Consider the following 72,089-nt stretch of genomic DNA (forward strand, 5'->3'; position numbering starts at 1 on the left):
TCCAGCGGATCTTCCTGAACCAGGAATTAAATTGGGTCTCCTGCATTGCAGGCAGATTCTTTACCAACTGAGCTATAACCTGCCTTTTGAAGTGTAGTTAACCATATTTTATTAAGTTTTGGGTGCACAATAAAATAATTCAATATTATTGGATTATATTCAAGGTATTCAAGGTAAAGTAACTACAAAAAAATGGGTATATTTTCTTCTGCTGTACAATATGTCCTTGTTCCTTATTTACTTTATACATAGTAGTTTTAATCTCCTAATCCCCTACCGTATCTTGATCCTCCCTCCTTCCCTCTCCTGAGTGACAACCACAGCTTTGTTCTCATCATATAAGAATCTTTTCTGTTTTGTTATATGCACTAATTTGTTTTATTTTTTAGATTCTATGCATGAGTGATAACATAAGAGTATATGTCTTTCTCTGAGTAATTTTATAAACCAGAATACACTCTAGGACCATCCATGTTGTTGCAAAGAGTAGATATTCATTCTCATCAAACTAGCATCTATTTGGACATACTTTGCAGTGGTCAATAAAACCAGATGAGGTTCTCTAGATTTTCTTTTGCCCTGAAAGTTTGGCTTTAATCCAGGAAGAGGGTTCTCTTTGGTGTGAGGTGGTGGAGGCAGTGGAATCTACATTCAGAGAAGTCATGTCGAGGCCTAAGTTATGAGATGCACAAACACCACATTTACCCATGATTGCCAGCTCTTATGGGGTAGTTGAAGTGTAGAGCTTCTACTCTTCCAAGAAAGATGCCTGCTTCTTCCACGTCACCTCATTCGACTCCTCATTCTTGTGCCTTTCTCTTTAAATGGCATAACTTGACTAAGGATTTGACTGGAACAAAACTGTTCACTGGAGAGGCTCCTTCGATAAGAAGGGGAAAAGATTTCTCAGTTTCAATGGGCAGTGCGTTTTGATTTGGTATACGGAGTCTTCCATGCAAAACTGAATCAAGAGCTGCTTCATTATTATAAGACACTAATGAAAGAAATCAAAGATGACATAAACAGATGGAGAGATATTCCACATTCCTGGGTAGGAAGAATCAATATCGTGAAAATGACTATACTACCAAATGCAATCTACAGACTCAATGCAATCCCTATGAAATTACCAATGGCATTTTTCACAGAACTAGAACAAAAAATTTCACAATTCATATGGAAACACAAAAGACCCCAAATAGCCAAAGCACTCTTGAGAAAGAAGAATGGAGCTGGAGGTATCAACCTTCCTGACTATAGATTATACTACAAAGTTACAGTCATCAAGACAGTATGGTACTGGCACAAAAACAGAAATATAAACCAATGGAACAAGATAGAAAGTCCAGAAATAAACCCATGCACCTATGCATACCTTATTTTTGACAAAGAAGCCAAGAATATACAATGGGGCAAATACAGCCTCTTCAATAAATGGTGCTGGGAAAACTGGAAAGCTACATGTAAAAAAAATGAAATTAGAACACTGCCTAACACCATACACATAAATAAACTCAAAATGGATTAAAGACCTAAAAGTAAGACCAGAAACTATAAAACTCTTAAAGGAAAACATAGGCAGAACACTCGATGACATAAATCAAAGCAAGATCCTCTATGACCCACCTCCTAGAGTAACAGAAACAAAAACAAAAGTAAGCAAGTGGGACCTGATTAAACTTAAAAGCTTTTGCACAGCAAAGGAAACTCTAAGCAAGGTGAAAAGACAGCCCTCAGAATGGGAGAAAATAATAGCAAATGAAACAACTGAAAAAGGATTAATTTCCTTTTAATTTCAATATAATTTCAAATATACAAGCAGCTCATACAACTCAATACCAGAAAAACAAACAACCCAATCAAAAAGTGGGAAAAAGACCTAAACAGACATTTCTCCAAAGAAGACATACAGATGGCTAACAAACACATGAAAAGATGCTCAACATCGCTCATTATTCAGTTCAGTTCAGTTCAGTCGCTCAGTCGTGTCCAACTCTTTGCGACCCCATGAATCGCAGCACGCCAGGCCTCCCTGTCCATCACCAACTCCCGGAGTTCACCCAGACTCATGTCCATCGAGTCAGTGATGCCATCCAGCCATCTCATCCTCTGTCGTCCCCTTCTCCTCCTGCCCCCAACCCCTCCCAGCACCAGAGTCTTTTCCAATGAGTCAACTCTTCTCATGAGGTGGCCAAAGTACTGGAGTTTCAGCTTTAGCATCTTTCCTTCCAAAGAAATCCCAGGGTTGATCTGGGATTTCAGAATGGACTGGTTGGATCTCCTTGCAGTCCAGGGGACTCTCAAGAGTCTTCAACACCACAGTTCAAAGGCATCAATTCTTCGGCGCTCAGCTTTCTTCACAGTCCAACTCTCACATCCATACATGACCACTGGAAAAACCATAGCCTTGACTAGACGGACCTTTGTTGGCAAAATAATGTCTCTGCTTTTGAATATGCTATTTAGGTTGGTCATAACTTTCCTTGAAGGCAAAGGAAGAGCTCAAACATATAGCTGAGAGCCTTGTATACGAAGGTCTTCCCATACACTGCCCTTGTAACACTCTCTTTCTGCAAGAAAAGAACCCAAACAGGCAAGGATATCAATTTGTTCAAAATTGTAAGGCCATTGACAAACTTCTTGATAAAAATTAACACAAATACCATCCTTTCGCCAATTCCACCTGAAACCACTTGCTTCACTCTAATGAATCTTTGTTCTGCCTTTTTTCAGTGTTCCTCTAGACCAAGACCAGAAAAGGCAATGGCACCCCACTCCAGTACTCTTGCTTGGAAAATCCCATGGATGGAGGAGCCTGGTAGGCTGCAGTCCATGGGGTCGCTAAGAGTCAGACACGACTGAGCGACTTCACTTTCACCTTTCACTTTCATGCATTGGAGAAGGAAATGGCAACCCACTCCAGTGTTCTTGCCTGGAGAATCCCAGGGATGGCTGAGCCTGGCGGGCTGCCGTCTATGGGGTCGCACAGAGTCGGACATGACTGAAGGGACTTAGCAGCAGCAGCAGCAGCAGCTAGACCAGACAGTCAATACTTTTTGCCTTCACCAGGAGAGGACCACAACATACCTGAACAGTCATGCCCCTAGAGTACACTGGAGTCCCCTTCTATTTTTCCCTGGTTCTTGATCATGACTTAAAAGATTTAAATTTCCCTTGTGATTCAGTTCTTAATATAATGTGTAAGTTAATCTTCTTTGTTCAAAGAACAAGGAATCCTAAACAAAGATTTCACTGGCTTGCCCCAACCTTATCAAAAAGGAGGCATATAATTTTAAATATGTTATTATTTTGCCAAAATACAGTCTATTATTTATAGTATGATATAATATAATAATATATTATAATATAATAATAATATATATATTATTATTATAGTATAGTCTTTATTTCACAAGGGGAAAACCTTCTCTCCTGATAGAAAAAAGACAATTCAAACATATCCTAAACACCTCACCAAAGACAGTTGAGAGTATTTGTGTTTTTATTAATAACTGGATATTGCAGACAATGGGTCCAAGTTTTAATATATTGAAACACATCTTTATAAATTGACAAAGTCCTATAAGAAACCCTTTCCTGGGGTACTCAAATGTGAAGGGGGATTTTTGTAACCAGAAGAAGACTGTTTAATGGCCTCTTTCTCTAGTCATCTCTAAGTACTAAAAGTTCTTATGTCTACTCATGAATAAGCTATCTGACAAGTCTTTGACGTTTTAACTTAACTCAATGAGAACTAACAGAAATCCATTGCTCCTAAAACCAGAAACGACTAAGATGTCTTTCATAGGCAGATGGAGAAAAATCTGTGATTATATATGATATATACATGTAATCCATATATATTATATACCTATATAGATATAACATATGTAATATTATTAACATTAAGAAAAAAATGTAAATGAGTTGCCAAGCCAGGTAATAAATAATTTTAAATGCATATTGCTAAGTTACAGAAGCCAATCTGGAAAGACCACATACTGTGTGAATCCAATTAAATACATTCTGAAAAAAAGCTAAACTAAAGAGATAGTAAAAAATCAGTGGTTGTCACGGCTTCAGAAGAAGCTAGATAAATAGGTGGAGTGCACATGATTTGTAGGGTGGGTAGCTACTCTCTATGATGTTATATATAAAGGTTCATAAAGGAATTCTGCAAAATATTTAAGGAAACATAGTTCACAACCTATGGAAAAAGTTGAAGTGGGGAAAATACTTTGAAACGCATTCTACAAGGTCAGCATTACCCTGATACCAAAACAAGACTGGTAGACACTAAAAAAGAGAAAATTATAGGTCAATATCACTGATAAACTATATACAAAAATCCTCCACACAATATTAGCAAACTGAATTCACCAATGATAAAAAGGGTCTTACACCACAATCTAGTGAGATGTATTCCAGGAATTCAAGGATGAATTCATATTCAAAAATCAAGTGATGTGATACAACACATTAACAAAACAAAGGGTAAAAACTACATAGTCATCTCATATATGCATAAATAGCATTTGACAAAAGTCAACATCCATTCATGATAAAAAAAAAAAAACTCTCGTAATAAAATTTAAAAAAAAAAAAAAAACTCTCAACAAAATGAACAAAGAGGGACTATGCATGCATGCTAAGTTGTTTCAGTTGTGTCCAACTCTTTGCAACCCTATGGACTATAGCCCACCAGGCTCTTCTGTCCAAGGGATTCTCCAGGCAGGAATATTGGAGTGGGTTACCATGTACTCCTCCAGGGGATCTTCCCAATCCAGGAATCAAACCTGAGTCTCCTGCGATTCCTATATTGCTGGCTGATTCTTTACTGCTGAGCCACCAAGGAAGCTCTAAGGGACAATGCTGCTGCTGCTCAGCACTTCAGTCGTACGACTGAAGTGACTTAGCAGCAGCAGCATAATAAAGACCATACAAGACTAAGCCACAGCTTACATCATAATCATTGGCCAAAAAAGCTTAAAACTTTTCCTCCAAGATCAGAAACAAGACGAGGATGCCCACTGCCACTATTCTTATTTAAGGTAGTATGGGAAGTCCAGCAACAGCAATCAGACAAGAAAAAGAAGATATCCAAATTGAAAGGGAAAAAGTGAAGTTGTCATTATTTACAGATTACATGATACTATATAAAAAAAACCCTAAAGACATCAAAAAACTTTTAATAAATAAATTCAGTAAAGTTTCAGGATACAAGATTAATATTTAGAAGTTGCCTTTCTATACACTGACAATAAACTATCAGGATTATAAATCATGAAAACAATCCCATTTAAAATTGCATCAAAAAATAAATAAAACACCTAGGAATAATTTTAGCCAAAGAGGTGAAAGACCTATACTCTGAAAATTATAAAACAATGATGAAGGCAATTAAAGTCAATATAAATAAATTGAAAGCTATCATATGTTCATGGATTGGAAGAATTAATATTGTTAAAATGTCCCAACAACTCAAAACAACCTACAAGGTTATTGCAATTCTATCAATATACACAATTTTTCACATAACTAATTTAGTACTTATATGAAATCACACACACACACACACACACAAACTGGAGGTATCATGCTCCCTGACTTAAAAAGAAGATATCCAAATTGAAAGGGAAAAAGTGAAGTTGTCATTATTTACAGATTACATGATACTATATAAAAAAAACCCTAAAGACATCAAAAAACTTTTAATAAATAAATTCAGTAAAGTTTCAGGATACAAGATTAATATTTAGAAGTTGCCTTTCTATACACTGACAATAAACTATCAGGATTATAAATCATGAAAACAATCCCATTTAAAATTGCATCAAAAAATAAATAAAACACCTAGGAATAATTTTAGCCAAAGAGGTGAAAGACCTATACTCTGAAAATTATAAAACAATGATGAAGGCAATTAAAGTCAATATAAATAAATTGAAAGCTATCATATGTTCATGGATTGGAAGAATTAATATTGTTAAAATGTCCCAACAACTCAAAACAACCTACAAGGTTATTGCAATTCTATCAATATACACAATTTTTCACATAACTAATTTAGTACTTATATGAAATCACACACACACACACACACACAAACTGGAGGTATCATGCTCCCTGACTTCAGACTACACTACAAAGCTAGAGTTATCAAAACAGTATGGCACTGGCAGAAAAACAGATAAGTTGACCGATGGAGCAGAATAGAAGGCTGAGAAATAAACTTTTGCACACATGGTCAATTAACCTACAGTGAAGGAAGCAAGAACGTATAATGAGGTCAACAAAAGCTATTGGGATAATTGGAAACTTACACATAAAAGAACAAAATTAGAACAGTGTCACACATACAACATTTTTACATACTCCCTTCAAATTTTGAACCAGTTCATTCTTCCATGTCCAGTTCTAACTGTTGCTTCTTGACCTATACACAGGTTTCTCAGGAGGCAAATAAGGTGGTCTGGTATTCCCATCTCTAAGAATTTTCCACAGTTTGTTGTGAGCCACACAGTCAAAGGCATTAGCATAGTCAATGAAGCAGAAGTAGATATTCTTGTAGAATTCTCTTACTTTTTCTCTGATCCAACGGATGTTGGCAATTTGATCTCTGGTTCCTCTGCCTTTTCTAAATCCAGCTTGAACATCTGGAAGTTCTTGGTTCATGTACTGTTGAAGCCTAGCTTGGAGAATTTTGAGCATTACTTTGCTAGCATGTGAGATGAGTGCAATTGTGTGGTAGTTTGAACATTCTTTGGCAGTCTTTCTCTGGGATTGGAATGAAAACTGACCTTTTCCAGACCTGTGACCACTGCTGAGTTTTCCAAATTTGCTGGTATATCAAATGCAGCACTTTGTTACAGTATCAAATCAGTATGGTACTGGAATAATAAAGATAGATAATTGATTAGAATACATAGTCCAGAAACAAACTCTTGTATATATTGTACAATGAAATTCAGTAAGTCTACCCAATGGGGAAAGGATAATCTTTTCAAACAATTTTGTTGGGCAGAGGGGTTTTGAGATAGGTAAAGGGGATTAAGCAGTACAAACATCTCCAGTTATAAAATAAACAAGCCATGGGGATACAATATACACCATAAAGAATATGATCAATAATATTGTAATAATGTTGTATAGAAACAGATGATTGCTAGACTTATCATAGTGATTATTTCATTAAGTATGCAAATTTCATATCACTATTTAGTGCATCTTAAATAAACATAATATTGTCCTTCAATTATATTTCAATAAAAAATTTTTGTTATTGGAAAAAATTGGATATCCACATGCAAAATAATAAGTGAAATTGAACTCTGATCTTACATCTTATGTAAAAATTAACTCAAAATGAGGTCAAATATCTAAACATAAGACTTAAAACTATAAAGCTCTTACATGAAAGCAAAAGAGGAAAGCTTCATTATATTGAAGTGAAAGTGATAGTTGCTCAGTTGTGTCCAACTCTTTGCGATCCTATGGACTGTAGCCTGCCAGGCTCCTCTGTCCATGGGATTTTGCAGGCAAGGATAGTGAAGTGGGTGGCCATTTTCTTCTCCAGGGTATCTTCCCAACCCTGGAGACTGAACCTGGGTCTCCTGCATTGCAAACAATTCCTTACCGTCTGAGCCACTAGGGAAGCCCTCATTATAATGAACTTGGCATTTATTTCTTCAATATGACACCAAAAGACAGAAAACAAAAGTAAAATAGATAAATTGGACTACATCAAAAAAAATTTTTAATGATACAATTAATAGACTGAAAAACAACCTATAGAATAGGAAAATATTTGCATATCTTCTATGTGGTTAATATCCAGAATACATTAAGAACTACAACTCAACAGGAAAAAAATATGTGACATTTAAATGGGCAAAAGTCTTGATAGTCATTTCTCCAAGGAAAATATACAAATATTTGTAAACATACAGGAAGTGTATGAAAAAGGTGTTCAACATCACTGCTGCTGCTAAGTTGCTTCAGTCGTGTCCGACTCTGTGTGACCCCATACATGGCAGTCCACCAGGCTCCCCCATCACTGGGATTCTCTAGGCAAGAACACTGAAATGGGTTGCCATTTCCTTCTCCAACACATGAAAGTGAAAAGTGAAAGCAAAGTCGCTCAGTCATGTCTGATTCTTAGCGACCCCATGGACTGCAGCCTACCAGGCTCCTCCGTCCATGGGATTTTCCAGGCAAGAGTGCTGGAGTGGGGTGCCATTAGCAAAATGCAGACTACCATGAGATGTCACCTTAGAAGGTTTGTTATTTTTTAAAAAAGAAGAAGAAGAAAAGAAAAAAAACCAAGTGTTTGGCAAGCATGTGGAAAATTTAAGATTATTGTACATTGTTGGTCAGTATGAAAATGGTACAGCCATTATAGGAAATAGTTTGTCAATTCTTCAACAAATTAAAAATAGGACTACAGTATAATCCAGGAATTCCACTTCTGACTATATACCCAAAATAATAAAAAACAGGACCTCAAAGAGATATTTGTACACTCCTGTTGGTAGCAACATTATTCACAAAAAACAAAGGTGGAAGCAGCCCAAATGTCCATAGAAGGATGAATTGATTTTAAAAAAACGTAGATGCATACAATAGATCATTCATCCTTAAAAAGGAAGGAAATTCTGACACATGCCATAACATGGATGAATATTGAGGACATTATGCTAAGTGAAATAAACCAGTTACAAAAAATAAATGCTGTATAATTTTACTTATATGAAGTATCCAGAGTAGTCAAATTCACAGAAACAAAAGTAGAATGGTGGTTTCCAGGGGCTGGAGAGAGGAGGCAATGGGGAATTGTTCTAAAAGTACAGACTGTTCATTTTGCAACATAAAAAATTTGTGGAGACTGGTTACATAACAAGGTAAATATACTTAGGACTACTAAACTGTACACTTAAAATGGGTAGGGTGGTACATTTCAAGTTATGTGCCTTTTATCTAAACGTAAGACCAGAAACTATAAAACTCCTAGAGGAAAACATAGGCAAAACACTCTCTGACATAAATCACAGTAGGATCCTCTATGACCCACCTCCCAGAGTAATGGAAAGAAAAGCAAAAATAAACAAATAGGACCTAATTAAACTTAAAAGCTTTTGCACAATGAAGGAAACTATAAGCAAGGTGAAAAGACAGCCTTCAGAACGGGAGAAAATAATAGCAAACAAAGCAGCTGACAAATAATTAATCTCAAAAATATACAAGCAACTCCTGAAGCTCAATTCCAGAAAAATAAGCGACCCAATCAAAAAATGAGCCAAAGAACTAAACAGATATTTCTCCAAAGAAGACATACAGATGGCTAACACACACATGAAAAGATGTTCAACATCATTCATTATCAGAGAAATGCAAATCAAAATCACAATGAGGTACCATCTCACGCTGGTCAGAATGGCTGCTATCCAAAAGTCTACAAACAATAAATGCTGGAGAGGGTGTAGAGAAAAGGGAACCTTCTTACACTGTTGGTGGGAATGCAAACTAGTACAGCCACTATGGAGAACAGTAGGGAGATTCCTTAAAAAACTGGAAATAGAACTGCCATATGACCCAGCAATCCCACTGATGGGCATACACACTGAGGAAACCAGAATTGAAAGAGACACATGTACCCCAATGTTCATCGCAGCACTGTCTATAATAGCCAGGACAAGGAAGCAACCTAGATGTCCATCAACAGACAAATGGATAAGAAAGGTGTGGTACATATACACAATGGAATATTACTCAGCCATTAAAAAGAATACATTTGAATCAGTTCTAATGAGGTGGATGAAACTGGAGCCTATTATACAGAGTGAAGTAAGCCAGAAAGAAAAACAGCAATATAGTATACTAATGCATATATATGGAACTTAGAAGATGGTAACGATGACCCTATATGCAAGATATTCTATCAGTACTCTATACAGCCTTCTACCTGAGGTAAAATCAGTCCAGACAGCAGAAGTTATTGTACTTACTATAGCTAGTCAACCAATCAGACCAGAAATTAAGTATATAGTAGGTATGCTTTTGGTGTAGTATGTGACTATGGGCTGCTTTGGAAACAGATGTAGAGAACAGTCTTTTGGACTCTGTGGGAGAAGGCGAGGGTGGGATGATTTGAGAGAAAAGCATTGAAATATGTATATTACCATATGTGAAACAGATCACCAGTCCAGGTTCAATGCATGAGACATGGTGCTCAGGGCTGGTGCACTGGGATGACCCAGAGGGATGGGATGGGGAGGGAGGTGGGAGGGGGGTTCAGGATGGGGAACACGTGTACACCCATGGCTTATTCATGTCAATGTATGACAAAACCCACTACAATATTGTAAAGTAATTAGCCTCCAATTAAAATAAATAAATTTTAAAAAAAGAATTTGGGACTTAAAAAAGTTATGTGTCTTTTGTGTTGTGTTTATGTTATGTATATTACCACAATTTTATTTAAAACACATCTGAGGTTATTTCCAAGTCATATGTAATCTGTCAAAAACATGGTCCTGTAAAAACTATAAAAATGGAGAATTGGAGATAAGATTCTTAAATTCATGGGCTTTCCAGTTACCAGTCCACAGGAGGATAAGTAATGTGTCCCCAAGGAAGTGGAAAGTATGGCTTCAAAAGTTCCAGCAGGAGTACAACTGGCCAAGGGACACTTTCTTAAAGTGCTGCTAATGTTTATTTAAGGATACCATTGGTTAACCTCTCTATGAGGTTAAGCCTGGTAAGTATAGTTTTTGAGTAAGAGACAATGCCTTACAGAAGTCTTTGATGGTAGTTACTGTAAAATACATGCCTTGGTCACTGGTATGTTCCAAGTTGGAAACACAATATCAAGTAGCTTTTTAGCAACTGAAAAGACTGTAGATGTTCAACCTGGAAATGATTTACCCAATCCTACAGTAATCAAAACAGTATGGTACTTGCATAAAAACAAGCATATAGACAAAAGGAAGAGAATAGATAATTCAGCAATAAACCCACACATTTCTAGTCAACTGATCTTCAACAAGGGTGCAAAGAATACCTGATAGTCTTTTGCCTCATTGATAAAGTTTTATTCCTAAGTATTTTATTCTTTTTGATGTTATTGTAATGAATTGGGTTTTTTAACAATATTTCCCCACTAATGCTGATTTAATATAGTAACCTATTTGTCTATATCATTATGAGTAGTTTCTTTATAAAATTAATTATACATATTTGAAATCACTTTGTTCCATCTCTCTTGAGAGCACCACAGATTATTCCAATGAAAGGTACCTGATTTTTTTTTCATTTTTCCTTTTCAGAGACCAATAGTTAATATGATAGGCTGCTTTGAATTCCTCCAGAGATTTCATAGAAACTTAATTTTGGGTAAGGTACTTGTTTGGCATATTGATCTGCTAGAGCATCTCCCTTAGCTTCCATATTGTTTCTCTCTAGATGGGGTTCAGCCTTTCCTGTAGTTACCTCAAGGAAGTGGAACTGCATCTAAAGGGTCCTTAACTTGTCCACTTTTGAGAGGATACTGGCAGAGGCAAGAAACTCCCTTTGTTTCCAAAGCAGCCCATAGTCACTTACTACACCAAAAGCATACCTGCTATATACTTAATTTCTGGTCTGATTGGTTGACAAGCTATAGTAAGTACAATAACTTCTGCTGTCTGGACTGATTTTACCTCAGGTAGAAGACTGTATAGAGTACTGATAGAATATCTTGCTTGATAACCTCCAGTTTCAGTTTTCAGGTATGATCCATCAACAAACAGTATTAGGTCAGGATCTCAGGAGGTTGTTGTTGTTCAGTCATTCAGTTGTGTCCTACTCTTTGTGACTCCATGGACTACACAGCATGCCAAGCTTCCCTGTCCTTCACCATCTCCCAGACCTTGCTCAAATTATGTCCATTGAATTGGTGATGCCATCCAACTATCTCACCTCCTGTCATCCCCTTCTCCTCCTGTCTTCAATCTTTCCCAGCATCAGGGTCTTTTTCAGTGAATTGGCTCTTTGCATCAGGTGGCCAAAGTATTGGAGCTTCAGCTTCATCATCAGTCCTTCCAATGAATATTCAGGACTGATTTCCTTTAGGATTGACTGGTTTTATCTCTTTGCAGTCCAAGGGACTCCCAAGAGTCTTCTCCAACACCATAGGTCAAAAGCATCAGTTCTTCGGTGCTCAAACTTCTTTATGGTCCAACTCTCACATTCACACATGACTACTGAAAAAACCATAGCTTTGACTAGAGGAACCTTTGTTGGTAAAGTAATGTCTCTGCTTTTTAATACACTGTCTAGGTTGGTCATAGCTTTTCTTCCAAGGAGCAAGCGTCTTTTAATTTCATGCCTGCAGTCCCCATCTGCGGTGATTTTGCAGCCCAAGAAAATAAAGTTTGTCATTGTTTCCATTGTTGACCCATCTATTTTCCATGAAGTGATGGGACCAGATGTCATGATCTTCGCTTTTTGAATGTTGAATTTTTAAGCCACTTTTTTCATTCTTCTCTTTCACCTTCATCAAGAGGCTCTTTAGTCTCAGGAGGAGTCTCTAATAAATCTGAGTGAGGTACAGAGATTTTCCTAACTAAAGTAAGACAACCATGAGGTTCCCCCTTCTTTTGATAGTGCAGGGAGAGTGACTGGATTAAGAGTGTTGCAGTAAAGAACAGTAATGGGACAGGGTGAGAGTGATAGTATATCAAAGGATATTAATTGGCTGGTTGAAAGTGTCTGCTTTGTCATTAGTAATGTCTGTACTGAGTGAGGAGCCATGAAATCAAAAGAGGAGGCTAGAACTTATTCACCCTGGAGAAGGAAGTCGCAACCCATTCCAGTATTCTTGCCTGGAGAATCCCATGGACGGAGGAGTCTGGTGGTCTAGAGTCCATGGGGTCGCAAAGAGAGAACTTATTTAGCAGAAATATCAACAAATTTGTCTGTTTGTTTGGGGGTTTTTTTTTTTAATTGGAAGATAATTACTTTACAATATTGTGATGGCTTTTGCCATACATTAACATGAATCACCCATAGACACACATATGTTCCCTCCCTTCTGAACCCCCCTCTTACCTCCCTCCCCACCCCATCCCTCCAGATTGTCGCAGAGCACTGGTTTTGGGTGGTAATAGCTATTACTCTATGACAAGTGGGATAAACCTTTCCAACAGGGACAAGAGTGAGAATATAGTTAGTGACTTTAAGGTTGATTGTTTTCAGAGGTTCAATTCAGTTCAGTCGCTCAGTCATGTTCAACTCTTTGCAACCCCATGAATTGCAGCATGCCAGGCCTCCCTGTCCATCACCAATTCCCAGAGTTCACTCAAACTCACGTCCATCGAGTCAGTGATGCTATCCAGCCATCTCATCCTCTGTCATCCCCTTTTCCTCTTGCCCCCAATCCCTCCCAGCATCAGAGTCTTTTCCAATGAGTCAACTCTTCTCATGAGGTGGCCAAAGTACTGGAGTTTCAGTTTTAGCATCATTCCTTCCAAAGAAATCCCAGGGCCGATCTCCTTCAGAATGGACTGGTTGGATCTCCTTGCAGTCCAAGGGACTCTCAAGAGTCTTCTCCAACACCACAGTTCAAAAGCATAAATTCTTCGGTGCTCAGCTTTCTTCACAGTCCACCTCTCACATCCACACATGACCACTGGAAAAACCATAGGTCCTTGACTAGACGGACTTTTGGTGGCAAAGTAATGTCTCTGCTTTTTAATATGCTGTCTAGGTTGGTCATAACTTTCTTTCCAAGGAGTAAGCGTCTTCTAATTTCATGGCTGCAATCACCATCTGCAGTGATTTTGGAGCCCCAAAAATAAAGTCTGACACTGTTTCCACTGTTTCCCCATCCATTTCCCATGAAGTGATGGGACCAGATGCCATGATCTTCATTTTCTGAATGTTGAGCTTTAAGCCAACTTTTTCACTCTCCTCTTTCACTTTCATCAAAAGGCTTTTTAGTTCCTCTTCACTTTCTGACATAAGGGTGGTGTCATCTGCATATCTGAGGTTATTGATATTTCTCCTGGCAATCTTGATTCCAGCTTGTGCTTCTTCCAGCCCAACGTTTCTCATGATGTACTCTGCATATAAGTTAAATAAGCAGGGTGACAGTATACAGCCTTGATGTACTCCTTTTCCTATTTGGAACCAGTCTGTTATTCCATGTCCAGTTCTAACTGTTGCTTCCTGACCTGCATATAGGTTTCTCAAGAGGCAGGTCAGGTGGTCTGGTATTCCCATCTCTTTCAGAGGTTAGGGAAGCAGTTAAACACTAAGCTAACCATTTTAGTGATGTATGCAACTTGTCTCCAACAGACTTCTAACAAAATCTTCATTTTTTACATCAAGCGGGTTCTTCTTTCCTTTAGATCTTAAGGATATCAAACTTTTAAAAAATGTATATTCTTTCCTGAAGTTAACTTCTCAAATGGTTTTCCTTCCTTACCTTCTAAAAGTAATATATTTATTTTTAGGACAATTTTATGTTACTGAAAATTGAGCAAATGGCACACAGTTCCCTATATCCCACCTCTCCCAAACACAGTTTCCCTATTACTATATCCTGGGGCAAGTCAATGAAAATCTTTGAACAGGTTTCCTTGTTCTTTGAACAAAGTAGATTATCTATACAGTGTATAGGACTAAATCACAAGGGAAAGTTAGATCTTTTAAGTCATGAATGAGACCAGGGAAAAATAGGAGTGGGCTCCAGTGTACTCCAGGGGCATGACTGTCCAGGTATGTTATTATCCTCTCCAAGCAAAAGCAAAATCATATTGACTGTCTTGGTCTAGAGGCACATTGGAAAAAAGGCAAAGCAAAGACTCAATAGAATTGAAGCAAGTGGCTTCAGGTAGAAGTGATAAGAGGATTGTATTTGGGTTAATTTTTGTCAGCTAGTAAGGTACACATATTTTGTTGATGGCCTTAAGATCTTGAACAAACAAAAATCCTTGTCTGTTTGCCTTCACTTCCTGGTGGATGAGAATGTTACAAAGGCAATGTATGGGAAGACCTTTTATATAAGGCATTCAACTCTATGTTTGAGCTCTTCATTTTGGTGTCAAGGGATATTGGGGGAAGTTTGGTAATGACTTGGTAGAATGTACCTAAATTTTAATAGGTTGAAAGTGAAAGTGTTAGTTGCTCAGTCCTGTCTAACTCTTGGTGACCTCATGGACTGTAGCCAGCCAGGCTTCTCTGTCCAAGGAATTCTCCAGGCAAGAATACCGGAGTGGGTCGCCATTCCCTTCTCCAGAGGATCTTCCTCACTGAAGGATCAAACCTGAGTCTCCTGCACTACAGGCAACTTCTTTATTGTGTTCTGCTTCCACTATTTTACCTGTTTTTCCTTTTTCCCATTTTTTTCTATGTCAGTGAAATTTCTAGCTCATAAAGGGTCAGATATGGTGTCAAGAAATTTATCTGGGGTATTTACCAATGAGAGTTCAGGAGAACAAGCAGAAGCTATTTAATCAGAAGTTGTTATATAGCAAAAGAGTCAGCCCCATCACTTGCATTTGAGAGCTGATAGGCAGGTAAAGGAGTGAGAAATGTTTATGGTGGAAAAAAAGGAGAACTTCAGGTATGTTTGAACAGAGGTTGTTGGCAGGGGAAAGCCAGAGGCAGGCTAACTAGAAGGAGGGAATCTATGTAATTGATTTGATTTTGTGAACTCTGTAGCCTTAAGCATAGTACATCTGACTTTCTTAGAATTGTCCTGAGTTAGGAGGGATGAAAATTAGGGAAGCTGGAAGTTATTGACCAAGTTCTGATTACTGGGGCCAGTTACCATAGAGGTTACAGTTTTGTTTCTGGGCTGCTTGCTGCAAAATTTGTGGGTCAGAATTCTGTTGTCATAAGTGGTCTGGTCATTGTTAGCTTGTATATTCAGTCTCTCAGATCCTATGATCCCCAGGGCTACCAAGTTTCTAGCTGCTTAATGACATCTCCTGTTAGCCAACCATGGCCCACTGAACTCAATGATGCTGATGCCTCCCCAGTGCATTTCTTTTGCTTAGTTACACAGTGTCCCTCTGGCCCTGCCACACTCCCACTAGCTGACACATTATTTAGCTTTACGTAGTATATCCAGTGTATCATCCCCATTACTCTGAACCTTTTGATCCTCTGTTGTATTATATTATACTTAACTTCAGTTATTGCCTAGTGGCAAAGAGAGAAGATGGGGTAAATCTTGAAGTTGGTGCACTTTGCCTTGCCAAGCAGAGGCTTCTGCATCATCTTAGAGCAAGGTAGATGTGCAAGTTTTCATAGAGAGTGGTGGGCCACTTCTGTGGGCCAAGAGGATTAAAAAAGATCTGGGGGTTCGTTATTCATATCTATCTATCCAGTTGTCTCCATCTAATGTTTCAGGGCTCAATAAATCTGTGATCTCACTATTACAGATGAACGAATACAGAAGATGAGGGGACAGCCTAATGGGCTACAGTCCATGGGGTAGCAAAGAGTTGGACATGACTGAGTGACTAAACACACACAGTACAGGGGACTTACCTGGTGGTCTAGTGGTTAAGAATCTGCCTTGCAATACAAGGGATATGGGTTTGATCTCTGATTAGGGCACTAAGATCCCACATGTTGTGGTGCAACTAAGCCCCTGACCCACAACTACTGAGTCCATGTGCTCCAGAGACAGCCCACCACAACTACTGAGCCTGGGCGCCACAGCTGGAGAGTCCACGTGCTGCAAGGAAAGATCCCACACAACACAATGAAGGTGTCATGTGCTGCAACTAAGATCCAACGCAGACAAATCAATAAATGTATAGGTTTAAAAGGGAAAAAAAAAAGATGTGAAGAATATTACTCAGTCATAAAGAGAGTGAAGTTCTGCCATTTTCAACAATGTGCATGGACCCACAGTGTATTCTGCTTAATTAAATTAGTCAGACAGAGAAAGATATATACTCTCTATGTTATCATTCATATGTGGAAACTAAAAAATAAAACAAATGCATATAATAAAAAAAAAAATAGACTCACAGATAATGAGAACAAAGAAGTGGCTAACAGTGGGGAGGAGAAGGAAGGGATAAGATAGGGTATAAGGTTAAGAGATTAAACACTACACTATATAAAGTAGATAAGTAACAAGGACATATTACATAAGAAAACATGCTCATTATTTAGTAATAACTTTAAACTGAATATAATCCATAAAAGTATTGAACTATTTTTGTATACCTGAAACTAATATAAAATCATATAAAATTATATATAACCACATTTCAAAAGAAGAGAAAGGGATAATCCTATTAACTATATCGGTCACCCTGGATTTGAAGTAATGGTTATTACTTCAATAACCAATAAAAAAGATTAAGGAAAAATTCGATGTAAAAGTCTTAGTAAAAGAAAAAGAGACAATACTCTCATTATTTGGAGATATTATCCTTATCAGTCAAGCAAGGGAATCCACAGAGAAGTGATTACTATAATTAATATTGCTGGATATCAGACCAATATAAAAACAAATTATCTCTATAAGCTAGTAACAATGTACAAACTATATTGACTCATAAAAGTATAAAAACAAAAAATCTTTAGTATTATAAATTTTCTATGACAAGAGAATTATATTAAAAACATATAAGAAGAAAAGGATGGAAATAGTAAGTTCTTTTGGAAAATGATGGTGATTTAGTCTCTAAGTCGTGTCCAACTCTTGTGACCCCATGGACTGTAGCCCACCAGGCTCCTCTGTCCATGGGATTTTCCAGGCAAGAATACTGGAGTGGGTTGCCATTTCCTTCTCCAGGGGATCTTCTGGACCCAGGAATCAAACTAGGATCTCCTGCATTGCAGGTGGATTCTTCACCGACTAAGCTATGAGAGGAGTCCATTTTTTGAACATACTCCCACAAAAACAGTAATAGAGTTAATTTGCCAACCTAGTCATTCAAAAAGAGAAGAGCCCATAATCATTGTTCCCCATTCTGGCTTGTATCCAATTACATTTGTCCCATAGAACCAGCAGTGAGATCCCCACACAGGTCATCCAGAAAAGGTAAAACAGGGTAGAGGGTTGTCACATTATTAATTTAGATGGACACTAGGACCAAAACCTGTAAACAAAAGAAATTTATAAACTACTCTATTGACAGGAAAAGAAGTGAAAGGGGCGATGGTAGGATGCTTGAGAAAGATGGCTTTTAATATTTACTAGAAAAGTGCTGTGGTTTAGCTTTGAAGAAAGCTGGGGGATAGAACCGCTTGAGTGTCCACCCTAGAGAAGACCTAAGCAACAGTAAGGCTGCCTGAAACAATGCTACATTTGAAGATGCCTTTTTTTTTGCCCAGTGAGCTCCTTTCAGGTGTTTAGGCAACCACTGGTCAAAATTAGACAGTGCACATTCTCTGCAGCATTTATTGTTTGTAGATTTTTTGATGATGGCCATTCTGACTGGTGTGAGGTGGTATTTCGTTGTAGTTTTTATTTGCATTTCTCTAATAATGAGTGATATGAAGCATCTTTTCATGTGTTTATTGGCCATTTGTATGTCTTTTTTTTTTTTTTTTTTTAATGACAAGTTATTTAATTAGGTTCTTTGCAAGAAGTTCAGAACACTACTTTGTGAGGATAAATTCCATTTGTGAGAGCAAACATGGAGCGGAGGTAGCCCTGGAGCTGAGGGACAGCTTTGATTCTTCGCAGAATTTGTGAGTCCACAGCTTTCTGATCAACCTTGCGCTGCTCTGTGATCTCATATTTCTCTCTCTCTGTGTCAAAGATCTCGCCCTCCTGGTGTCTGGGTTTACGCAGCTTCTTCTTCTTGAAGTAAGTGTCAGTGAGATGTTCTGGGATTTTCACACCACTGATATCGATTTTGGTGGAGGTGGCAATGACAAATTTCTGGTGTGTTCTACGCAGAGGAACTCGATTGAGGGATAGAGGCCCAGTCACAAGTAGCAAGCCACTGCCCAGCTGCTTCAGGAAAACGACCCTCTTGCCTCTGTGGCGCCCAGTGAGGATGATCAGAATGGTCCCAGGAGTGATGCTGGCACGCAGCTTCCTCACATGCTTACTGAAGGGTTTTTTGCCATGACTCAACAGTTTCCGAGGCACATCTTCAGTAGGGTAATACCTAGGCATTTTGCGAAGTTTGACCACTCGGGTACCACCATTCTTGTCTCCACCAACTGGTTTTGTGACAGTAGCAAGAACACGAACCTTCTTTTTCTTTTCGACCTTGGATTTAGCTGCTGAATACTTTCTCTTGTACAAGGCCTTTCTGGAGTACATGGCTGATCGGGAATATCTGCCAATTCCTCTGACCAGGACAGGATTTCGGCTGCAGTGAGGCTTCCCCTTCTTAACTTTCTTCACCTTTTCCACCTTTTTAGCCTTTTTGCCAGCATCAGCCTTCTTGGCTTCAGGTTTTTTCTTAGTATCTGGCTTCTCAGCCTTTTCACCCGCCATCTTGCAAGATGGGAAAGAGCCATTTGTATGTCTTCTTTGGAAAAATGTCTCTGTAGGTCTTCTGCCCATTTTGGATTGGGGTTGTTTGTTTTTTCTGATACTGAGCTGTATGAACTGCTTATATATTTTGGAGATTAATCCTTTTTCTATGCTTCATTGGCAATTATTTTATCCCATTCTGAGGGTTATCTTCTCGTCTTGTTTATAGTTTCCTTTGCTGTGCAAAAGCTTTTATGTCTTATTAGGTCCCTAGTATTTATTTTTGTTTTTATTCCCATTAAATAGAACCCTCCTGTACTTTGGTGGGAATGTAAACTGATACAGCCACTATGGAAAACACTGTGGATATTCCTTAAAAAACTAGGAATAAATCTACCACATGACCCAACTATCCCACTACTGGGCATATACCCTGAAAAGACCACAATTCTAAAAGTCACTGTACCCCAGTGTTCACTGCAGCAAAATTTATAATAGCCAGGATATGGAAACAACCCATCTAGGTCCATCAACAGATGAATGGATAAAGACGTGGTATATTATACAATGGAATATGACTCAGTCGTAAAAAAGTAATAGATTTGAGTCAATTGCACTGAGGTGGATGAACCTAGAGCCCCTTACACAAAGTGAAGTAAGTCAAAAAGGGAAAAACAAGTATCCTATATTAATACATATATATGGAATATAAAAAAATGGCACTGATGAACCTAAAGAATGGACTTGCGATCACAGTGGGGAAAGGTGAGAGTCGGACGAATTGAGAAGGTAGCATTGACACATATATGTTATCATGTATAAAATAGATAAATAGTGGGAAGTTGCTAAATAACACAGGGATTACAGCCTGGTGAACTAGAGGGGTGGGATGAGGGAGGGAAAGGGAGGCTCAGGTAGGAAGGCATGTTTATAAATACATATAATTGTGACTGATTCACATTGTTGTATGGCAGAAACCAACACAAAATTGTAAAGCAATTTTCCACCAATTAAAAAATAAATTTAAAAAAATTTTTAAAAGAAAAATCTGCAGCCTGCATCCAAAAAGGATCTATTCGTGTGATTCTTTCGGTGTGTGCAATATGTACACAGCCAACATCAGGAGACTCTGTCCTGGTGCCTGCTCAGGTGTCCAGGAATTGTGGGAGGCAGTGGATTCAGGGAACAGGCATCTCCGGGCCTTGCAAGGAGGACCAGGAGGGCGACAGGGGCGCTCCTGGGGACCTGGACTCGGAGAAGGAGGTAGAGGTTGCAGTGGTGAGTCAGGAAAGGGCTCCAGAAGGTGCAAGTCCAGGTTGTCGTCGTGCTGAGGAGAGCCTCTCTCTGGACTAGGATTGGAGGCCCGAGGGGAGGGCTCTGAGACTAGGTCGAACAGGTCAAAGTGAGTCAAACTTCCAGCAGAAGAGCGGAGCCCAGCGACTGGGACTGAGGCAGCATCCATCCCGCCCCGCAGGAAGTCAGCGTCAGCATTCGCGTCCTCCTTGCTGGCCTCTCCCTGGCAGGAGATCTCTGGGACAGCGGCACAGAAGAGACCCGGCTCCAGGGCCACGTACTCCCCGGGAGGGCTCAGGACAGCGCCCGGTTCTAGGCCCTGCCCCCACGGCCCTTCCACACCCGAGCCCAGGAGGGCCTCGGGGACCAGCATGAGGATGCGACCTCCAAGACACACTTGCCTCACAGACGTTGGCTCGGGCTCCAGCAGCAGTTCGACGTCGTCCAGGAGCACGTGCAGAGCACATCCCGCCGGCAGGACAGCCACGAAAATGAGGGTGCCCGCTGTCGGGGACCAGGTCAGGTTATCCAGGCTGGGCGCCGCCTCAGACTCGGACTTGGGGCGCTTGGCAGGGCCGGGTCCTCCGTCCTGCGGTTCCCACGGGTTCTCAGGGTAGGCGGTGGTGCTGCGCGGTCGGCTGCCCATCATGTGAATGTCGCCGCGGGCCTGGGACCTGGCAGAAGGCGACAGAGGGCTGGATCCTGCAGGCAGTGACAGCTCGGCTTGACAGGTGAGGCCGACGCGGGGCGGTGAGGCGCAGGAATGCAGGGGTTCTTCGGAACGCATAGTCTTCGGAACGCAGTCTTCGGAACTCTGGGGTTGCCTCTGGGGAGTCACTCAGTCGTGGCTTCTAGAGAAGCTGCTGCGTTCAGTCTTGCGAGTCTGAAGCTTCAGCTCCTCACGTGGACGGGTTTGCACAGGAGCGGGCCAAGGATGCCGTGAGTGAAGCGGGCGGAACCAGAGTCGCAAAGAAGCCTCACGCTAAGCAGCCTCACACTAAGCCCCGCCCCTTCCTAGGCTCCGCCTACAGAAATGGAGTAGTCTGGGAAGCCCTAGAGTCCTGACCCTGGTGGGTAGTTCAGTGTAGATGCTTTTATAGGCCAGAAGGGGGCGGAGCAATCGTGCCACTCCTGGGTGAAGTCCTTGGCTTTCCTCTTGTTGACCTCAGATGCGGAAAACCTTAACCGGAAAACCGATTACATTTCAAGTCCCACCATTGGAACGCTGCACCAGGACCCTGAAATGTAGTTCCTTCATCCCCTGAGACCTCGCCCTGGCAGTAACCTCTTATTTTCTTTTGGTCCGATAGTGAGGTAAGGTTTTGGATGACATCCTTAAGTCTACACCTTTGTTCTCAATGACTGCCAGATCCTTGCAGCGGTATTAATTGAGTGTCTTATTAGCAACTACTGCACGAACAACTTATGTATATATCAGTTTAGCAAGATGGTCACTGTTATACTTCCATCACTTATCCAAGAGTTTATTGTATTGAATTTGACCTACACTACACACCATCCTTATGGCAGAAAGTGAAGAGGAACTAAAAAGCCTCTTGATGAAAGTGAAAGAGGAGAGTGAAAAAGTTGGCTTAAAGCTCAACATTCAGAAAACGAACATCATGGCATCTGGTCCCATCACTTCATGGGAAATAGATGGGGAAACAGTGGAAACAGTGTCAGACTTTATTTTTGGGGCTCCAAAATCACTGCAGATGGTGATTGCAGCCATGAAATTAAAAGACGCTTACTCCTTGGAAGGAGGGTTATGACCAACCTAAATAGCATATTAAAAAGCAGAGACATTACTTTGCCAACAAAGGTCCGTCTAGTCAAGGCTATGGTTTTTCCATGTATGGATGTGAGAGTTGGACTGTGAAGAAAGCTGAGCACCAACGAATTGATGCTTTTGAACTGTGGTGTTGGAGAAGACTCTTGAGAGTCCCTTGGACTGCAAGGAGATCCAACCAGTCCATTCTAAAGGAGATCAGTCCTGGGTGTTCTTTGGAAGGAATGATGCTAAAGCTGAAACTCCAGAACTTTGGCCACCTCATGCGAAGAGTTGACTCATTGGAAAAGACTCTGATGCTGGGAGGGATTGGAGGCAGGAGGAGAAGGGGATGACAGAGGATGAGATGGTTGGATGGCATCACCGACTCAATGGACATGAGTTTGAGTGAACTCCGGGAGTTGGTGATGGACAGGGAGGCCTGGCGTGCTGAGATTCATGGGTTCGCAAAGAGTCAGACACGACTGAGTGACTGAACTGAACTGACACTCAGAGGTGTATCTGTTGCAGCTCAATTGTCGTGCCAAAGGAAGAACCAATTGGCCAGGAGCCCGGAAGTAGCAGAGGATCCTTTGACCCATCAGGCTCCCCTCCAGGTGATGCAGGCAGCAACACCTTTAATCTGGGTGTCACTTTAAAGGCACGCCTATGCTACAGATCCTGGTGGCCAAGGGAAGGTGTGGATCCACAACTTATCCAGAGTTAATAGAAGAAAACACTCAATAATTACTTTGGAACACTATTACTATAGATAATTCTTTCATATAGTTTCAGAAGAAGGTGAAATACTTCCCTTTGTGTCCTTTTACCACATGATTGCTCACTTTGTCCCTTTTTACAAAATAGCTTTTATGGTCTCATTTTTAGGGCCACATAATATTCCTTCATACAGAATCCTGTTAAAATCAGGCTTCCTTTGATGGACATTCAAGCTAGTGATCTTTGAATTGGCTGACACTGCCCTTCTCTGGCCAGTTAGTGTAAAATGCAGATTCTGTGCCACATCCCAGAACCACTGATCAGACTTCCGAGAGCCATGGGCATAGGAATTCTCCTTAAGCAGCTCCACAAAGATTCTGTTTGGGGCTCGAGTTTAAGACGACAGAACTTGTTTTCATTCAGCATTTGAGAGATTCAGGAACACTGCAGTGTATAATCGAGGTGACATCCCAGCCTGTTGGTGACAAAGTCAAGAAGGAAATTCAACCTTCCTGGGCCTGCCTTCAGTGGTTTCCCCTATACTCCTTCCTGCATCCACTCTCATGGTTGCATTCCAGTGTCTTGCCTGTGGGCTAAGAAATTCCCTATATAGATCAGGAGGCTTGCTGAGGGAACATGCAGGGGTGTACACAGTTTTCAGGGCATGGCTACCAGGAACATGAGTTCTCATTGGGTAAACGTGGATGCCACAGGCACCTACTTCTATATTCCCAGGTGATGGGAGCAGCTGCTGTTCCTCTGTAGTTTGTACAGAAGGCAGGAGAGGAAGATGTGAGGAGGTGTTGGGGAACTTGCAGGAAACATCTGCTTTGGTCCAGGAGAATTCTTTTGACAATGCTTGAACATCCCATGGTCAGAGAACATTCAATGGGAACTCCATTCAGGGCAGTGAGTGTGGACATGCTATGTTTTAAGGGACAGATGGAGGAGCCAAAATCTGGCCAGGACACCGGGTATGGTTTGGAGCTCTTGGCATAACGAGTATTGGGACCCTGAGCAGGGTGGCTTCTGCCCCAGCTGGTGCCACCTCTTATCCACTGCTCTCCTGACATCAGTAGGCTTATTATCAGAACTTGGGCTTATTATTGTCTGGGGCCCTGTGAAGCCTCACACTGAACTCTGCTTAGAAGGGACTATGGTCCTGTCCTGAAACAAAGACAGTTACTGGGGGCCTGGCAGACACTCCCAGTTTCTTCTTCTGGTCAGCCGCTCTATAACTGTGTGATCACAGGCAAGTCATTTCACCTTTGGTAAACTTAGCTTCCTTACATATGAAGAGGGGAGAATGCCATCTACTGTGTAGGGTGGTTGTGAGACAATGTAGGTAAAATGTTCTTTGAACATGGTAAGTGTCTAGCAAATATTACTTATTCATTCTTTCTTATGTTTATAATCTGTCTTTCCCAATGATATCATAGCCCTGTTCTCAGTATCTTTAAGAGTTCCCAGCATGTAGCCTACATGCAATGAATGAAATGGTAAACAGTATCCTCATCATCATCCTAAAAAGGGGCCAGATATGTTAGAAATAACTTTTCCAGGACTTCCCTGGTGGTACAGTGGAGAAGAATCTGAGTGCCAGTGTAGGAGACACAGTTTGGATCCCTGGTCCGGGAATATTCCTCATGCCACAAGGCAAATAAGCTTGTATGCCACAATTATTGAAGCCTGTGCCCTAGAGCCCCCATTCTGCAACTGCTGAGCCCAAGTGCTGCAACAACTGAAGCCCGTGCACCTAGACCCTGTGCTCCACAAGAGAAGCCACGATGAGAAGCTCACCCACCACAACTATAGAGTGGCCTCCATTCCCACAAAGAGTGAAAAGTCCCCACAAAGCAGTGGAACCCCAGTGCAACCAAAAATAAAATGAAAAACAATTTAAAAAGTTGTCCTGCAAATGATACCACCAAGAAAGTGAAAAGATAACCCAGAGACTGGGAGAAAAATTTTTAAAATAAAAAAGAAATTACTTTGCTACGTGTTTTCATGACAGAACATCTATATAATTCATAAATGATTTGCTGGGCACCAGATCAGTTGTCTTTTTACCTTATTTTTCTTTACTCTAAGATGCTCAATGACTGTCTGAGTGGATTTTCAGGCCCACTCATTGGTCTTTCTTGGTGTCATTCAAAACAAACTATTCAATCTGTATGAACTTCTTCAACCACTGTGAGGCAGAATTACCAAATAAATCCCAGTTCTGGGTAGGGTACAATATGGCTATCAGTGGTCCAGTTAGGAGAAGAGTGAGGAAAGTTGAGTACAGAAGCCAGGCAAAAGACAGACATCACAAAGTAGGACTGAGTTTTCTCAGCATTGGGCATCTGAGCATAGTAAATGCTTTCTTCCTTCATTTGACACTCTGAGGCACAGGTCCAGAACTTTGGGACCAAGGGTTCTCGTGACATTAACATTAATGAGGGCCATTTGGTTAGTCCCCAAAAATGCATAACTAGGATTTAAAAATCCTATTTATTTTTATTCACCTAAAAATAATACCTGGATATATATTTTTTAAATATACACACTATATATATAAGACTGTAGCTGACTTAAGCTCCCACCAACTCCTAATCCATTGTTGATGTGAGGAGATCCTTTTCAATCTATTAACATACATAACACAGGGAATTTGTTTTCTTCCTGGAATGGCCATGTATTTTGGTCTTTCTTTGCAATATGTAAAACCTTATTACAATTCATACTGTTACCAGCAAAGTACATTACCTATTCTGTCTTTTATTGGAGAGACATTCTCCAAAATGCACTATAGGCCTTTACAAGAAAATGTGGCATAAGAAAGGGCAGTTTCAACAATTTCTTGTATAGCAACACTGTTGTTCTTGCCTTGAAGTAGAATGATGACACTGCCCCTGAACAGTTTCTCTATTTTAAAAAGTATTGGAAAAACTAGTCTCAGCAGGCAGGCAAAATAAGAAATAAAAGTCACCCACACTGGATAAAAAAGAGGGAACCTATTAATATTTGCAGATGGCAAGAACTTTAAAAAGGAAAATACTAACATCTTGACCACAAAAGAACAGGCACTAATAAATGAATTCCACAAATTTGGAGCATACAGATTAATACACAGGAAAATTTAGCTTTTTTATACAGGAAGAAGATATTCACTTAAGGGAAAAGGAACATAGGAGAAGAAGAAAGCCATATATAATCCAATCAATAAGAATGCCAGTACTAATCCCATAAAAAGAATTAAATACCTCAAAATAAAACTGACTCATAGGAGAAAGACCTGAATTCTGAAAACTAAAATGCTGACAAAGGCAATGAAAGATGACAAGAGAAATATGAAGATATCACAAGCTCTTGAACTAGAAGACTTAATATTGTTCAAATGGTCATACTGCCTGAAGCAATCAACAGATTGAAGGCAGACCCTAGCAAAACACCTTTTTCTCAAACAAGTACAAATATTCCTAAAATTCACAGGGAGCCACACGAGACCCAAGATGGCCAAAGCAAACATGGGGAAAAAAGAAACAAAAAACAAGGTTGAAGCTACTACCCTCCTAGACTTCAGACCAAACTGCAAAGCTACAGAAATTCAAACAGCATGGTACTGGCACAGTAATAGACATAGAGCTCAATGGAACAGAACAGAGATCCCAGACATGACCCCGAAGTAAACCCAGGCACTTATAGTCAATGAATTCACAACATAAAAGGTACCAGTATACAACAGCAAGAGTATCTCTTCAACATGTGTTGCAGGCAAAACTGGACACCCACATGGACAACAAAGAGACCTGAATATTTCTACAGGCCTTCAAGAAACATAAAGTCAAAATGGGTGACAGACCTCCAAGTGAGACCTTAAGCCATAAAACTCCTCAATGGGACACGATCTTGGACATAAATCAAGGCAACATTTGTGTCAAGGCATATGTCTCCTCAGGCAAAAGTCATCTAAGCAATTCTGAATGCGTGGGACCTAGTTGAATTTCAAAGCTGTCACAGAGCAAAGGAAACTACAGACAAATCCAAAAGGCATCCTATGGAATCGGACACAATATCTGCAAGTGATATGACCAATCCAAACCTATAAACAGTTCCTCCAGCTCTGTAGGATAAAAACAACCAAACAACTCAATCAGACTATAGGCAGACGTTCTGAATACACTTCTTGGTCCAAAGAAGAGAGGCAGATGAACATGACATGAGAGAAAATACTCCACATCGCTGATCGATAGAAATGCAATTTCTATCCATGTTCTATCCATGGTCTAAACCATGACATGTCACTTCACAACGTTAACAATGGATAGCATATGAAAGTCTTTTAAAAAGAAATAGACTCTAGAAAGGGATGAATATGAAATCCCCAGACACTGTTGTTGGGAATAACAATTGGGGCAACCATTAGGCAGAACAGAATAAAGTTTCCTCCAAACACTACAAATGGTTGGAGACACCATGTTATCCAACCATTCTATTCCTGAGTATACATCCTGAAAACAACAAAAACTTTCACTAGAAGTGAATGAGGCCCTGGATGTTTACAGCAGCAGTATTGACAATAGGCAAAACAAGGAAGCAACCCTAGTGCCTATCCACAGAATAATAGATACAGAAGAGGGCTGACAAACGCAAAAAACCATACACACAAAACGGAATAATACTGTCCCAGAAAGAAGACTGAAATTCTGCCATTTTCAGGAACTCAGATGAACTTAGCCTATAACAATCTAAGTGACAGAAGCCCAAACAAGAATAACAAATACTGTATAATACCAGGGACAGGGAATGTTAAAGAATACAGACAAATGGTTGGCAACAGTGAAGAAGGCTCGAGCATAGAGTAAACAAGCTTATTGTTATTGTTCAGTCACTAAGTCGTGACTGACTTTTGAGACCCCATGGACTGCAGCACCCCAAGCTTACCTGTCCTTTACTATATCCCAAATTTGCTCAAACTCATGTTCATTGAATAGATGATGCCATCCAACCATCCCATCCTCTGTCACTACCTATTCCTGCCCAAAATCTTTACCAACATCGGGTCTTTTCCAATGAGTTGGCTCTTCACATCAGGTATGCCAAAGTATTGGAGCTTCAGCATCAGTCCTTCCAAAGAATATTCAGGGTTAAATTCCTTTACTGTTGACTGGTTTGATCTCCTTGCTGTCCAAGGGACTCTCAAGGGTCTTCTCCAGCACCAAAATTGAAAGTGTCAATTCTTTGGTGCTCAGCCTTCTTTACAGTCCATCTCTCACATTTGTACATGACTACTGGAAAAACCACAGCTTTGACTATACAGACCTTTGTCAGAAAAGTGATATCTTTGCTTTTTAATATGTTGTCTAGGTTTGTCACATCTTTCCTCCCTAGGAGCAAGCAGCTTGTAATTTTATGGCTAAAGATACTGTCTGCAGTTATTTTGGAACCCAAGAAAATAAAATCTGTCACTGCTTCTACTTTTTTCCCTTCTATTTGCCATGAAGTGATGGAACCAAATGCCATGATCTTCATTTTTTGAATGTTGAGTTTTAAGCCAGCTTTTCACTCTCCTCTTTGACCCTCATCAAGAGACTCTTTAGTTCCTCTTCACTTTCTGCCATTAGAATGGTATCACATGCATATCTGAGGTTGTTGATATTTTCTTCCAGCAATCTTGATTCCAGCTTGTGAGTCATCCAGCTCAGCATTTCGTATGATTACTCTGCAAATTAGTTAAATAAACAGAGTGACAATATACAGACTTGTCATACTCCTTCCCCAATTTTGAACCAGTCATTTGTTCCATATCCAGTTCTAACTGTGGCTTCTTGACTGGCATACAGGTTTCTCAGGAGGCAGGTAAAGTGGTCTGGTATTCCCATCTCTTTAAGAGTTTTCCAGTTTGTTGTGATCCACATAGTCAAAGGCTTTAGTATATTCAGTGAAGCAGAAGTAGATGCTTTTCTGGAATTCCCTTGCTTTCTCCATGATCCAACCAATGTTGGAAATTTGACCTATTGTTCCTCTACCTTTTCTAAACCAAGCTTGTATATCTGGAAGTTCTAGGTTCACATACTGCTGCAACCTAGCTTGAAGAATTTTGAACATCAATTTATTAGCATGTAAAATGAGCATAACTGTGGAGCAGTTTGAACATTTTTGGCATTGCCCTTCTTTGGAATTGGAATGAAAACTGACCTTTTCCAGCCCTGTGACCACTGTGGCTGAGTTTTCCAAATTTGCTGACATACTGAGTGCAGCACTTTAACAGCATCACCTTTTAGGATTTGAAATAGTTCAGCTGGAATCCATCATCTCCACAAGCTTTGTTCTCAGGAATGCTTCCTAAGGCCCAATTGACTTCACAGTCCAGGATGTATGGCTCTAGGGAGTGACCACACCATCATGGTTATCTGGGTTATTAAGACATTTTTGTACAGTTTTCCTGTGTATTCTTGCCACCTCTTCTTAATATTTTCTGCTTCTGTTAGGTCCTTACCATTTTTGTCCTTTATTGTGCCCATCCTTGCATGAAATATTCCCTTAATATCTCTGGTTTTCTTAAAGAGATCTCTAGTCTTTCCCATTTATTGCTTTGCATTGTTCACTTAAGAAGGCTTTCTTAAAAAAAAAAAAAAGAAGAAGGCTTTCTTATCTCTCCTTGTTATTCTTTAGCACTCTGCACTCAGATGGATATATCTTTCCTTTTCTCCTTTGCCTTTTGCTTCTCTTCTTTTCTCAGTTATTTGTAAGGCCTCCTTGGAAAGCTATTTTGCCCTCTTGCATTTCTTTTTCTTGGGGGTGCCTTTGGTTATTGACTCCTATACAATGTTAAGAACCTCCATCCATAGTTCTTCAGGCACTCTATCAGATCTAATCCCTTGAATCTATTTGTCACCTCCACTGTATAATCATAAGGAATTTGATTTAGGTCAAACCTGAATGGCCTAGTGCTTTTCCCTACTTTCTTCAATTTAAGGCTAAATTTTGCAATAAGGAGCTCATGGTCTGAGCCACAGCTCAAATCTTGTTTTTGCTGATTGTATAGAGCTTTTCTATCTTCAGCTACAAATAATATAATCAGTCTGATTTCAGTATTGACCATTTGGTGATGTCCATGTGTAGAGTCATCGCTTGTGTTGTTGGAAGACGGTGTTTGCCATAACCACTGCATTCTCTTGACAGAACTCTGTAAATAAGCTGCTGCTGCTGCTGCTAAGTCGCTTCAGTCATGTCCAACTCTGTGCAACCCCATAGATGGCAGCCCACCAGGCTCCCCCGTCCCTGAGATCCTCAAGGCAAGAACACTGCAGTGGGTTGCCATTTCCTTCTCCAATGCATGAAAGTGAAAAGTGAAAGTGAAGTCGCTCAGTCGTGTCCCACTCTTAGCCACCTCATGGACTGCAGCCTACCAGGCTTCTCCATCCATGGGATTTTCCAGGCAAGAGTACTGGAGTGGGGTGCCATTGCCTTCTCCGGTAAACAAGCTAGTCTTTACCAAATGAGAGAGGGAAGGGGGCAAGTGCAAGAAGAGGTAGAGAATGGAGTCATATAAAATAGCAGGTATGGTTCAAAACAAGGAATGATTGCCTTAATCTTGTAATAAGTTGTACAGGAACCACTGTCTATACACCTGAATCTAATTTGAAACTGTAAATCACCTCCACTTCAATAAATAACCCAATCAACCCCATCCATCCATCCAGCAAACTGTATGAGAACCTGCTAGGATTCTTCCTTTTACACTTTTAATCCCCTACTCCTCCCAGGGGCATTCAAGGTTTTCAATCACTGAAGCCTCAAGATTGCTCTCACTAGCTCTTTAATGAGGTTTCCCCTTGTACCCCCATGACCGCAAAATTACAAGCAGTTGCTTTATGTCTCCCCACAAACCATAAAATGCCAACATTCAGAATAATTCAACAAAGTCTCTGTCTTCAACCAGAGACACACAAAACAACACTCCACATTTTCAGGATCCAAAAAACTGCGCACTAATATCTTTAGTATTAGAAGACTTACCCACAAAGCACTGACAGAAAGTTCCTACTTCATGGTAAACTTTAGAAGTACTTCAATTGACACTGGGCTAGAGACATGGATGTCCTTATCCAACCCACTGTTCCACTTGGATAAAAGGAATATCCAATTAAAAGATGAGAGAAAGATAAGAGGCAGGTCAACAAAACAAAGACACAATACTCCCATGATTTAGAAACAGTTTTGTCTTTACTGGGATTCCCTGGTGGCTCAGATGGTAAAGAATCTGACTGCAATTCAGGAAATCAGACTTCAATCCTTGGGTTGGGAAGATCTCCTGCAGAAGGGAATAGGAATACACTCCAATACTCTCACTGGAGAATTCTATGGACAGAGGAGCCTGGCAGGCTACAGTCCATGGGGTCCCAAAGAGTCAGAAATGACTGGGCCATTTACACTTTTCACTTATCTTTATTGGTCAGTCAGGAGAATCAACCCATAAGTCATGGCTGACATGAAGCTCTTCTGCAGGATACCAGGTAAATCTAGGAATCACCTGTTTCTACATGCCAGTCACAATGGACAGAATTCATGTGGGGTCTTCTTTTTTTTTTAATTGAAGGATAATTCCCCTGGAGGAGGGCATGGCAACCCACTCCAGTGTTCTTGCCTGGACTGAGGAGCTACAGTCCATGGGGACATGACTAAGCAACTAAGCAGCAGCAAAAAGAATTGGATAATTAGTTTACAATATTGTCTTGGTTTCTGACATACATCAGCATGAATCAGATATAGGTATACATATGTCACCTCCTTGAACCTCCCTTTCACCTCCAACCCTATACCACCCCTCTAGGTTCTCACAGAGCACCAAATTTGTGCTCCCTGTGTCATGCAACAGATTCCCCATGTGTGGTCTTAAAATGATTAAAAACACAGAATCTGGAGAATTAAAGACTTTTATGTGATAAGCAGATTTCTATTTTAAAAACATCAGAAAAAAGGAAATGGTTGGGAGCGGGGAGGATGGCAAATTTTATTTAAAAACCCACGAACTCAGCAACAGAGTTCAATCATTGCCAATCTCAGCATTCAGAAAGAAGAGGGAATGTGATTTCTCTGACAATAATGTGTTTTGTATCCACCAAACACTTTGTCCACACTCTTCAGTGGATATTGGCTAGATTCAACGCACACACATACACAAGAGACTACAGCAGCCATCCGGAAAAGCTCACACTGGGCAGAGTGTTGTCATAAACTAGTATGGACAATAGGGACAGAATCTAGTCAACAAAAGATTAATTACTCTATTGGTAGGAATATGAGGGGAAGAGGCAGAGGTAGGGTGCCTGGGAAAGGATAGCTTTTGAGAGAAAAGTGCTGACAGTTGGGTTTGAAGGAAAATTAGGGGTGGAGGTGGGATAGAACTACTTCAGGGTGACCTCCCTAGAGCAAAACCTAAGCAGCTGTCTGAAAGCATGCTGTATTTCAGGAGGCTTTTCTTTGCCCAGGTGAGGTTCCTTGCTAGCGATCTAGCCACCTAGATGCTAATTTTCAACTGATGCAAAATTCTGCAGTGCAGCATGCTTTCAATAATCATCTGGCCCTTGCCATGCTTGCCAAGTGGGCCATGTACACACAGCCATCATCAGAAGACTGTCCTAGTCCACACCATTGTAAGGCGGGTGTGCAGTTTACTGCAGGATCAGGGTTCTTCGCTCCTTGCCAGGAGGACTGTGAGGGCACCAGTGGCGCTCGAGGGGACCTGGACTAGGAGAGGGTGTTAGAGGTTGGAGTGTTGAGTCGCGCAAGGCCTCATGCAGCTCCACGTCCAGGTGGTCGTGATGGTGAGGAGAGCCTCTCTGTGGACTAGGGTTGATTGCCCGAAGCCAGGGCTCTGGGAAGGAGCCCTGTGCATCTAGGTCGTGGAGAACAGTGCAGGCCGCCAGCAGCATCCATCCCATGGGGCAGGTACTCGGCATGCAGCTCCACGTACTCCTCGTGGGCAGAAGAATCCTGGCTCCGGGACTGTGTACTTGCCAGGTGGGCTCAGGACAGCAGCCTAGTTCCAGGATCTGTACCCACCTCTGAGCCCATTAGGGCCTCGGGGATCAGCATGAGGATGTGATCTCCGAGAGACCCTTGTACCACGGACGTGGACTCCTGCTTCAGCAGCAGGTCTACATGCTCCAGGGGCAAGAGCAAGGCACAGCCGGCGGGCACACCAGCTCAGCGGTGGGTTCGCGCTCAGCCTGGGGCTTTCTCCCGTCGTCCAGTTTGGGTGCCACCTTGGACTCGGGCTCAGGCTCGGATTCGGACTCCGGGCGCTCCTGCACCTCCGTTCGACAGCGAGGAGCTCGGTCCTGCACGCTGTGACGGGTCTTGACCACAGGCAAGGCAAGCCAGAGTGGGCCGGCTGGACCCCAAGACAGAGCGCTGCTGGGGAGTCCTCAGAGGTCCTGGGCCAACTCCTGGGACACCCACAGCCCTCGCTACCAGGGGAGCCACGTTCAGCGTTTCAGCTCTCTGGTCACCGAAGCCCACTCCTCGGCGCATGCACCCGGGATGGCCAAAGCTGCTGCGAGTGAGACCAGCACGTGGCGCAATGAATACAACCTGGCCCCTAGGCTCCGCCCCCTCTGAGGTTCCGCGGGGTAGAACTCGCCAGACCTGAGCAGCCTGATTGACAACCTTGGCTCTAGCTGGAAGGTCACCTTAGAGATCTATGTTTAGGGAACTACCCTATGTTTACAGGGTCCCCGAATATTCCCGAGGCTCTAAGTCTGGGTTTCCAAGTCACATGCTCTGCTTTCTCAAAGTAGACCTCAGAGACAGAAAACTTTAACCCAAAAACCCATTGCCTATAGGGTCACAAAGACCTGTAGGTCCCTATTCCCACTGACTCTCTCCACCCCCACCACCCCCACCACCCCAAACTCCACCAGGCATGTCCTGGCCTTTTTTATTTGGCTCCCAAACTAACATGCTTAGTGACAGAAATGACAAATACTGTATGCCATTGCCTACATGGGCAGTGTAAAAAAGCATGTGGATGAATGTATGTGCAACACTGAAACAGACTCAAATGTAAAGTAAACACACGAATATTACCAAATGGGAGAAGGAAGTGGGCAGGGGCCAAAAGAGGTAGGAGATGAAGTCCTAGGAACCAGCAGGTATTGTTCCAAAGGGGAATTATTGTCTTGACCTGGTAATGAGTTGTAGAAACCTAGGAGTAGTCAGACTGCTGAATCACTCATCTCTACACCTAAATCTAATCTGTAAGGGGAAATCCTCGATAAATAACCCAATCAAATCATCAATCCATCCACCCATCCATCAAACTCTGGTTGCATCCTTACTGGGACTGCTTTTCTTCTTTCACCTTCAATTTCCAAGTCCTCTGCAATGCCTGAAGCCCCCAAAATGCTCTCATTGGCCCTTCTGCCAGCTTTTTTGATGGACCCCCCCCAAAGACCCCCAAATTCCAAGTACCTGCTTTTTGTGTACCTGCAAACTATGAAATGACAACACTTGGAATAATAATTTGACCAAGTCTTTGTCATCACACAGACACACCAAACAACCTCCTAAGATTTCAGGATCAGAAAAACTGCAAACTAAGGTTTTCAGTACTAGACAGGATGCTGACAAACCACATACAGAAAGGTGCTACTTCATGGTAACATTTAAAAGCATTTCCCTTGACACCAGGCATGAGACTTCAAAGCCCCTAACTAACTGATAATTCAGCACTTGGCAAAGAATATCCAGTCAAAAGATGAAAGAAAGATAAGTGGCAGGTAAATAAAGACAGTACTCTCATGATTTGAAAATTCTTTTGTATTTTTTGGTCAGGCAGGAGAACCTACCCATAAGCTATGACCAAAGTGAAGCTGTTTTGCAGAGTAGTAGGTCAACCTAAGAACCATCTGTTTCTAGGTGCCAGTTAAAATGGACAAAATACACCTGGGTTCTTCTTTTCTTAGGTTTTATTTTTAATTGAAGGACAATTACAACATTCTGTTTCTTTCTGCCAAACATCAACATGAATGATCCATAGGTATCCATATGTCCCCTCCTTCTTGAACCTCCTTCCCACCTCCCAACCCATCCCAGCCTTCTAGCTTGTCAAAGGACACTGGATTTGTGCTCTCTGTGTCATACAGTAAATTCCCCATGTGAGGTCTTAAAACATTTAAAAAATACAGAGTCTGGAGAATTACAGACTTTTCCATGACAGCATATTTCTATTTTAAAAACATATCAGAAGAAAAGAATGGGAAACAGTTGGCTTGGGGGGGGTCACAAATTTTATTAAAAATCAGTAACTGAGTTCAACAATTTGCCAACCTCAGCACTCAGAAAGAGGAGGGCACATGATCTCTCTGAAAAATTCTGTGTGTGGTATCCAAAAAACATTTTGTCCACATTCTTCAGTGGATATCGGCTAGGTTCAACACACACAAGAGCTACACTGGTGATCCAGAAAAGCTTACAATGGGCAGAGTGTTGTCATAAACTAGCATGGATAATAGAGACAAAATCCTGTCAACAAGAGATCAAGTAATTACTCTATTGGTGGGAATACAAGGGGAAGAGGCAGAGATAGGATGCCTGGGAAAGGATGGCTTTGAGCCAAAAGTGCTGGGAGTTAGATTAGAAGGGAAATCGGGAGTGGGGGTGGGATAGAGCTGCTCCGGGTGACCTCCCTAGAGAAAAACCTAAGCAGCTATCCAAAAGCATGCTGTATTTCAGGAGGTTTTTCTTTGCCCAGGTGATCTCTACCAGTATTCTAGCCAGCTAGATGCTAATTTTGCAACCAAGGCAAAATTCTGAAAGGCAGCAGGCATCCAAGGTCATCTGGCTCTTGTGATGATTGCCAGGAGGGCAAGGTACACAGAGCCGTCACCAGAAGTTTCTATCCTGGTCCTCAGCCTAGTCAGGTATGGAGATTGGGGAGCTTAGGAGGAGGAAAAGTGAGGTCCATGGGGCCAGGGACAAAGGCGGGGTGGGGTGGGGTGTAGCTCCAGGGGAGCCGGTGGTGGTTTTCACAGCTCCGTTGGATAAAAACAAACAACCCAACCCAAACACAGGCAGAAGATCTGAATAAACTCCTTGGTCCAAAGAAGAAAGGCAGATGCCTAACAGAGATGTGAAAAGATGCTTCAGTTCACTAATTGTTAGAGAAAAACACTTTCAAAAACCCATGGCTTATCACCTCACAGATGTCAGAATGGCTGACATCTGAAAGTCTTCCAAAAGAAATATTTTCTAGGATATGAGGAATAGGCAATCCCCAAACACTGTTGGGAATGACAACTGGGACAGCCACTGTGCAAAAGAGAATAAATTCTTCTCCAAGCACTACAGGTAGAGACTCTGTACCATCCAGACGTTCCATTCCTTAGTATACATCCAGAACACAACAAAAACTCTCCTTAAAAGTGAGCCATGAACAGGATGTTGATAGCACAACTACAGAAAATAGCCAAAACATGGAAGCAACCCTAGTACCCATCCACAGAAAGAGATACAGGAGAGGAGGGACACACAAGTAAACACACACACACACCCCAAATGGAATATTATGCTGCCAGAAGTAAGAGTGGATTTCTGTTTTCAGGAAACTGGGCAAACCTAGCATCACTAGCATGCTTAGTGACAGAAGGCTGACTGAGAATGACAAATACTGTATGACATCACCACCGTAGAGAGTATAAAGAAAGAATATGGATTAATGCAGGTGCAACAGTGAAACAGACTCAAAAGTAGAGTAAACAAATTAGTCCATATAAGCTAGGAGAGGAAAGGAAGCAGGGGCAAAAAGAGGTGGGGTGAAGTCCTGCAAACTAGCATGTACTGTCCAAATAGGGAATGACTGCCTTGACTTTGTGATAAGTTGTACAGCCCCAGGATCAGAAAAGATGAATTGCTAGTAGTCCGTCTTAATCTAATCTAAATGGTGAATCATCTCCACTTTAATAAATAACCCAATCAAACCATCAATACATTAACCCATCCATCAAACCCTAGACCCTACCCTTCTGGAATGCTCTTCCTCATCCATCTTCAATTCCTAAGACCTACCATGGGCATTCAATGTTTCTAATTCCTGAAGCCCCAAATTTCTCTCATTGGCTCTTCTGCTAGGTTTCTCCATGGACTCCTAAAGACTTCAAATTCCCAGTAGCTGCTTTATGTCCCCACAAATCAGGAAATGCCAACAGTTGAAATACTTTGACAAAGTCTCTATCCTCAAGCACAAGACACAAAACAAGACTCTGAAATTTTCAGGATCAGAAACACTACAAACCATCATTTCAGGACTGGAACACTTACTTACAAATCACATAGAGAGAGCTCCTGCTTCATGATAATGCTAAAAGCACTTCCATTGACACCAGGCATGAGACCCTGGAAGCCCCTACCCAACCCATAGTTCTGCCCTTGACAAGGAATATCCAATCAAAAGATGAAGGAAAGATAAGAGGCAGGTAAACAATACAAAGACACAATACTCTCATGATCTGGAGATACTTTTGTCTTTATTGGTCAGGCAGGAGAATCTATGCATAAACCATGGCCAACATGAAGTTGTTTTTTTGGATACCAAGTCAATCTAAGAACCAACTGTCTCTAAGTGGCAGTCACAATGGATAACATACATGTGGGGTCTTCTTTTTTTATTTTTTATATGAGGCTAATTACAATACGCTTTCATTCTCCCAAACATCAACATGAATCAGCCACAGGTACACGTATGTCCTCTCCTTCTTGAACCTCCCTCCCACATCCCACCCATTCTACCCCTCTAGGTTGTAACACAGCATGGAATTTGTGCTCCCTGTGTCATACAGCAAATTTCCCATGTGAGTGTTTTAAAACAATTCAAAACACAGAATCTGGAGAATTACAGACTTCTCCATGACAGCAGATTTCTATTATAAAAACAATGGGAAACAGTGGGCTTTAGGGAAGGGAGTCACAAATTTTATGTAAAACCCACAAACCCAGTACAGAATTCAACCATTGCCAACCTCAGCACTCAGAAAGAGGAGGGCACATGATCTCTCTTCACAGTTTTGTGTTTGGTATCCACCAAACACTTTGTCCACACTCTTCAGTGGATATTGACTATATTCAACAGACACAAAAACACACAGGGAACGACAGGGGCCATCCAGAAAAGTTCACACTGCACAGAAGTTCTCATAAATTAGAATGGACATTAGGGAAAATATCTCACCAACAAGAGATTAAATATCACTCCATTGGCTGGAATATGAGGGGAACAGGCAGAGGCAGGTGCCTGAGAAAGCATGGCTTTTGAGAGAAAAAGCATTGGCACTTGGGTTTGAAGGGAAATTGGGGGGTGGGGGTGGGGTAGAGATACTTCAGAGTGACCTCCCTAGAGAAAACCCTAAGCAGCTGTCTGATCTTCTGAAAGCAAGCTGTATTTCAGGAGGCTTTTCTTTGTCCTGGTGAATTCCTTGCTAGTGTTCTAGTCAGCTAGATGCTGATTTTGCAACTGATGGAAAATTCTGCAACACGGCAACCATCCAAAACTCATCTGGCTCTTGAGATGCTTGCCAGCGGTCAACTGCACATGAAGCCCTCATCGGAAGACTCTGATCTGGTCCCCAGCCTGGCAGTGGGTGGGGATGGGATCAGTTCACTGAAGATCAGGCTTCTCCGTGCCTTGCAAGGAGGACCCTGAGGATGCTTCGGGCGCTCCACGGGACCAGGACTAGGAGAAGGAGGTAGAGGCTGAAGTGGGGAGTCATGGGAGGCCTCCCGCAGGTGCAAGTCCAGGTAATCGTCGTGGTGAGAAGAGCCTTTCTCTGGACTAAGGTTGGTCGCTTGACCCCAGGGCTCTAGGAAGGAGCCCTGCAGCTCTGGGTCACAGAGAACAGAGACGGGGCTGCCTGTAGCATCCATCCAAGGCCGCGGGAAGTTGGCTTGCAGGTCAGCGTCGTCCTCATTGGCCTCTTCTTGGAAGGCGACCTCTTGCACAGCTGGGCAGAATTCAGGTTCCAGGGCCATGTACTCGCCGGGAAGGCTCAGGACAGCGGCCGGTTCCAGGATCTGCTCCCTCGGCGCTTCCACGTCCGAGTCCAGGAGAGCCTCGGGAACCAACATGAAGATTTGATCTCCGAGAGACACTTGCACCATGGACATGGAGTCCGGCTCCAGCAGCAGGTCGACGTGCTCTAGAGGCAGGTGCAGGGCAAAGCCAGTGGGCACAACCAGCTGGGCCGTGGGCGGGCACTCTATGGGGGGCTCCATCCCGTCGGCCAGGCTGGGTGCCACCTCGGACTCGGACTCGGACTCGGACTCGGACTCAGACTCAGGCTCAGGCTCAGGCTCAAACTCAAACTCAAATTCGGACTCGGACTCGGACTCCGGAAACTCCAGCTCCTCTGTTCGGCGGCGTTTGGCTGGGCCTGGTCCTCCGGCCTGCGGTCCCCACAGATCGTCAGGGGAGGCGCTGGGACTGAGGGGCCGGGTGCCCATCACAACGACCGAAGGACGGCACACCCGAGACTTGACAGAGGGCAATGAGGCGCTCGGTCCTGCTCGCTGTGACAGGTCTCTAAGACCTGTAAGGCAAACCGGAACGGGCTGGCTGGGGCGCAGGACCCGGTGATGCTAAGCAAGTCCTCAGATATCTGGGGCCAACTCCCGGGAGACTCACTGTCCATGCACGCAGGGCAGCCGCGTTCAGCACTTCAGCTCCCTGGTCACCGAAGCTCACTCCTTGGCGAAACCACCGGCGATGGCCAATGTTGCAAGTGAGGCCAGCGCATCCCGCACCGCAATAAATACATCCCTGCCCCTAGGCTCCGCCCCCTTCCAGGCTCCGCCCGGAAAACTCGCTGGACCTAATCTGCCTGATTGACAGCCCTGACTATGGCAATTCACCTTAGAGAACTACCGCTAGAGAACTACTCTAGGATTACCGGGTCCCCAAATGATTCTGCCACTCCAAGGCTAGGCGTCCAGGGTCACGTGCTTTGGTTTCAAAAAGCGGACCTCAGAAGCAGAAAAACTTAACCAGAAACCCCACTCCCTATCGAGTCCCAAGGAACTCTAGGTCCCTACTCACACTGACTCCCTGCCCCAGGGGCGTCCTGGCCCCTTTTATTTTGGCCCCAGCCTGGGGCTGAGTCTGGGATGGCATCCTGAAGTCTCCCTGGGCCAAACTAGTCAGGGGCGGTCAGATCCTTCAAGCGGGGTGCAAAGGGAAAGGGCTCTTGGAACAGAGGATGTTATCAGCATCTACTGCAGGATCAACTTTTACTTCTATCCCTGGAGCAGGTCGGTGCTCATGGACAGAGTTCCAGCAACTGAACCAAAGGTTCACACCCTCTGCTAGGACAGAAACTACACTCAAGAGGTGGAGCTTTTAGAGCCCAAAGGACAGATGATGGAAATGTCAAGCACAAGGAAGAACCCATCTGCCCAGGATCCAGGAACCCGCACAACTGCACCTGATCAGTCAAAAGACTCAAAGGTTTGTCTATGGCACCCATCCTCCTGCCCAAGCATAGGTGTGGCTCAACTTTCTCTCCAGTGTTCCCAGTGGGAAAACACCCCAAATTGTCTTTGGAATGCAGAATACTGTCACAGGGTTGCAGACAAGAGGAAAAGACCTCCCTGCCCACTCCCTCTCCTTTCGGCACATGCTGGTTCACTTTTATCTTTTCACACCATAGCATTTCCTGTATATTCTTATTCTTAGAGTAGCATTGAATTCCTTTCCACAGAATTTTATTTATCAGGCCTCTCTCCAAGGACATTGAACCTAGTGGTCTGTGATGGGTGGGCACAGGCATCTTCTGGCCAATCAGGATAAAGCTTCAGATTCCTGGCCGGCTACCCAGAAACACAGAACAGAATTCCTGCAGTGAAGGACCCTGGAATTCAATGTAAGCCCCTCACCAAAGATGTCACTGGATGCCAGTGTTGAAAGTCAAAACACTTCTTTCCTTTCAGCATTGGAGTATTTCAAGTACCAGGTGGTAGGTCTTCAAGGTCAGAACCCTGCTGGATGGTAACAAAGGCAACAGGGATACTCCAAAGTCCATGGCCAGCCTTCAGCATTTGCCATGCACTGCTGCTGCTGCTAAGTCGCTTCAGTCGTGTCCAACTCTGTGCGACCCCATAGACGGCAGCCCAACAGGCTCCCCCATCCCTGGGATTCTCCAGGCAAGAACACTGGAGTGGGTTGCCATTTCCTTCTCCAATGCATGAAAGTGAAAAGTGAAAGTGAAGTTGCTCAGTCGTGTCCGACTCTTCAGGATCCCATGGACTGCAGTCTACCAGGCTCCTCCATCCATGGGATTTTCCAGGCAAGAGTACTGGAGTGGGGTGCCAGTGGTCATAATTGGGTCTCATGGCTGAAACTCCACTATTCCTGGACAAGGGTCAACAAATTCCCCTGAGGTGATGTTAAGGTGCATGGGTGCTGGGTTCCTGGAGGCTCTGGTGGGATCCCAAGTTTCCATGGGATGAACCTGAACACAGGAGGCACCAAACTATAATTCCAGGAGATGAAAGCAGATCTATGCTTGTATTCTTTAGAAAGAGGTTACTGAAAGCTAGATGTGGGAGCTTTAAGCAAGGGAAAGTAGGGCCCACGGGGCCGGAAGCCGGGAACCAGAGTCTGGTTGTGGTTCCAAGGAGCAGAGAGGGAACATCTGCCTTAAACCTGAAGCATATTGCAAGCAACCTCTGAAAGTCCCATGCCTCTCACCTCTCCTTCCTTCAGAAATAGAGTTTCCATTCAGGAGATAGGAGAGCGCAAAAGACACAAAGATGCCAAAGCTCCCCATGACACACACAAGGGTTCAGAGGCTGTGATCTGGTGAGGAAGAGGGCCCTCAACTCGGTTGCTCCTGTCCCTGCTTGGTGCCATCTAAGGTGGGCTCTTCTCTCAACCTTAGCACTTTCACATCTGGGCTCATCATTGTCCTGGACCTGGGGAACCCTCACAGTGACTTCCCCTCCAGAGGGAAGGTGGCCCTGTCCTGAGACAAAGACAGGCAGCAGGAGGGGAGAGGAAATAACTGCCTTGTGGAATAAAGGCCCCTGTGGACAAACATACAGCTAACATCGCACTCAAAGGGAACACCTCAATCCTTTATTCCCACCTCCCAAAACCACACAAGGATGCCCCTCACCCCTTCTATTACACAGAGTATTGCAAGCTTTAACCCCAGCAATCGGCCAAAAATCAGAAAGAAAATGTACCCACCATGGATGGGAAGTACTAAAACTGCCAATATTAGTATGTGGCATGATTCCTTAGAGGAAAAACTCACAAGTCTCCACCCCAAAATGACAAGTGCTAACTAATGAATCCACAAAATTAAAGACAGAAAGTTGCTGCTTTTCTATACACTAGGAAGGAATTGTCTGAAATGGAAAAAAAAAATAGAGGAGAAGAATCCCATCTCTGACTACCTCTAGAAAAATTCAACACCTTAGATACAACTAACCAAGGAGTTGAAAGACTGTATTCTAAAAACTTGAAAACACTGACCAAGGCAATGGAGGATGACACAAAGATATCGAAAGACATCCCTAGCTCTGGGATTGTAAGGATTGCTATTGTTCAAATGACCATACTATCTGAAGAAGAGATTGAAGGAAATGCCTAGAAAACACCCAGGACGTTTTTCTGAGAACTAGTACAAATATTCCAAATGTCATAGGGAGCTACACAGGACCCAACCTGACAAAGCAAGTCAGGAAAGAATAAACAATGAAAAAGAAGGCTGGAGCTACAACACTCCCAGACTTCAGACCAAATTGCAAAGCTACAGAAATTAAAACAGCATGGTACTGGCACAGAAACACATATGGAGGTCAACAGAACAGAACACAGATCCAAGACATGAGCCCAGAGTTTATACAGGCAGCTACAGCCAATGAGTTTGCCATCTAAAAGGCATGAATACACAATAGTCAAGAGACAGTCTCTTCAGCACTTGTTGCAGGCAAAACTGGACACTTACATGGACAACAATGAAACTAGAACACTACCATATGCCTTCAACAAACATAAACTCAAAATGAGTTACAGGCCTATGAAAGAGATCTGAATCTGTTAAAATCTTCAATGAGATATTGGCTCTTAGACATAAACCAGGGCAATATCTTTGTAAATGGATCTGTCCCCTAAGACCAAAAAAAAAAAAAAAAAAAAAGTCATCTAACCAAACCTAAACATGTGGGACCTAGGTGAACTTCAAAGCTTTCACTCAATGTAGGAAACCAGGGACAAACCCAAGACATCCTATGGAATGGGACACAAGATCTGCAAGTGATATGATGGATCCAAACCTGTAAACAGTTACTATATATCCATAGAATAAAAATAAACAAACAGCCCAATCCAAACATAGACAGAAGATCTAAATACACTTTTTGGTCCAAAGAGGAGAGGCAGATGCCTAAAAGGCCTGTTAAAATATGTCCCAAATCAATAATAATTAGAGGAATGCAATTTCAAAACAACATATCACCTCACAACTGTCACAATGGCTAGAATCTGAAAGTCTTCAAAAAAGAAATATTCTCTAGGATGTGAGCAATAGAGAATCCCCAGACACTGTTGCTAGAAATGATAATTGGGACAGCCACTATGCAAAGCAGCATAAGTGTTCCTCCAAGAACTACAGGAGAGACACTGTGTCACCCAGACATTCCATTCCTGAGTATACATCCAGAAAACAACAAAAACTCCTTAGAAGTGAGCCATGAGCCCAGATGTTGATAGTACCAGTACAGACAATAGGCAAACATGGAAGCAACCCTAGTACTCATCCACAGAAAATAGATACAGAAAAGGAGGAACATACACACACACATACACACCAAATGGAATATTACACTGCCAAGAATAAGAGTGAATTTCTGCCATCTGCAGGAACCTGGACAAACCTAGCACCACTAACATGCTTAGTGATATAAGGCTGACTGAGAATGACAAATATTGTATGATATCACCAACATGGAATATGTAAAAAAGAATATGGATGAATGCAGGTGCAACAGTGAAACAGACTGAAAGATAAACAAACTAGTCCATAGCAACTAGGACAGGAAAAGGGCAGGGACACAAATAGGTATGTAATGAAGATCTGCATTCGGTATTGTTCCAAACAGGGAATGACTGCCCTGACTTTGAATCACTTGTAGTCTATCTTAATCTAATCTAAAAAGGTGAATCGCCTCCACTTTAATAAATAACCCAATTAAACCATCAACACATTAACCCATCCATCAAACCCTAGACCCTACCCTTCTGGAATGCTCTTCCTCATCCATCTTCAATTCCTGAGACCTACCATGGGCATTCAAGATTTCCAATTCCCGAAGCCCCAAGTTCCTCTCATTGGCTCTTCTGCTAGGTTTCTCCATGGACTCCTAAAGACCCTCAAATTCCCAGTAGCTGCTGTATGTCCCCACAAACTATGAAATGCCAACATTTGGAATAATTTAAGTCTCTGTCCTCAAGCACAAAGACACAAAATAAGACTCTGAATGTTTCAGGATCACAAAGACTACAAACTACAAACTATCGTTTCAGTACTAGAACACTTACAAATCACGTAGAGAAAGGTCCTGCTTCATGGTAATCCTAGAGCATTCCCACTGACACCAGGCATGAGACCCAGAAGCCCCTACCTAACCCACAGTTCTGCCCTTGGCAAGGAATATCCAATCAAAAGAAGGAGGAAAGATAAGAGGCAGGTAAACAATACAAAGATACAACACTCTTGATTTGGAGATACTTTTGTCTTTATCGGTCAGGCAGGAGAATCTATCCATAAGTCATGGCCAACATGAAGCTGTTTTGCAGGATACTATTTCAACCTAGGGCTTTCCTGGTAGCTCAGCTGATAAAGAATCTGCCTGCAATGCAGGAGACCCCTGTTCAATCCCTGGGTCAGGTAGATTCCCTGGAGAAGGAATAGGCTACCCACTCCAACATTCTTGCTTGGAGAATCCCCATAGACAGAGGAGCAAGGTGGGCTACAGTCCATGGAGTCACAAAGAGTCAGACATGACTGAAGGATTAAGTAAAGGTCAACCTAAGAACCAACTGTTTCTAAGTGCCAGTCACAATGGAGAGAACACATGTGAAGTCTTCTTTTTTACTTTTTATTGGAGGCTAATTACTTTACAACAGTCTGGTTTTTTTTTTTTTTCCTGCCAAACATCAACATGAATCAGCCACAGATAAACATATGTTCCCTCTCTCTTGAACCTGCCTCCCACCGCTCACCTGATCCCACCCCTCTAGATTATAACAGAGCACTGGATTTGTGTTCCCTGTGTCATACTGAAAATCCCCCATTGGGGTCTTAAAATGATTAAAAACACAGAATCTGGAGAATTACAAACTTCACATGAGGACAGATTTCTATTTTAAATATATATCAGAATAAAACAATGGGAAACAATTGGCTTCAGAGAGACGGGGTCACAAATTTTATGAAAAACCAGCAAACCCAGTAACAGAGTTCAACCATTTGCCAACCTCAGCATTCACAAAGAGGAGGGCACGTGATCGCTCTTCACAATTTTGTGTTTGGTATCCACCAAATACTTTGCCCACACTCTTCAGTGGATATTGGCTACATTCAACACACACACACACTAGGAACTATAGCAGTCATCCAGAGAAGCTCACGCTGGACTGTGGTTGTCATAAACTAGCATGGACACTAGGGACAAAATCTTGTAAACAAGAGATTAAATATTACTCTATTGGTGGTAATATGAGGGGAAGGGGCAGAGGTAAAGTGCCTGGGAAAGGACAGCTTTTCAGAGAAAAGTTCTGGGACTTGGGTTGAAGGGACATTAGGAATGAGAGTGGGGTAGAGCTACTTCAGGGTGACCTCCCTAGAGAAAAACCTAAGCAGCTGTCTGTCTTAAAGCAGGCTGTATTTCAGGAGGTTTTTCTTTGCCCAGATGAGCTTCCTTACCAGCATTCTAGTCAGCTAAATGCTGATTTTGCAACTGATGCAAAACCCTGCGATGTAGCATCCATCCAAAAGTCATCTGGCCCTTGCGATGCTTGCTGGTGAGCTATGTACAGAGAGCTATAATCAGAAGACTCAAATCCGGTCCCCAACCCTGTAGGGGGTGTAATTTGAGAGGCCAGTTCATTTCAGGGTTAGGCTTCTCCGTGCCTTGGGCGGAGAATCTTGAGGGGCACCTCCAGTGCTCCACAGGACCCAGAGTATGAAAGGGAGGTAAAGGCTGGAGTGCAGAGTTGTGGAAGACCTCCTGCAGGTGCAAGTCCAGGTGGTCATCATGATGAGAAGAGCCTCTCTCTGGACTAAGGTTGGTCAGCTGAGGTCAGGACTCTAGGAACGAGCCCTGTGGGTCTGGGTCACAGAGAACAGAGATGAGGCCTCCTGCAGCATCCATCCCAGACCACAGGTAGTCACCATGCAGGTCTGTGTCATCTTCACTGCTACCTTCCTTGGAGTTCACTTTAGAGAACTACCTTCAGAGAATTACCTTACATTTACTGGGTTCCCAAATGATCCTGCCGCTCTAAGGCTAGGCATCCAGGTTCACATGTTCTGGTTTCCCAAAGTGGATCTCAGAGGCAGAAAAACTTTACCAGAAACTTTACCAGAAAACCCATTCCCCATGGAGCCCCAAGGACCTGTAGATCACTATTCACACTGACACCCCAGGAGCGACCAGGCCTCTTTTATTTCTACCCCAGTCTGGGGTGAGTCCATCATGGCAACCTGAAGTCTCCCTGGGCCGAAACAGTCAATGACGGTCAGATCCTCTGAGCAGGGTGCAAAGGAAAAGGGCTCTTGGCACAGAGGATCTTATCAGCAGCCGCTGCAGCATCAACTTTTGCTTCTACCCCTGGGGCAGGTCAATGTTCATGGAGATAGTGCCATCAACTGAACGAAAAGTTCACTTTCTCCACTTGAACCAAAAATATACCCAAGAGCAGAGCTGTCAGAGCCCAGTGGACTGATGATGGAAATGTCATGCACAAGGATGAACCTAGCAGCCCAGGGACACAGAATACATAGAGCTGAGTCAGACCAGCCAGGATCCCCTCCAGGTCATGCAGGCCGCAGCACCTTTGATCTAAGTGTCACTGGAAAGGCACATCTATGCCCCCAATCTTGTGGCCAAGGGAAGGTGTGGCTCAGCTTTCTCTCCAGTGTTCATGGGGGAAACTCTCCATATTGACTTTGAAATTGGGTATACTTGTGCATGGTTGCCAACGACAGTGAAACCACTCTGTTTCCACCCCATCCTTTCAGCCCACACTGGCTCGCTTTGTCCCTTTTCACACCATTGAGTCATGTATACTCTTATTCTTAGGGCAGCATCGAATTCCTTTCCACAGAATTCCATTTCCATGAGGCCTCTCTCCATGGCCTTTGAACCTAGTGGTCTGTGATTGGCCGACAGTGACATCCTATGACCAATTGTGGTAAAGCTTCAGATTCTTAGCCCACATCCCAGGAAAATGCCTCAGAATTCCTTCAGTGAAGAACCTGGGAATTCAATGTAAGCACCTATCAAAGATTTCATTGGTTAGGAGTGGAAGATCATGCCACTTGTTTTCACTCATATTTGGAGGCATTCAGGTACAAGGGCAGTGGGTGATCAAGGTCGGAACCCACATGGTTGGTGACAAAGGAAACAGGGGAACTCAAATTTCCATGGCCAGCATTCAGGGGTTTGCCCTGCACTACTGGTCAAAACGAGGAGTTTTGCCACAAGGGCTTCCCCTGTGGCTCAGCTGGTAAAGAATCTGCCGGCAATGTGGGAGAACTGGGTTTGATTCCTGGTTTGGGAAATTCCCCTGGAGAAGGGAACGGCTACCCACTCCAGTATTCTGGCCTGGAGAATTCCATGGAGTCACAAAGAGTTGGACACGGCTGAGTGACCTTCACTTTCACTGGTCAAAACTGGTTTGCATGGATGGAACTTCTGTGTTCCTGGCCAAGAGCAAACAAGTTCCCTTGAGGTGGTAATTTAGGTGTGGTGGCGGTGGTTTTGTTGCTAAGTCATGTCTGACCCTTGCGACCCCATGGACTGTAGCCTACAGGCTCCTCTGCCCATGGGATTCTCCAGGCAAGAATACTGGAGTGGGTTGCCATTTCCTTCTCCAGGGTATCTTGCCAACACAGGAATCAAACCCAGGTCTCCTGTTTTGCAGGCAGATTCTTTTCTGACTGAGCTATGAGGAAAGCCCAAGGTGCTAATAAAGTATACAGGAGCTGGGGCACTGAGGCTAAGCTGGGAGCCTGAGTTTCCACGGGGTAAACATGGACACCAAAGGCAACAACCTCTGTAATTCCAGGTGATGGAAGCAGACACCATGTTTGTGTTCTTGAGAAAGAGGGTACTGAGAGGTGGAGGAGTGGAGCTTAAAGCCAGAGAAAGTAGGGACCATGGGGCCAGGGGTGGGGTCTGGGGTAGGGGAGGCTGATGGTGGTTCCAAAAAATGGGAAGGAACACCTGCTTTAACACAAAGCATATTGCAAGCCATCTTGAATATCTCACCTCTCTCACCTCTGGCTCAGGGAGTAACAGGGATTCCATTCAGGAGACTGAGGGTGCATGTGCCAGGTTGCAAAAGACACAAGGACAAACCTAAAGCTTTCCAGAACACAGGCAGACATTCGGAGCTCCTGGCCTGGCCAGAATGGGGCCCTCCACCTGGTGGCTCCTGTCCCTGCTTGTGCCATCTCAGTTGGGCTATTTTCACAAACTCAGCACTTTCATATCTGGACTCATCATCACTGCCCTGGACTCAGAGAATCCTCACCGCCAGTATCCCTCCCAAAGGGATGTGGTCCTCTCCTGAGACACAGACAGACAGGAGAAGAAGAGGGGAAACAAATATCTCTGTGGAAAAAAGGTCACTGAGGACAAACACACAGCTAACATCAGACTCAAAGGAGAACACCTCAAAGGAGATCCTCCTTTCAGGGTGCAAAAGGAAAGGGCTCTTGGTACAGAGGATCTTAGCAGCAGCTGCTGCAGGATCAATTTCTACATCCATCCCTGGAGCGGGTCAGCACTCATGGAGAGAGTTCCATCAACTGAACCAAAGGTTCACTTTCTCCGCTTGGACCAAAACTACACCCGAGAGGTTGAGCTGTTAATAGAGGGGTCACAATTTGGAGTAACTGTTACTGAATCATGTTCATTTGCCTTACAAGCAGGAAGTCGAACTCTGAGACACAGGAGATTTGCAGCAGAGAAAGGGTTTATTTTCAAGTCATTCAAGCAAGGAGACAGGAGAATAAACCTCAGATCCATCTTGCCAAAGGCCAGGGGTTTGTAACATATATGGGATAAAGAATTAGGGTGACCTGAGGCATAGAGAGCATGGGAAAAGGTGACTAGAAATAAGAAAAAGATGAGATATCGTCATTCTGGGCAGGTGCAACTAAGCTACATGCTGTTTCATAGGATGCATGTTCAGGAAATGATGACATTAGTATTTTCTGAGGGTGGAGTTTTTGGCCCTCTGACCTCAAAAGGTCACTGATCAAACACTCTCCCAAGCCAGGAGGAGAATTGGTAGTCCCAATCAGTCTTAATCAGCTGGAGTTCAAACAGGACAATAGCTGACTCCATTTTCCAGAAAAAGAACATGGGGAAACATCTTAACAACTTATTCTTACAGGCTACATGATGCTTGGAGGATATGCAAGTTCTGTACAAACAATTAAGGTAAGCTTGACCAGTGAAGGCAGATTACAGTTTACTATTAAGTTATAGTCTTATGCAGTGGTCCCCAATCTTTTTGCCACCAGGAACAGTTTTTTTAATTTATTTATTTATTTTAATTGGAGGCTAATTACTTTACAATATTGTGATGGTTTTTGCCATACATTGACATGACTCAGCCACAGGTGTATATACGACCCCCATCCCAAACCCCTTTCCCACCTCCCTCCCCATCCTGTGCCTCTGGGTCATCCCAGTGCACTGGCTTTGAGTGCCCTGTCTCGTGCATCAAACTTGGACTGGTCATCTATTTCACATTACATGTTTCAATGCTATTCTCTCAAACCATCCCACCCTCACCTTCTCCCACAGAGTCCAAAAGTCTGTTCTTTACATCTATGTCTCTTTTGTTGTTTTGCACATAACGTCATCACTACCTTTTTCTAAATTCCATATATATGCGTTAATATACTGTATTGGTTTTTTTTCTTTCTGACTTACTTCACTCTGTATAATAGGCTCCAATTTCATTCACCTCATTAGAACTGACTCGGATACATTCTTTTTAATAGCTGGGTAATATTCCATTGTGTATATGTACCATAACTTTCTTATTCATTTGTCTGCTGATGGACATCTAGGTTGCTTACATGTCCTAGCTTTTGTAAACAGTGCTGCAAGGAACCAGTTTTGTGAAAGACAATTTATCCATGAGACGAGGTTGGTGGATGGTTTGGGGATGATTCGAGTGCATTACATTTATTGTGCACTTTATTTATATTATTATCATATCAGATCATCAGGCATTGGATCTCAGAGGTTGGGGACCTATGGAATGGATCTAACTGATAACTGCAAAATGGGTTTCATAATGACAATGTCAAGAGTTTGAGTCAATGAAGTAGGAAGGAGGACAAAAGTACTGAAGGGGAAGAGAACTAAGAAGCCAAGACTGGGGGAGAGGGGGTGGTAAGGGGCGAGATCCATGAGAATATTAAACTCACCACAAATTACAACAGATGTGGGATGAGTGAGAATTACAGTGAATCTAGTGTTAAAATATTTGAAGACTCTGTTACAGACACTTGTTACACTCACATTTGATAAGTGACTGGTATGTAGTATGGGAGAAGGCAATGGCACCCCACTCCAGTACTTTTGCCTAGAAAATCCCATGGACAGAGGAGCCTGGTGGGCTGCAGTCCATGGGGTCGCTAAGAGTCAGACACGACTGAGTGACTTCACTTTCACTTTTCACTTTCATGCATTGGAGAAGGAAATGGCAACCCACTCCAGTGTTCTTGCCCGGAGAATCCCAGGGACAGGGGAGCCTGGTGGGCTGCTGTCTATTGGGGTCGCACAGAGTCGGACATGACTGAAGCGACTTAGCAGCAGCAGCAGCAGCATGTAGTATGACTGAACCTCAATTTTTTAAACAATATTTTGTTTATTTACAGATTATGATAATACTATGAAGGCTATAGAGAGAAGGATGATATAAGGAGTAAGTCAAGAATGCCATTTCAAATAAAATGGCCAGAAATGCCCTTTTCAAGAAAGTGCTGTCTGAATTGGTCTTTGAAGAAGAAAGAATCAGCACTGCATAAAGCTGGAGGAAGAGTTGAATCCTAATTTTTTAAAGGTTAAAAAAAATAGAAGATGGAGAAGGAAATGGCAACCCACTCCAGTACTCTTGCCTGGAAAATCCCATGGACGGAGGAGCCTGGTGGGCTGCAGTCCATGGGGTCGCAAAGAGTCAGCACTTAGTCTTGTTCAAGGACTAAGGTCACTAAACTACAGAATGGTGACGTTCCTAAGTGAAAGGGAGGAGTTGGAAAGGGAGCAGGGGGCTTGTGAAGGGCATTCCCAACTAGTTAAGGCTCTTCAGGTGAAAGGAACAAAATCTTCCTTAAACTAGCTGAAGCAATAAAGATAACATTGGCTGACCAAAAAAAAAAAAAATAGAAGATAGGAATACTTCAAACAATTAGATATAATATTGGCTAATAATAATGTGGAAAAATGATCCACCTTCATTTGCAATCATAAATGCAAAATGAAAACACAGTGAGATAACATTTTACTGTACTAGGTTGGAAAACAGGTAAGAAATAAATAAGAAATGTTCACAAGGATGCAGTGAAATGGAAACATACTCTGCTCACAGGAATGCAAACTGTGAAAAATATTTTGGGGAAAAAAGAAGAAAGTCATTACCTATTAGCTTGAAAAGGCACACATAGAATCAATTAGTACTGCAGTCCTAGGTGTATGTGATAAATACAGGAGTTAAGAGTTCATGATTTAAAACCAGATAAGTGTGCATTGGACGCCTACATCTAACATAAACTTGGTACATAATAACTTTTTTTTTTTTTTTACTCTGAACTTCAGGTGTTGTGGATACCAAAAAAAAAAAAAAAAAATCACTTTTTTCCAAAGACGGCAGGAAGACACTTCTGCAGTTCATAGATATATGCTGTGCTGTGCTAAGTCTCTCAGTCTCCTCGGACTTTTTGCGACCCCAATGAATTGCAGCCCTCCAGGTTCCTCTGTGGGGATTATCCTGGCAAGAATACTGGAGTGGGTTGCCATGCCCTCCTCCAGGGGATCTTCCCAAACCAGGGATCGAACGCAGGTCTCCCGCATTATGAGCAGTTTCTTTACCGACCGCACCACCAGAGAAGCCCGTTCGTTTATGGCTTCGATTGTGGTGATAGTTTCACCAGTGTATACTTATATACAAACTCAAGTTGTATATATTTAAAATGTATAGCTTTTTGTATGTCAATCATACCTCAACAAAGTATTGGCTCAATCGAGAAAACGATTGTTTTTCAAAACTCAGTAAAATGAGTGATACATAATAAATACTCAATAAAACAATTTAATTATCCCAAGATAGTTTTATTTTTTAACAGCCTTTTACCTGTAGGAAGAAACTGCCACAAATATTTTATTTAATATTAAGACGGAATTTTACCTAAACAGATATGAGTATTTTCTATTTACTCTTCAGAAACCAAGCTTTAAAGGATTTTCATGGAGCATTTAGATAGGTCTGTTTTAAGCTGCCAAGGGGGTGGTCTATTTGAGTGGTTGTCTTTCTCTGTGTGTGTGTTAGTCACTCAGTCATGTCCGACTCTTTGCGACTCCATGAACTGTAGCCCTCCAGTCTCCACTGTCCATGGGATTTTCTAGGCAAGAATACTGGAGGGGATAGCCATGCCCTGCTCCAAAGGATCTTCCCGACCGAGGGATCGAACCCCGGTCTCCTGCATTGCAAGCAGATACCTCACTGAGTTACCAAGGAAGCCGACCATGGTTTCTTTCTCTACCATGCCTGAAATCAAAGGAAAACATTAATTTAAAGGTAACTAATATTTACAGTTCTGTTATTAGTGTATCTTTTTTTTTTTTTTTCCTAAAAATGAGGCACACAAGTATTCTGCCCCCTGGAGGACTATAAAAGTAGTTCCCTACTGTGACCTATCAACTACAGCCCTGACTATTGGGCAGCACAGATACCGCGAGTTCTGTGGGGCGGGGCCTCCGTGGGGGCGGGGCCTCTGGGGGCGGGGCTTAGCGTGACATTTTACGACGAGGATTCCACTGGCGTAACTTGCAATATCTTTGGCCGTCTGGTGCTGTGACTAATCGGTGTGAGGTGCTGAAGACTAGAAGGCGAGAGGCTCAGCCCAGCGCCCGACGGCGATCCCCTTGAAGCCTGGACTGCAAGACCACAGGGAGGCAGTACCGGAGCTCTGAGGACTCGCCCGCCATCACGCCGTCCTGCGCCCCAGCTGGCCCGCACCGCGTCACAGCGTGCAGGACTGAGCGCCTCTTTGCCCTCTGCCAGGCCCCAGAAGTGCCGTCCTTCGGTCGAACTGATGGGCAGCAGGCCTCGAAGCCCCGGTGCCCACTCCTCAGACCGATGGGGAAACGAGGCCGAAGAAACCGGCCCTGCCAAGCGCCGCCGAACGGAGGCGCGCGCGCGCCCAGAGTCCGAGTCCGAGACGGCGCCCAGCGTGGGCAACCTGACAGGACCTACGGCTGCGGGCGCTCTCACACGCGTGCTGGTTCTGCCCGCTGGCTGTGCCCTGCATCTGCCCCTGGACGACGTAGATCTGGTGCTGGAGCCCGAGCCCACGTCCGTGCTGCAGGTGGCTCTCGGAGATTTCATCCTCACACTGGTCCCCGAGGCCCTCTTGGGCTCGAGGGTGGAAGGCCCGTCGGGACAGGTCCTTGAACGGGCCGCTCTCCTGAGCCCTCCCGGGGAGTACACGGCTCTGGAACCGGGATTCTGCGCAGCTGTGCCAGAGGTCGCCTGCGAAGAAGAGACCAACGGGGACGACGCCGACTCGGGCTCTGACTTCCTGTCACCAGAGATGGATCCGGCAGGCGGCCTCATAGCTGGGCTCCGCAGCCCAGACGCCAGCGTGTGGCGCTCCGACGCACAGGGCTTCTTCCCAGAGTTCTGGCCTCGGGCGCCTAACCCTAGTCCAGAGAGATGCTCTCCTCACCACGACGACCACCTAGACGTGCACCTTCTGGAGCCCTTCCCTGACTCACCACTCCAACCTCTACCGCCTTCTCCAAGTCCAAGCCCTCACGAGCGCCCCCCGCGCCCTCGCGGTCCTGCGCCCAAGGCTCGGAGATGTCTGTTTCCAGAATGAACTACACTCTGGGCCACAAGGACACAATTGTAGCTACCATCCTGGCGGTCCAATGGACTTCCCAGTGTCCTTGACATTGAAAGTCCTACAACCTGGAAATTAAGCATCTCATGTGCCTTGTACCAACAATTTCTTTTTCACTCCAGACTGGCTATAGTGGTAGGAGAAGACGTCAAGAAGAGAAAGCAGATTCTAGACCTCATCTTTGAAATGGAAAATCTGTCCAGGGATACCGGACAATGTGTTTTCAGACTTTTGGACTTTTTTACGCATCATTCTCAGGCCTCTCCATTCCCCTTCCTTTCGCATCAGTTATTTTCTCTCAAATTGTACTCTGTCTTGCACCATACGATTACTATCCTATAGCTCCCCCAAACAGGAAATTGCTGGGGATTTCTCATGTTGTTAATTTCCTTCCTTATATGTTTTCTCATGAATTTATAAAGATATTTAGCCAGAGCTTTTCTCTTTCTTGGTGTTTGGAGATGCTCCCTTGGAAAACTGCAAAATAGTATGATGGCTGTCAAACATAATAGCATGATGTTTGTTCTTAGTTTCCTCTTAACCTGAAGAAGTTCTCTTCCATTTAGAATTCTACCTCGAATTTTTTCTTATATCAAACTTCTTTTAAAACATTAATGTATTACCACATTTGCTTCACATTTTTATAAAAGAAATAAAATCTAATGGTATTTATATATATATTACTACTATTTATATAAACCAACATGCTTTACCATTTCTTCTCTACTATTTTATTCTTACATTCCACTCTCAAAGTCTAGCCTCAGTTTTCTTGGTGAAGAATATCCTTTAAAAATTGTTCTTTCCACTATATCACATTATAGTAAACTATCTTGGTTTTGTAAATCTCAACATGTTTTTTTAAAATATTTTAATAGATACAAAAATAGCAAAATGTTTTATTGAAATATAGTTGATTTACAGTGTTGTATTAATTTCTGCTCTACAAAGTGTTTCAGTTATATAAACATATATTTCCATATTCTTTTCCATTATGGTTTATCACAGATATTGATATCCTGTGTTGTACATTATGGGCTTTCCTTGTGGCTCACCTGGTAAAGCATCCACCTGCAATGTGGGAGATCTGGGTTTGACCCCTGGCTCAACATGTTTTTAATGCAGCATACTCTCCTAAGTCTCTTATTACTGAAAATGTTTTATTATATATTATTCCTAATTTTAATGTGACATTAAAGTACTTTAAAGCTATTACTCCATTGTTCTTTCATTTTTTATTGTTGTTGCCGGCAAGAGGTCTCTGCCAGTTAAGTTGTTACTCCTTTTCTATTTGATTCAGTTGTTCATTTTAGCATTTTAGAAAATTTTATTATTTTTATTGAAGTACAGTTCATTTACATTGTTGTGTTAGTTTCTGGTGTACAGCAAAGTGATTCAGATATATATGTTATTTTTCATATTATTTTCCATTATGGTTTGGGGCTTTCCTGATAGTTCAGTTGGTAAAGAATCATCCTGCAATGCAGGAGACCCGGTTTGATTCCTGGGTCAGGAAGATCTGCTGGAGAAAGGATAGGCTACCCACTCCAGTATTCTTGGGCTTCCCTAGTGGATCAGCTGGTAAAGAGTCTGCCCAGAACCCAGGAGACCTGGGTTCAATCCCTGGGTTGGAAAGATCCCCTGGAGAATGGAAATGCTACCCACTCCAGTATTCTGGCCTGGAGAATTCCATGGGGTTGCAAAGAACTGGACAGGACTGAGTGACTTTCATTTTCCATTATGGTTTATTACAGAATATTGAACATAGTTCCCCATGCTATACAGTAGGACTTTATTGTTCATCTACTTTATATATATAGTAGTTTGTATCTGCTAGTCCCAAATTCCTAATTTATCCCTCCCCCACCCACTGTCCCCTTTGGTAAGCATAAGATTGTTTTCTATGTTTCTGATTCTGCTTTTGTTTTGTAAATCATTCATTTGTATCATAGTTTAGATTCTACATATAAGTGATATCATGATATTTGTCTTCCTCTGACTTATTTCACTTCGTATGATACTCTCAAGGTCCATCCATATTGCTGCAAATGGCATTACTTCATTCTTTTTATGGTTGAGTAGTATTCCATTGTATACGTATACCATATCTCTTTTATCCATTCATCTGTGGATGGACATTTAGACTGTTTCCATGTTTTGGCTATTTTAAATAGTGTTACCATTAACATTGGGGTGCATGTGTCTCTTCAAATCAGAGTTTTCTCTGGATATTTGTCCAGGAGTGAGATTGCTGGACCATATGGCAACTGGTTTTAGTTTTTTAAGAAACCTCCTGGGCTTCCCTTGGGGTTCAGTGGTAAAGAATCTGCCTGCCAATACAGCAGACATGGGTTCAATCCCTGGTCTGGGAAGACCCCACATGCAGGAGAGCAACTAAGCCCTTGTACCATAATTACTGAGTGTGGGCTCTAGGGCCCAGGAACCACAACTACTGAGCCATGAGCCACAACTACTGAAGACCCTGCACCCAGAGCCTGTACTCCACAACAAGAGAAGCCACCCAAATGAGAAGCCCACTCACCCCAACTAGAGAAAAGCCTGAGCAGCAACAAAGATCCAGCACTGCCAATAAATAAATAAATAAAATTTTTAAAAAGGAACCTCCATACTGTTATTCATAATAGCTGTACCAGTTTACATTCCTTTCAACACTGTAGGAGGGTTCCCTTTTCTCCACCCCCTCTTCAACATTTATTATATGGAGACTTTTTAATAATGGTCATTTTCACTGTTATGAGGTGATACACCATTGTAGTTTGTTTTTTTTTTTTACCATTGTAGTTTTGATTTGCATTTGTCTAATAAGTAGTGATGTTGAGCATCTTTTCATGTGCTTTTTGGCCTTCTGTATGTGTTCTTTGGAGAAATGTCTTTTTAGGTCTTCTGCCCATTTTTTGATTGGGTTGTTTGGGTTTTTGTTATTGAGTTGTACAATATGTTTCTACATTTTGGAAATTAAGCCCTTGTCAGTGACATAAGTTGCAAATATTTTCTCGCATTTTGTAGGCTTTCTTTTCATTTTCTTTTTTTTTTAAATCCAAAACGTGTATATTGGGATGGTTTCCCATTCATCTTGACACAGGGTACTTTTAGCGCTGCTTCTGTCTGAAAGAGCATCCTTCTGTAAGCCTTGCTTTTCCTCCTGTAGGCTGGCAGAGGACAGTAGAGCAGCCAACACAAAAAACTACTGTTTGTGCATGGCTAAAGATGGTGGTGATTTTATAGCATTCTGGGCATTTTACATCCATGAAATAGGAATTGGGGCTCTGCCCCAGGAGCTTCTTCTTGTGTTTCCTCTACTCCTCTTCTGGAGAGGGATGAAGAAGATCCTTTGCGAGAGGCATGTTCTCGTGAGGAGGTCATCACCGCCGGAAAGCTCTTCATTTTCTTTATGGTTTCTTTTACTATGCAAAAGCTTATAAGTTTAATTAGGTCCCATTTGTCTATTTTTGCTTTCATTTCTATTGCCTTGAGAGACTGACCTATGAAAACACTGCTATGATTTATGTCAGAGAATATTTTGTCTGTGTTCTTTTATAGGAGTTTTATGGTGTCATATCTTAAAGTTAAATCTGTAAGCCATTTTGAGTTTGTGTATGGTGTGAGGGGCTGTTCCAACACTAATTTACATACAGGTATCCTGCTTTCCCTAAGTCACTAGCTGCAGAAACTGTCTTTTCTCTATTATATATGCTTGCCTCCTTTGTCAAAGAGTAACTGACCATAGGTATCTAGGTTTATTTCTAGGCTCTCTATTCTGTTCCATTGATCCATATGTCTGTTTGCCAATACCATGCTATTATGATTACTGTAGTTCTGTGTTACTGTCTGAAGTCTGGGATGGTTATGCCTCCAACTTTGTTCTTTTTTCCTCAGGATTGCTTTGGCAATGCTGGGTTTTTATGGATCCAAATAAATTTTAGGGTCATGTGTTCTAGTTCTGTAAAAAATGTCATGGATCATTTGATAGGGTTCCCATTAAATCTGCACATTGCTTGGTAGTATGGCTGGTTTAACAATATTAATTCTTCCAGTCCAAGAACATGGGCTATCTTTCCATTTCTTTGAATCATCTTCAATTTCCTTTATCAACATTTTATAGTTATTAGCATGTAAGTCTTTTACCTCCTTGGCCAGGCTTATTCCTAAGGTTGGTTGTTTTGTTTTGTTTTTTAACATTTTAGCCCATTTTAAAATGTTTTTTTCCCCTTTGGCATCCTGTAGTTTGACTGTAACATATCTAGAGGTAGATGCTATTTTTATTTGGCTTGATGGGTTTAGTTAACCATCAATATGAGAAATTATCTTGCCTGAACTTCCACAAAATCTTAGGCTCTGTCTCTTGTAATAACCCACATATACCCATATCTGGCTGAGCACCGAAGAACTGATGCTTCTGAACTGTGGTTTTGGAGAAGACTCTTGAGAGTCCCTTGGACTGCAAGGAGATCCAACCAGTCCATTCTAAAGGAGATCAGTCCTGGGTGTTCTTTGGAAGGAATGATGCTAAAGCTGAAACTCCAGTACTTGCCTACCTCATGCAAAGAGCTGACTCATTGGAAAAGACTCTGATGCTGGGAGGGATTGGGGGCAGGAGGAAAAGGGGACGACAGAGGATGAGATGGCTGGATGGCATCACCGACTCGATGGACGTGAGTTTAAGTGAACTCCGGGAGTTGGTGATGGACAGGGAGGCCTGGCGTGCTGTAATTCATGGGGTCGCAAAGAGTTGGACACGACTGAGCGACTGAACTGACCCATATCTGGAAATCCAATCAGACAAATAATGGCACTGCTCAATCTCCCATGAGTCTTAACATCTTAAGATCATGTGCTGTATGCCTTATCAATTCCAACTTTCTATTTTTAAATCCAATTAATCCTTTCATCAAGTTTTCAGTATTCTGTTTATACTTCCACAAGAACATTTATTTCAAAAAATTGTCAAGATTTTAATTCCTTTATTCTTTTTCAAAACTTTCCCATTTAGTATTATAAACTCCTATTTTTGTTTCATGGATATTATTCTACCCTTTATGTTTTGAAATTTTTAAAACATTAATAAACGGCTCCCTTAATTCAATTTCCTCACAGGTAAAATCTCCTATTATTTTTTGTTTCACTACTTAATTGCCCCCATGTACTTGGTAATTTGACTGATGGGTGCATTTTGAGTAAGAATTCATTTTCTACATCCCAGTTATATTTTTTTATAGTTTCCACTTTCTAGTGGACCACAACTCATAGTCAAGGCTTTTGGTATTCTAGAAAGTCACAGGTTTAATCCCCAAGCAATTATGTGTCACAAATCACAACTGGCATCCAAAGTTTCAGTTATCTTTCCTGATCAACCACAGGTACAACCTTGAAATACTCGTCACTGCCTCTTCAACCTCTCATGATTGGCAATGGGCTGATTTTCAGCCCCTTCAAAGGAACAGAAATCCCAGTTCCCATTATATGTTTTAGTCTCAGTGCCACAAATACATCAAAATATCAGCTGTCCATTCAGAGATTGGATTTTTTATTCTATTTCTGGTCCCTGAAAGCTTGTGTCTTTCTTTTTAGAGTAGACATCTCTATTTAATATGCTTTAATATTTCCTATTATTGCTCTCTGCCTCCAGTAGACGAAATCTTCTGTACTACTATCTTGCCCACAATTCAACAATCCATCCTTCTTATGCACTATAAGATAGCAGCTAATCAGACTCAAGTCCCAGCCTAATTATCTGATTATTGTAAAGAGGGAAGATGGCACTCTTTGCAAAACTATACCTTCTATTGCAAGAGCCTCATAATCTACATTGGAAATAACTGAGGGCATCCATTTTTAGCAACATGTGAGCCAAAGAGTCCAAAATGTCCTCAAGAACACTCTTGAAACTGATGGATAAAACTTATTTTAATATTTTTATTCTTTATGATTTTTTTTAAATATGACCTTTTTAAAAAAAACTTTAGTTGCACTGGGTCTTCGTTGGGGCATGTGGGATATTTGTTGTGGTGCACAGGCTTTCTCTAGTTGTAGCACATGGGGGGCTTCTCTTGTTGCACAGGCTTAGTTGCCCTGCAGCATGTGGGATCTTAGTTCCCCAACCAGGGATCAAATCTGCATCCCCTGTATTGGAGGGTGGATTCTTAACCACTGGGCCAATAGGAAAGCCCCAGAAAAAAATGTTTTAATATTTTTAAAGGCATAATACAGCTAGTAATAATGTAAGATGGCTTAAAACTCAACATTCAAAAAACTAAGATCATAGCATCTGGTCCCATCACTTCATGGGAAACAGATGGGGAAACAATGGAAACAGTGACAGATTTTATTTTCTTGGGTTTCAAAATCACTGCAGATAGCGACTGCAGTCATGAAATTAAAAGATGCTTGCTCCTTGGAAGAAAAGCTATGACCAACCTTGACAGCATATTAAAAAGCAGAGATATTACTTTGCTAACAAAGGCCCATCTAGTCAAAGCTATGGTTTTTCCAGTAGTCATGTATGGATGTGAGAGCTGGACTATAAAGAAAGCTGAGTGCCAAAGAACTGATGCTTTTGAACTGTGGTGTTGGAGAAGACTCTTGAGAGTCCCTTGGACAGCAAGGAGATGAAGCCAGTCAATCTTAAAGGAAATAAGTCCTGAATGTTCATTGGAAGGACTGATGCTGAAGCTGAAACTCCAATACTTTGGTTACTTGATGAAGAACTGACTCATTTGAAAAGACCCTGATGCTGGGAAGGATTGAAGGCAGCAGGAGAAGGGGATCACAGAGGACGAGATGGTTGGATAGCATCACCAACTGGATGGACATGAGTTTGAGCAAAGTCCAGGAGATGGTGAAGGACAGTGAAGCTTGGCGTGCTGCAGTCCATGGAGTCACAAAGAGTCACTCACAACTGAGTGACTGAACAACAACAAAAATGTAAGACAAATCCTCCAAGGCCAAAAATGATGACATATCTGAAACCCAGGCAGGAAAGTAGATGCTAAAACAAGAATGTACACAGGGGACACCTATCATTTATGATGACCTAGAGCTTTGGTTTTAATGGCCAATTAATGAGGGAGAGAAAATAAAAATCAGTGGTTACAAAGCCCTGAAAAAAAATCCCAGGCTTCAGAAAAAAAAAAAAAATACCTTCAGTAGGTAATTAACAAGCAAAAGGAAAAAAAAAACTTCATAATAGAAAAGGAGATGGGACATAAATGTGTCTGTCTCAGTCTTGGATCAAGGTAGAATGAAACAGAATAGCAGGTAGGGGAAGCTGACAGTTTATTAATAGTTGAAGATATTCTCTGGTAGATGGTTAACCTGGCAAATGTAAAACTAATTTTCTCAGAGAATATACCTTATACTCATAGCTAAGTATATTCTCAGAAATGACCTTCTAGTGATTCTAAACTCATAATCCAAAATCAAAGAACACTTAATGAAATAAACTACCATAAGTAAGAAAAAACAAGAAATAATCCAAAACAAAGAAAAGGAAAACCAGTTCCTCAAATGACTGACATTGATGAATTATCATATATAAAATATTTTAAATAAAATTGATACGTTTTGAGGACACAAAAGAGAGCAACATACGTGTAGCTAAGACAAAATATCAAAGATATGGCAACTCTAAAAGGAAACTAAAGAAAATTCAGTTCAGTTCAGTCGCTCAGTCGTGTCTGACTCTGTGACCCCATGAACCACAGCACGCCAGGCCTCCCTGTCCATCAAACTCCCAGAGTCCACCCAAACCCATGTCCATCAAGTCGGTGATGCCATCCAACCATCTCATCCTCTGTTGTCCCCTTCTTCTCCTGCCTTCAATCCTTCCCAGCATCAGGGTCTTTTCCAATGAGTCAGCTCTTCGCATCAGGTGGCCAAAGTACTGGAGTTTCAGCTTCAACACCATTCTTTCCAAAGAACACCCAGGACTGATCTCCTTTAGAATGGACTGGTTTGATCTCCTTGCAGTCCAAGGGACTCTCAAGAGTCTTCTCCAACACCACAGTTCAAAAGCATCAATTCTTCGGCACTCAGCTTTCTTTATAGTCCAACTCTCACATCCATACATGACCACTGGAAAAACCATAGCCTTGACTAGATAGACCTTTGTTAGCAAAGTAATATCTCTGCTTTTTAATATGCTGTCTAGGTTGGTCATAACTTTCCTTCCAAGGAGCAAGCGTCTTTTAATTTCATAGCTGTAATCACCAACTGCAGTGATTTTGGAGCCCAGAAAAACAAAGTCAGCCACTGTTTCCACTGTTTCCTCATCTATTTGCCATGAAATGATGGGACCAGATGCCATGAAATTAGTTTTCTGAATGTTGAGCTTTAAGCCAACTTTTTCACTCTCCTCTTTCACTTTCATCAAGAGGCTCTTTAGTTCTTCACTTTCTGCCATAAGGGTGGTGTCATCTGCATATCTGAGGTTATTGATATTTCTTCTGGCAATCATGATTTCAGCTTGTGCTTCATCCAGGCAAGCATTTCTAATGATGTACTCTGCATATAAGTTAAACAAGTAGGGTGACAATATACAGCCTTGAAGTACTCCTTTTCCTATTTGGAACCAGTCTGTTGTTCCATGTCCAGTTCTAACTGTTGCTTCCTAACCTGCATGCAGATTTCTCAAGAGGCAGGTCAGATGGTCTGGTATTCCCATCTCTTTTCTAGAGATTAAATATGTAAACATGGAAGTGAGAAATACAATGAATGGGTTAAACAATTTTGACAGAATTGAAAATGGAAACACTAAACTTGATAAATCATCCATAAAGCTTTTGCACAGTAAAGGAAACCATACACAAAATGAAAAGACACCCACAGAGTAGGAGAAAATATTTTCAAACAAAGTGATTAACAAGGGGTTAATCTCCAAAATACAAATAGCTCATGCAGCTCAATTCCAAAAAACAAACAATCCAATCAAAAAATGGGCATAAGACCTAAACAGATATTTCCCCAAAGAAAAAATAACATAGCCAAAAAGCAAATGAAAAAATGCTCAATATCCCTAATTATTAGATAAATGCAAATCAAATCTATGATGAGGTATCACTTTATATGGGTCAGAATGATCATCATTCAAAAGTCTACAAATAATAAAAGCTGGAGAGGGTGTGGAGAAAGGGGAACTCTCCTCTGGTTGGTGAGAATATAAATTAGTACTGCCACTATAGAGAACAGTATGGAGGTTCCTTAAAAAAATAAAAATAGAACTACCAAATGATCCAGCAATCCCACTCCTAGGCATATATCTGGAGAAAACTAATTAAAAAAGATATATGCCCCCTAATGTTCATTGCGGCACTATTTACAAAAGCCAAGACATTGGAAGCAACCTAAATATTCATTAACTGAGGAACAAAGATGTGGTACACATACAAAATGGAATGAAAGTGAAAAGTGTTAGTCACCCAGTCGTGTCCAACTCTCTGTAGACTTTTAAATGATGGTCATTCTGACCCATGTGAGATGATACCTCATTGTAGTTTTGATTTGCATTTCTGTAATAATTATAGTGTGATTTGAGCATCTTTTCATTTACTTTTTGGCCATGTTTATTTTTTCTTTGGAGAAATATCTGTTTAGGTCTTATGCCCATTTTTTGATTGGGTTGTTTGTTTTTTGGTATTGAGCTGCATGAGCTATTTGTATTTTGGAAATTAATCCCTTGTTAATCACATGTAACCTGCCAGGTCTCTCTGTCCATGGGATTTCCCAGACAAGAATACTGGGGTGGGTAGTCATTCCCTTCTCCAGGGAATCTTCCTGACCCAGGGATTGAATCCAGGTCTCCCACATTGTAGGCAGATTCTTTACAGTCTGAGCACAAAGGAAGTCAGTAAAGTAACAATGGAATATTACTCAGCCATTTAAAAATGAAATAATGTCATTTGCAGCAACATGGATGACCTAGAGATTACCATACTAAGTGAAGTAAATCAGATAAAGATAAATATCATATGATGTCACTTAAATGTGGATTCTAAAAAGAAGATACAAATGAATTTATTTGCAAAGTAGAAACAGACACACAAACTTATGTTTAGAAAACAAATTTATGGTTACCGAACAGAAAGGGGGAAGAAAGAAATTAGGAGTTTGGGATAAACATATACACATTACTATGTATAAAATAGATATTCAGCAAGGACATACTGTATAACACAGGGAGCTCTACTCAATATTTTCCAATAATCTATATGGGAAAAGAATCTGAAAAAGAATGGATATAGGCATATGTATGATTGAAGCATTTTCCTGTACACTGCAAAATAATACAACATTGTAAATCACCTATACCCCAATATAAAATTTTTAAAAATTTTAAAAGGAAATGGAAACATTGAGATAGAGAAATCATCCATAAAGGTAAGAAAGTCAAAAACATATAAAATATGAAAGAAAGACTAAGAAACATTATCAGAGAGGGAGCAGTTCTACTATATGACTGTTGGAGATAGGGGGAACACTGAAAGAACAGAAAGCCACATTATTCACAGAGATAATGAATGAGAAGTTCTCCAGATGTAATAGAAAAAATTTAGTCACTCATCGTTCATTCAACAAACATGTATTAAGTGCTGACTATGTATCAGGCACCTTCCAAACTCCAGGAGTTCAGTCAAGAACGAATAGTTAAAAATCACTGCATTCATGGGGTACAGTAATTTATACAAGAAATAACGGTACCTTACATTAAAGTAAAGCAAGATATGAAGTGGCACATAGTTGGATACATTCTGAAGACAGAAAACAGGATTTCTTCATGTAACAGGTAAGAAAGATTCTGTGATAATCTGAGGGTTTGGGACGTGGGGGGAAAAAAATGGAATTGTTACTTTCTGAAATTGGAAAGGCCCTGAGGATAGTATCTATAGAAAAAATATGTTCAATTTTGGACATATGTCCTTTGAAGTGCCTGTTAGATATTCCGTGGAGATATTTACTAGGAAGTGAGCTATGGGTGTCTAGTTGGTAGAGGAGCGGTACAGGATAGAGATACATCAGTATTTTGGAAGAACTGCCTATGTGCACTTTGAAATCACCAAAAATTGTGACTTTTTAAAAATTTAAGGAGTGAGGGAGAGGAATCCTAGAGTTTGAGACTAAGCCAGATTAGAGAGTGGTTATACTCTGATGATGTGCAATTCAGGAAGAATGGAGAAATGATTGGAAAACATCAATGAAGAGCAAGAACACACACTGTATCTCCAGCTACGGATACTAGATGTGGGTGAGGAGGAAAAGCCTCCACTTGTGAAGACTCCAGGGGAAAATGAGGTACTCAGAAGAAACGGGTTTCAGTTATAATAGAAAGTTAAAGGGAATATCAGGGAAGTTGATCTTTTTAGTTTTGTGATTGAGTATGACTTCCAGAGGGGCTTCCCAGGTGGCATAAGCAGTAAAGATTCTGCTGCCAATGCAAGAGACGCAAGAGACATGAGTTTAATCCCTGGGTTGGGAAGATCCCTTGGAGTAGGAAATGGCAACCCACTCCAGTATTCTTGCCTGGAAAATTCCATGGACAGAGGGACCTGGTGGGCTACAGTCCATGTGGCCACAAAGAGTCAGACACAGCTGAGCACAACATGAGTTCCAGAAGAAGGATATGAGGTAGTGAGAAAAGGCCATGTCCTGGGTATCTGAAAATTTTTAATCTGAGATATTAGGGATGAACAGCTTCCTACAATTAACAGGAGTAAAAGGCATGCTGAGAAGATTCTTCATGACTTTAGCATGGAAGAAAGGGAAAAGAAGCCTATTTGTGAGAATATACATAGTTCTGGAACACAGTCCAGTGTCCTCATTCAGGAAGCACAACAACTTTCAAGATTGATAAATTTTTTAAAAATACACATTTAGACAGAGTATTGTAAACCCACAAAATACCAATCCAAAGACAGTATTTTTTATAGGCAGAAAGAAAAGACGACTACAATAAAAAAACAATCAGACAACCAACGTCTCAGAAACAGCAATGGGAGGCAGTAAACAGTGGAATAAAATAGCAGTATTGCTAGAAAACAAGTGTTTTGACCTGGAATTCTTTGCTTAATAAACCCATTTTTTCAAAAATGATCATAAATATTTTGTCTACCAAAAACTTATTATGAAAATATACTAATTTAATTAGTATTGTATTATTATGTATTAAATGTCTTGCATCAAACAATGTATTAAAAGTACTATGTGAAATTTCTTCTGGTGAGACAATTAAATCAATGCAACAAAAGAAATCAAAAACATATCCACACATAAACAAAGAAGTATGTAACCCAGGAAATGATTCACTTCAAAGGAAAGAACATTTTCTGGGGTCCACACTGCACAGTTTATAAGCTCTTAGTTTCCTGACCAGGGATCTGACCCATGTTCCCGGCAATGGAAACATGGAGTCTTTTTTTTTAATTGGAGGATAATTACTTTACAATATTGTGATGGCTTTTGCCATACATATCAACATGTATGTTGATACAATTTATCAACATAAATTGGCTGTAGATATGCGTGTCCCCTCCTTCTTGACTCCCCTCCCACCTCCTTCCCCACCTCATCCCTCTAGGTTGTCACAGAGCACCAGATTTGAGCTCCCTGTATCATATATCAAACTACCACTGGCTATCTATTTTATGCTTGATAATGTATATGGGAAACAGAGTCTTACTGCTGGACCACCAGGCAAATCTCAGAAAAGAACCTTCCAATTAAAGCACCGGGCTGACGTGTTTTACACAATGAGGAAAAAACTGAAATTGAATCACTGTCCTATCCATAGAGAACAATCTTTTACAAATCTGGATTAGGATAAAGAGTTTAAATTTTGAAAAGTAAAGACTTAAATACTTTGAAGATACAAAAATTATCTTGGAATAGGGAGTATTTCCTAAACAATACACAAAATTTACAAAGCATAAAGAACAAAACTAATACATCTGAAACTATATTAAAGTTAAGAAAATCTGTTTATCAAAAGGCACTATAAAGAATGTGAATACACACAAGCCACAAAATGGGAAAAGATTATATCAAAACACATAAATTAAAAAAAAGCCCCCCCCCAAAAATAATTCCCAAAACTCAGTAACATCCAAAAAATGGGCAAAAGACATAAACACACAGTACACAGATGTTACATGAGAGACCAATACATATATGAAAACATGATCAACTTTATAGTAATCAGAGAAAGTGAAAGTGAGAGCTGCTCAGTCCTGTCCGATTCTTTGCAACCCCATTGACTGTAGCCTGCCAGGCTCTTCTGTCCATGGAATTCTCCAGGCAAGAATACTAGGGTGGGCAGCCATTGCTCTCTCCAGAGAATCTTCCCAACCCAGGGATCAAGCCCAGGTCTCCTGCATTGCAGGCACAGAAGGGGGAAAAATGGAAGCAGTGACAGATTTTCTCTTCTTAAGCTCTAAAATCACTGTAGACGGTGACTGAAGCCATAAAATTAGCTTGCTTTTTGGAAGGAAGTCTATGACAAACTTAGATAGCGTATTAAAAAGCAAAGACATCACTTTGCCAGCAAAGGTCCATATAGTCAAAGCTATGAGAGTTGAACTATATGGAAGACTGAGTGCTGAAAAATTGATGCTTCAAAATTGTTGTGCTAGAGAAGATTCTTGAGAGTTCCTTGGACTGCAAGGAGATCAAACCAGTCCATCCTAAAGGAAATCAACCCTGAATATTCAATGGAAGGACTGATGCTGAAGTTGAAGCTCCAATACTTAGTTCCCCTGATGTGAAGAGTTGACTCATTAGAAAAGACCCAGATGCTGGGAAAGATTGAAGGCAAAAGGAGAAGAGGGTGGCAGAGGATGAAATGGTTGGATTGCATCACTGACTCAATGGACATGAGTTTGAGCAACTGTGGGAGACAGTGAGTGACAGGGAGGATGGATGTGCTGCAGTCCACAGGGTTGCAAAGAGTCAAACACAACATAGCAACTGAACAATAACACAAAGGGAAAGAATCTGAAAAGGAATACACACAAACACACATATAACTGAGTCACTATGCTATACAACTGAAACACAATATTGTAAATCAACTATAATTCAATTAAAAAAACGAGATATATACACACACACACATATATATGGGATATCATTCAGTCATTTAAGAAAAGAAAGAAATTCTTCCATTTGTGACATGAATGGATTTTGAGGACATTATGATAATTGAAATAAGTCAGGTAAAGACAAATATTATATGATTGTTCTTGTATGCTTAATGTAAGAAAAAAAAATAGTAACCCAGATACACAGAGAAGGCTGGTGACTGCCAGGGGTAGGCAAGCAGAGAAGGGTTTTTAGAAAGAGACATCCAAAGGTACAAATTTCTGTTGTGGCTGTTTTTCAGTCACTCAGTCATTTCTGACTCTTTCTGACCCCACGGACTGTAGCACACCAGTCTTCCCGGTCCTTCACCACCTCCCAGAGTTTGCTCAAACTCATTTCCATTGACTAGGTGATGCCATCCAACCATCTCATCCTCTATCATCCCCTTCTCCTCGTGCCTTCAATCTTTCCCAGCATTGGGTCTTTTCCAGTGAGTTGGCTCTTTGCATCAGGTGGCCAAAGTATTGCACCTTCAGCCTCAGCATCAGTCCCTCCAATGAATATTCAAGATTCATTTCCTTTAGGATTGACTGGTTTGATCTTCGTGCTGTCCAAGGGACTCTCAAGAGTCTTCTCCAACACCACAGTTCAAAAGTATCAGTTCTTCAGCACTCAGCCTTCTTTATGGTCCAACTCTCACATCTGTACATGACTACTGGAAAAACCATAGCTTTGACTATATGGACCTTTGTTGGCAAAGTAACACCTGCTTTAATATGCTGCTTAGGTTTGTCATAGCTTTTATTCTAAGGAGCAACTGTCTTTTAATTTCATGGCTTCAGTCACCATCTGCAGTGATTTTGCAGACCAAGAAAAGAGAGTCTGTCACTGTTTCCATTGTTTCCCCATTTATTTGCTATGAAGTGATGGGACCAGAAGCCATGCTCTTAGTTTTTTTACTGTTGAGTTTTAAGCATCAGGAAGCTTCCACAAGCCTCTTATCTTCATCAATCACAGGGCAGACAGAATGAAAACCACAATCAGGGAAAACTAACCCATCTGATCACATGGATCACAGCCTTGTCTAACTCAGTGAAACTATGAGCCATGCTATTTAGGGCCACCCCAAATGGATGGGTCATGGTGGAGAGTTCCGACAAAACATGGTCCACTGGAGAAGGGACTGGCAAACCACTTCAGCATTCTTACCTTGAAAACTGCATGAACAGTATGAAAAGGCAAAAAGATGTGACACTGAAAGATGAACTCCCCAGATCAGTAGGTGCCCAATATGCTACTGGAGAAGAGTGAAGAAATAGCTCCAGGAGAAATGAAGAGGCTAAGCCAAAGCAGAAGCAATGCCCAGTTGTGGATGTGTCTGGTGGTGAAAGTAAAGTCCGATGCTGTAAAGAATGATATTGCACAGGAACCTGGAACGTTAGGTCCATGAACCAAGGTAAATTGGAAGTGGTCAAACAGGAGATGGCAAGAGAGAACATCGACATTTCAGGAATCAGGGAACTAAAACTGATGGGAATGGGAGAATTTAAATCAGATGACCGTTATATCTACTACTGTGGGCAAGAATCCCTTAGAAGAAATGGAAGAGCCCTCATAGACAATAAAAGAGACAGAATTGCACTTGGATGCAATCTCAAAAATGACAGAATGACCTAGGTTCATTTCCAAGGCAAACCATTCAATATCACAGTAATCCAAGTCTATGCCCCAACCACTAATGCTGAAGAAACTGAAACTGAATGGTTCTATGAAAGCCTACAAGACCTTCTAGAACTAACACCAAAAAAGCTGTCCTTTTCAACATAGGTGACTGGAATGCAAAATTAGGAAGACAAGAGATACCTGGAGTAACAGGCAAGTTTGGCCTTGGAGTACAAAATGAAGCAGGGCAAAGGCTAACAGAGTTTTGGCAAGAGAATGCACTGGTCATAGCAAGCACCCTCTTCCAACAACACAAGAGATGACTCTACACAGGGACATCACCATGAACTCTAAACATGGACAATACTGAAATTAGATTGATTATATTGTTTGCAGCCAAAGATGGAGAAACTCTATACAGTCAGCAAAAACAAGACCAGGAGCTGACTGTGGCTCAGATCATGAACTCCTTATTGCCAAATTCAGACTTAAATTGAAGAAAGTAGGGAAAACCACCAGGCCATTCAGGTATGACCTAAATCAAATCCCTTATGACTATACAGTGGAAGTGAGAAATAGATTCAAGGGACTAGATCTGATAGAGTGCCTGATGAACTATGGACTAAGGTTCATGACACTGTACAGGAGACAGGGATCAAGACCATCCCCAAGAAAAAGAAATGCAGAAAGGCAAAATGGTTGTCTGAGGAGGCCTTACAAATAGCTGAGAAAAGAAGAGAAGCAAAAGGCAAAGAAGAAAAGGAAAAATATACCCATCTGAATGCAGACTTCCAAAGAATAGCAAAGAAAGATAAGAAAGCCTTCTGAAGTGAACAAATTTCTAGTTATACAATAAGTCCTGGGGATGTGGTGTAAAGCATGATGAATATAGTTAAAAATACTGTAGTATATATTTGAAAGTTGCTAAGAAGTAACTCAAAAGTTCTCAGCACAAGGAAAAAAAAGTGTAACTCTGTGTAGTGACAGATGTTAATTAGACATTGTAATAATCATTTTGCAGTATATGCATATATTGAATAATAATGTTGCACACATACACAGAAAAAGGTACAAAAATGAACAAATAAAGTATTTGTTTTATTTTTAGTTTTTTCTTCCAGTTTTATTGATATATAATGACACAGCACTGTACAAATTTAAGGCATACAGCGTAATGGTTTGACTTACATACATCATGGAATGACTGCCACAATAAGTCTGGTGAACATCTGTCATCTTACACACAAAATTATAGAAAAAGACAAAACAGTTTTTGTTGTGGTAAGAATTCTTAAAATTTCCTCTTTTAATAACGTTAATATATAACAATATAATTGCATTAATCATGCTGTACATTATATTTCTAGTACTGATTTGTCTTATAACTGAAGTTTGTCCTTTTGACTACCTTCATCCAAATACCCTTGCCTGCACTCCCTACTTCTGAAATGAAAAGTGAAAGTGTTAGTTGCTGAGTGGTATACAACTCTTTGTGACTCCATGAACTGTCACCCATCAGGCTCCTCTGTCCAAGGGACTTCCCAGGCAAGAATACAAACAAAGCTAGTGGAGGTGATGGAATTCCAGTTGAGCTATTTCAAATCCTGAAAGATGATGCTGTCAAAGTGCTGCACTCAATATGCCAGCAAATTTGGAAAACTCAGCAGTGGCCACAGGACTGGAACAGGTCAGTTTTCATTCCAAT

General features: G+C 41.7%; 4 protein-coding genes and 1 pseudogene across 4 annotated transcripts; 1 reads left to right on the plus strand and 4 right to left on the minus strand.

Annotated features, from left to right (window-relative positions):
• Window positions 1–18,556: 18,556 nt before the first annotated feature.
• Window positions 18,557–19,462, minus strand: LOC129644125 (60S ribosomal protein L6-like). Its single transcript, XM_055569538.1, has one exon. The coding sequence runs from the start codon at window positions 19,460–19,462 to the stop codon at window positions 18,602–18,604; it is 861 nt and encodes a 286-aa protein (XP_055425513.1). The 3' UTR covers window positions 18,557–18,601.
• A 1,051-nt stretch (window positions 19,463–20,513) lies between these two features.
• Window positions 20,514–21,521, minus strand: LOC129644525 (proline-rich protein 23C-like). The gene has a single exon (XM_055570119.1). The coding sequence runs from the start codon at window positions 21,519–21,521 to the stop codon at window positions 20,514–20,516; it is 1,008 nt and encodes a 335-aa protein (XP_055426094.1).
• A 17,268-nt stretch (window positions 21,522–38,789) lies between these two features.
• LOC129644526 (proline-rich protein 23C-like) lies at window positions 38,790–39,707 on the minus strand. The gene has a single exon (XM_055570120.1). The coding sequence runs from the start codon at window positions 39,705–39,707 to the stop codon at window positions 38,790–38,792; it is 918 nt and encodes a 305-aa protein (XP_055426095.1).
• A 13,830-nt stretch (window positions 39,708–53,537) lies between these two features.
• Window positions 53,538–55,852, plus strand: LOC129645001 (proline-rich protein 23B-like). The gene has a single exon (XM_055570369.1). It carries the CDS (start codon window positions 53,828–53,830, stop codon window positions 54,611–54,613), a length of 786 nt encoding a protein of 261 aa, XP_055426344.1. The 5' UTR covers window positions 53,538–53,827; the 3' UTR covers window positions 54,614–55,852.
• A 1,836-nt stretch (window positions 55,853–57,688) lies between these two features.
• Window positions 57,689–58,002, minus strand: LOC129645002 (40S ribosomal protein S27-like; annotated as a pseudogene).
• Between the last annotated feature and the right edge of the window lie 14,087 nt (window positions 58,003–72,089).

This window comes from Bubalus kerabau, chromosome 2, assembly GCF_029407905.1.
Source record: "Bubalus kerabau isolate K-KA32 ecotype Philippines breed swamp buffalo chromosome 2, PCC_UOA_SB_1v2, whole genome shotgun sequence".
In the NCBI taxonomy this organism is placed as follows: Eukaryota; Metazoa; Chordata; class Mammalia; order Artiodactyla; family Bovidae; genus Bubalus; species Bubalus kerabau.

Bases quoted from the DNA above. Each gene is read 5' to 3' on its own strand.
- LOC129644125 (XM_055569538.1), bottom strand. From the start codon at position 19,462: ATGGCGGGTGAAAAGGCTGAGAAGCCAGATACTAAGAAAAAACCTGAA.
- LOC129644525 (XM_055570119.1), bottom strand. From the start codon at position 21,521: ATGCGTTCCGAAGAACCCCTGCATTCCTGCGCCTCACCGCCCCGCGTC.
- LOC129644526 (XM_055570120.1), bottom strand. From the start codon at position 39,707: ATGGGCACCCGGCCCCTCAGTCCCAGCGCCTCCCCTGACGATCTGTGG.
- LOC129645001 (XM_055570369.1), top strand. From the start codon at position 53,828: ATGGGCAGCAGGCCTCGAAGCCCCGGTGCCCACTCCTCAGACCGATGG.